Source organism: Oncorhynchus mykiss, chromosome 22 (genome assembly GCF_057628025.1).
Source record: "Oncorhynchus mykiss isolate SJ-2025 chromosome 22, ASM5762802v1, whole genome shotgun sequence".
NCBI lineage: Eukaryota > Metazoa > Chordata > Actinopteri > Salmoniformes > Salmonidae > Oncorhynchus > Oncorhynchus mykiss.
In genome coordinates this window covers 55298716-55370804 of record NC_143043.1, presented here as the reverse complement: position 1 = coordinate 55370804, position 72089 = coordinate 55298716, and the positions used below count along the sequence as shown (strand labels likewise).

At 46.7% G+C, this 72089-nt stretch overlaps 1 protein-coding gene across 4 annotated transcripts; it reads left to right on the top strand.

Annotated features, from left to right (window-relative positions):
• The first annotated feature begins 21496 nt into the window (after positions 1-21496).
• On the top strand, positions 21497-58364 carry prkag3b (protein kinase, AMP-activated, gamma 3b non-catalytic subunit). Of its 4 annotated transcripts, none has more exons than XM_090216456.1 (13): positions 21497-21840; positions 23449-23485; positions 24140-24280; positions 24568-24649; positions 25575-25633; positions 27638-27683; positions 28271-28325; positions 28426-28552; positions 28743-28908; positions 29657-29694; positions 29811-29957; positions 32543-32733; positions 54508-58364. In XM_090216456.1, the coding sequence occupies exons 3-12, from the start codon at positions 24209-24211 to the stop codon at positions 32657-32659; spliced, it is 909 nt and encodes a 302-aa protein (XP_090072582.1). In that variant the 5' UTR covers positions 21497-21840; positions 23449-23485; positions 24140-24208; the 3' UTR covers positions 32660-32733; positions 54508-58364. The 4 variants fall into 4 exon arrangements, with proteins under 4 accessions (XP_090072582.1, XP_036815374.2, XP_090072581.1 ...); XM_036959479.2 differs by having other exon boundaries at positions 21560-21840; positions 24168-24280; positions 32543-32636; positions 54508-54758; XM_090216455.1 differs by having other exon boundaries at positions 21620-21840; positions 24168-24280.
• Positions 58365-72089: the final 13725 nt, after the last annotated feature.

Below are 72089 nucleotides of genomic sequence, written 5' to 3'. Positions count from 1 at the left end.
GAAAATACCAGTGAAGCCACTCGCCAGTTGGTCAGCGCATGCTCGGAGTACACGTCCTGGTAATCTGTCTGGCCCTGCGGCCTTGCGAATGTTGACCTGTTTAAAGGTTTTACTCACATCGGCTGCGGAGAGCGTGATCACACAGTCGTCTGGAACAGCTGGTGCTCTCATGCATGTTTCAGTGTTACTTGCCTCGAAGCGAGCATAGAAGTTATTTAGCTTGTCTGGTAGGCTCGTGTCACTGGGCAGCTCTCGACTGTGCTTCCCTTTGTAGTCTGTAATAGTTTGCAAGCCCTGCCACATCCGACGAGCGTCGGAGCCGGTGTAGTACGATTCGATCTTAGTCCTGTATTGACGCTCTTTGCCTGCTTGATGGTTCGTCATACAGAGTTGCAGATGCTCGCTAAAGAGGCAGTCTATTGTTGCCACATCCATTTTTTTGTTGTTGACTAAATTGAATGAATGATATGCACCCGTTGATTCTGGAAGAATATACCATACAAGCTTCAACTGTCACAGCCCCATCAAAATCCCCAAAATATAAGCTTGTTTAACTCCGATGTTTGTAAACAAAATAAATGTAAACAAACACGGTATAGCCTCATAATAGGGTTAATGCTATTATTTGGATATACTGGGTGGTCAGTCCTTACACGCATAGCTCTGTCTATGAATTTGAGAGTGATTACAATGATTAAGTTCCATCCCTTTTTACCGAAACAGGAGTGAGTATGCTTTGCTATTGTTCCAACTCCAGACTGCCCCTTCGACTTCGATACATACTTATAACTTAGTTATACCACCGTTCACATAGCTCTGAACTCGGCCCATACCCATGCCTAAAAGCCACAAATTGGATGATGGAAGAACATGGCTGTCTCTGTCCAGCTCTGTGTACTACCAGGTGTATCCTGTACATATGACAAATACATCTTGAAACCACAGCAATATATTTAGAGTTTTAGGGTTTATATTGTTCTAATTGTAGACATTTCAGTTACACATCATGGTTTAAATATTCTCCATGTTATGTCAATGGGAGGGTTAACATGGCCACCATGGACTGTTGAAGTGTGACGTAAGCGCATCACAACACAGAAACTGCATAGGTCTTTACTCTCTAAATACATGGCTCTGTTTGAAGCTAGTGCCATCTAGTGGCTATGGGTAACCCACAACACACTCCAACCACATCAAACGTTCAGTTCATTCAGTGTCCACTAAGGGTCCCCGTTGTCAAAGTTAAAAGAGAACAGCTGCCTGGACGCTGACCTGGAACAGAGACCACAGCTTGAGTTATAGACTACATATATATATATATATGGTGTCAAAATTCCATTCAGTTTCCCAAAGAAATCCTGGCAGATTGTCTTTACAACTCATTTCTTATCCTGGTTAGAGTATTCTGGATTTCCTGCTTATTCCCTCCTGATCCCGGGAATCTTCCAATCAGGTTGTTTTGGGGGAGGGAAAACATGTGTATTTTGCACCACGACAGCCCTGATTGGACTAATTCACCAGTCACTTATTATTCATACGCGTCAACTAGCAGAAGGGAAGTATAACAGTATTTGTTGTGTGATGTTTCTTCTATGCCTCCCGTAAAAATAAAGTTCTAGTTGTGTCCGTTTGGGTGACCTTGCGAAGTTTGTTTAAACAGGGGAGGTCAGCCATAATGTGTTTTTCAGCCCTCTATGCCTGTACTTTGTGAGGGCACTTCACCTGCCATTTTGAGTATCCTTACCTGCTGGGCGCAGACTTTTTTCTCCACTTGCTGTCTGAATGACGTGCCCAAAGTAAACTGCCTGTTGCTCAGGTCCTGAAACCAGGATATGCATATAATTGATACCATTGGAAAGAAAACACTTTGAAGTTTGTAGAAATGTTAAAGTAATGTAGGACAGTCTTTGACTGATTATACTGTATCAGTCTATGATGACTGATTATAATGTAGCAGTCTATGAAGGTCTATGATGACTGATTATACTGTAGCAGTCTATGGAAGTCTATGATGACTGATTATACTGTAGCAGTCTATGTAAGTCTATGATGACTGATTATACTGTAACAGTCTATGGAAGTCTATGATGACTGATTATACTGTAGCAGTATATGGAAGTCTATGATGACTGATTATACTGTAGCAGTCTATGTAAGTCTATGATGACTGATTATACTGTAACAGTATATGGAAGTCTATGATGACTGATTATACTGTAACAGTCTATGGAGGTCTATGATGACTGATTATACTGTAGCAGTCTATGGAGGTCTATGATGACTGATTATACTGTAGCAGTCTATGGAGGTCTATGATGACTGATTATACTGTAGCAGTCTATGGAGGTCTATGATGACTGATTATACTGTAGCAGTCTATGATGACTGATTATACTGTAGCAGTCTATGGAGGTCTATGATGACTGATTATACTGTAGCAGTCTATGGAAGTCTATGATGACTGATTATACTGTAGCAGTCTATGATGACTGATTATACTGTAGCAGTCTATGATGACTGATTATACTGCAGCAGTCTATGATGACTGATTATACTGTAGCAGTCTATGATGACTGATTATACTGCAGCAGTCTATGATGACTGATTATACTGTAGCAGTCTATGATGACTGATTATACTGTAGCAGTCTATGATGACTGATTATACTGTAGCAGTCTATGATGACTGATTATACTGTAGCAGTCTATGATGACTGATTATACTGTAGCAGTCTATGATGACTGATTATACTGTAGCAGTCTATGATGACTGATTATACTGCAGCAGTCTATGATGACTGATTATACTGTAGCAGTCTATGATGACTGATTATACTGTAGCAGTCTATGGAAGTCTATGATGACTGATTATACTGTAGCAGTCTATGATGACTGATTATACTGTAGCAGTCTATGGAAGTCTATGATGACTGATTATACTGTAGCAGTCTATGATGACTGATTATACTGCAGCAGTCTATGATGACTGATTATACTGCAGCAGTCTATGATGACTGATTATACTGTAGCAGTCTATGTAAGTCTATGATGACTGGTTATACTGTAGCAGTCTATGGAAGTCTATGATGACTGGTTATACTGTAACAGTCTATGGAAGTCTATGATGACTGGTTATACTGTAACAGTCTATGGAAGTCTATGATGACTGGTTATACTGTAGCAGTCTATGGAGGTCTATGATGACTGGTTATACTGTAACAGTCTATGGAAGTCTATGATGACTGGTTATACTGTAACAGTCTATGGAAGTCTATGATGACTGGTTATACTGTAACAGTCTATGGAAGTCTATGATGACTGGTTATACTGTAGCAGTCTATGGAGGTCTATGATGACTGGTTATACTGTAACAGTCTATGGAAGTCTATGATGACTGGTTATACTGTAACAGTCTATGGAAGTCTATGATGACTGGTTATACTGTAACAGTCTATGGAAGTCTATGATGACTGGTTATACTGTAACAGTCTATGGAAGTCTATGATGACAGGTCACCAGGCAACCAGAGACAGAGCAGAGTGTGCATCAATTGTTACAGTAGTGGCATTACAAGCAACATCCCAAATAGCACCCTATAGTGCACTCCTTTTGACCAGAGCCTTATGGGCCGAGGCACCCTATTCCCTATATAGTGCACTCCTTTTGACCAGAGCCCTACGGGCCGTGGCACCCTATTCCCTACATAGTGCACTCCTTTTGACCAGAGCCCTATGGGCCGTGGCACCCTATTCCCTATATAGTGCACGCCTTTTGACCAGAGCCCTATGGGCCGTGGCACCCTATTCCCTATATAGTGCACGCCTTTTGACCAGAGCCCTATGGGCCGTGGCACCCTATTCCCTATATAGTGCACTCCATTTGACCAGAGCCCTACGGGTAGTGTACTGTATAAGGAACCATTTGGGACAAAGCTTCAGAGTGGCCTACTATCAGTGTGAATTGCAGGTGGTTTGTCACTATGCTGACTGAATGTGAGACGATAGAGGTGAGGTTCCTTACGTGGTTCTGTTGTAAAGGTCCATTGACTAGGGGGGGATATAGGAGTTGTTTTGATGAAGAGCCGAGAGCTCCAAACATGACACTAAGCCTCGACTATGTTCCAGTGAACTGGAGAAGAAAGTCTACTTTGTTTTGCTATTGTTTGTGTGCAGAAGTGCTTGTAGGTCAGGCGTGTACAACTTACAACCCCATTCGGGCCTACTACACAATTCTGCATCAGGCGGCAGGTAAGTAGGTAGGGTGGCAGCGTGTCGGGCCAGTAACCGAAAGGTTGCAGGTTTGAATACCCGAGCTAACAAGGTGAAAAATCTGTTGATTTAAAAAAAAATTACGAGGTAAGTTGACTGAGAACACATTCTCATTTACAGCAACAACCTGGGGAATAGTTACAGGGGAGAGGAGGGGGATGAATGAGCCAATTGTAAGCTGGGGATGATTAGGTGACCATGATGGTTTGAGGGCCAGATTGGGAATTTAGCCAGGACACCAAAGGTTAACATCCCATCCGAAAGACAACACCCAACACAGGGCAATGTCCCCAATCACTGCCCTGAGGCATTGGGATATTTTTTTAGACCAGAGGAAAGAGTGCTTCCTACTGGCCCTCCAACATAACTTCCAGCAGCATCTGGTCTCCCATCCAGGGACTGACCAGGACCAACCCTGTTTAGCTTCAGAAGCAAGTCAACAGTGGGATGCAGGGTGGTATGCTGCTGGTGATGCAGGGTGGTATGCTGCTGGTGATGCAGGGTGGTATGCTGCTGGTGATGCAGGGTGGTATGCTGCTGGTGATGCAGGGTGGTATGCTGCTGGTGATGCAGGGTGGTATGCTGCTGGCAGTATACCATTGCCCTTTAGCAATGCACTAAACCCTGATTTGCTACCTAACCACTATGGCTTTGTGCCTATTGATTCATATGATGCTCATGCAATGAGTATGTACCATTGCCTACATGGAAATTAAGAGCTATTTGCATGTGAAACTGTATAGGACCACCAAGGTAAAATTAGTTTTATACTGGATATTCGGTGGATACTCTGTTTTCTCTAGTCTGACTCGAGCATGCCATGACTGTGAAGATGGTTCATTCTGAATCAGGGATGAATAGAATCCACACTTTTTTTTTTAGTTGTTGAAACTGTGGATTTAGCTCTATCCTCCCCTGATTTAGAATATACCATCTTCATAACTCATGACTTTGATTCAATAGCTATTGAAGATTGCAAGCTAAAACAACTTTATATATCTAAATGTCAACAAACTTATACAGATCTAATGTTACGGTAGATAATATGTCTAAACTCCAATATACTGAAAGAGAAAAAAACATATACATAACAAAAATAAATGTACAAGAAAGGTATAATATTCATGAAGTGCATTGTAAACAAGAATGGTAAAATGATGTCACATAAATCAAATCAAAGTTTATTTTGATCACATGCGCCGAATACAACAAGTGTAGAACCTTACCGTGAAATGCTAAATACAACAAGTGTAGAAGCTTACCGTGAAGTGCGGAATACAACAAGTGTAGACCTTACCGTGAAATGCTAAATACAACAAGTGTAGAAGCTTACCGTGAAATGCTGAATACAACAAGTGTAGAACCTTACCGTGAAATGCTGAATACAACAAGTGTAGACCTTACCGTGAAATGCTGAATACAACAAGTATAGAACCTTACCGTGAAATGCTGAATACAACAACTGTAGAACCTCACCTTGAAATGCTGAATACAACAAGTGTAGACCTTACCGTGAAATGCCGAATACAACAACTGTAGAACCTTACCTTGAAATGCTGAATACAACAAGTGTAGACCTTACCGTGAAATGCTGAATACAACAAGTGTAGACCTTACCGTGAAATGCTGAATACAACAAGTGTAGACTTTCTCTCCTGTTGCCCTAGCCTGCATCTGTTCTGGGTATTGGGATCCAGGTTATTCACAAGTGGAGTCAGATACCGCTCCTAGTGCAGAAGTACGTCCACTGCCTGGGAATGACAAACACTTCTTCTAGTGGTGTGAATGCGATTGTAGCCTGGTCTCAGATCTGTTTGTGCTATCTTGCCAGCTTCTGACCAGCCTGGTCCCAGATCTATTTGTTATGATAACAACGTACTATTGTCTCAAGATCTTTTCCTGACGTTGTTTTGTTGTATCTCTCTCAGGTATCTCCACAAGCCTCATCGGTGGGAATACGTTTTGACCTGCGTATCTGTGTGTACGTGTCATGTCTATGTGTACGTGTCATGTCTGTGTGTACGTGTCATGTCTATGTGTACGTGTCATGTCTATGTGTACGTGTCATGTCTATGTGTACGTGTCATGTCTATGTGTACGTGTCATGTCTATGTGTACGTGTCATGTCTATGTGTACGTGTCATGTCTATGTGTACGTGTCATGTCTATGTGTACGTGTCATGTCTATGTGTACGTGTCATGTCTATGTGTACGTGTCATGTCTATGTGTACGTGTCATGTCTATGTGTACGTGTCATGTCTGTGTGTACGTGTCATGTCTATGTGTACGTGTCATGTCTATGTGTACGTGTCATGTCTATGTGTACGTGTCATGTCTATGTGTACGTGTCATGTCTATGTGTACGTGTCATGTCTATGTGTACGTGTCATGTCTATGTGTACGTGTCATGTCTATGTGTACGTGTCATGTCTATGTGTACGTGTCATGTCTATGTGTACGTGTCATGTCTGTGTACGTGTCATGTCTGTGTGTACGTGTCATGTCTGTGTGTACGTGTCATGTCTGTGTGTACGTGTCATGTCTGTGTGTACGTGTCATGTCTATGTGTACGTGTCATGTCTATGTGTACGTGTCATGTCTATGTGTACGTGTCATGTCTATGTGTACGTGTCATGTCTATGTGTACGTGTCATGTCTATGTGTACGTGTCATGTCTATGTGTACGTGTCATGTCTATGTGTACGTGTCATGTCTATGTGTACGTGTCATGTCTATGTGTACGTGTCATGTCTATGTGTACGTGTCATGTCTATGTGTACGTGTCATGTTACGACCCGCTCCGCGTTTACATCTTCCAAGACGGACTTGTCCGCTTTGCCAGCGTCAAGTACGTCACCTGACCTGTTTCGACTAATCATCTCCATCTTTTGACAATATGTTTGGTTGTACTTCAGTTGAAGCCGGAAGGTTATTATGCTTTATAACTGATTTTGGGTTGTTTGTGCGTTGGTATTCCCCTTCTATGAAAAGCCTTAGCAACAAGTTCATGCACCTGACAAACTACAACGTGAACAAGAAGAACTCTGAATATCAGAACAATGACAGTGACGAGACCTGCCAGGGACACAAGTGGTGAGAACAAGGATGGGATGTGTTTATGTTAGCATGTCACAAGGCTTTTTCATTGGACAGATGTAGTAATGAGTGTCTGTGTGTGTGTGTGTGTGTGTGTGTGTCCGTGTGTGTCAGGGCTCTGAAGACACTGTGGCACTACCTAGGCTTCTAAGGGAGTTGACACTACGCTGATCTGGGAGAAGATCAAGGACATTGTCATCAAGACCATCATTGCGTAGGTAACAGAATATTTAAATACAACCCTGACACTGCCTTCTGAAAGTCCCCTTTGACTTATTCCACATTGTAGTGTTATAGCCTGAATGCAAAATGGATTACATTGATTTTTTCCCCCTCACCTATAGTGACATCACAATACCCCATAATGACATCACAATACCCCGTAGTGACATCACAATACCCCGTAATGACATCACAATACCCCACAATGACAAAGTGAAAACATGTTTTTAGACCTATTTTCTAATTTATTGAAAATGAAATACAGAAAATATCTAATTTCCAAAAGTTTTCGCACCTTTAAGTCAATACATGTTATATTCACCTTTAGCAGCGATTATACCTGTGATTCTTTCTGGGTAATTCTCTAAGTGCTTTGCACCCTTGGATTGTACAATATTTTAACATCTTTTAAAAATTATTCAAGCTTTTGTCAAGTTGGTTGTTGATCATTGCTAGACAGGCATTTTCAAGTCTTACCATAGATTTTCATGCCGATTTTAAGTCAAAACTGTAACTAGACCACTCAGGAACATTCAATATCTTCTTGGTAAGCAACTCCAGTGTAGATTTGGCCTTGTGGTTTAGGTTATTGTCCTGCTGAGATGTGAATTAATCTCCCAGTGTCTGTTGGTAAGCAGACTGAACCAGGATTTTACCTGTGCTTAGTTCTATTCCGTTTCTTTTTATCCCCCAAAATGCCCTAGTCCTTGTCAATGACAAGCATACCCATAACATGATGCAGCCACCACCATGCTTGAAAATATGAAGACTGATACTCAGTGATGTGTTGTATTTGCCCCAAAACAAAACACTTTCTATTCAGGACATAAAGTTAATTGATTTACTTTAGTATGATCCCTGAGCGGTTTTCTTCCCCTCTGGCAACTGAGAGGACCTCCACACTGACTCAGTACCGGTACCCCCTGTATATAGCCTCCACACTGACTCAGTACTAGTGCCCCCTGTATATAGCCTCCTCACTGACTCGGTACCGGTACCCCCTGTATATAGCCTCCACATTGACTCTGTACCGGTACCCCCTGTATATAGCCTCCACATTGACTCTGTACCGGTACCCCCTGTATATAGCCTCCACATTGACTCTGTACCGGTACCCCCTGTATATAGCCTCCACATTGACTCTGTACCGGTACCCCCTGTATATAGCCTCCACATTGACTCTGTACCGGTACCCCCTGTATATAGTCTCCACATTGAATCTGTACCGGTACCCCCTGTATATAGCCTCCACATTGACTCTGTACCGGTACCCCCTGTATATAGCCTCCACATTGACTCTGTACCGGTACCCCCTGTATATAGCCTCCACATTGACTCTGTACCGGTACCCCCTGTATATAGCCTCCACATTGACTCTGTACCGGTACCCCCTGTATATAGCCTCCACATTGACTCTGTACCGGTACCCCCTGTATATAGCCTCCACATTGACTCTGTACCGGTACCCCCTGTATATAGCCTCCACATTGACTCTGTACCGGTACCCCCTGTATATAGTCTCCACATTGAATCTGTACCGGTACCCCCTGTATATAGCCTCCACATTGACTCTGTACCGGTACCCCCTGTATATAGCCTCCACATTGACTCTGTACCGGTACCCCCTGTATATAGCCTCCACATTGACTCTGTACCGGTACCCCCTGTATATAGTCTCCACATTGACTCTGTACCGGTCTTCCCTGTATATAGTCTCCACATTGAATCTGTACCGGTACCCCCTGTATATAGCCTCCACATTGACTCTGTACCGGTACCCCCTGTATATAGCCTCCACATTGACTCTGTACCGGTACCCCCTGTATATAGCCTCCACATTGACTCTGTACCGGTACCCCCTGTATATAGCCTCCACATTGACTCTGTACCGGTACCCCCTGTATATAGTCTCCACATTGAATCTGTACCGGTACCCCCTGTATATAGCCTCCACATTGACTCTGTACCGGTACCCCCTGTATATAGCCTCCACATTGACTCTGTACCGGTACCCACTGTATATAGCCTCCACATTGACTCTGTACCGGTACCCCCTGTATATAGCCTCCACATTGACTCTGTACCGGTACCCCCTGTATATAGCCTCCACATTGACTCTGTACCGGTACCCCCTGTATATAGTCTCCACATTGACTCTGTACCGGTACCCCCTGTATATAGCCTCCACATTGACTCTGTACCGGTACCCCCTGTATATAGCCTCCACATTGACTCTGTACCAGTACCCCCTGTATATAGTCTCCACATTGACTCTGTACCGGTACCCCCTGTATATAGCCTCCACATTGACTCTGTACCGGTACCCCCTGTATATAGCCTCCACATTGACTCTGTACTATATATTCAATATACAGGTGTCTGTTTTTTTTTAAATACCTGTCTTCCAACAGGTGCCCTTCTTTGCAAGGCATTTAAAAACCTCCCTGGTCTTTGTGATTGAATCCCTTGTCTGAAATGCTCAACTGAGGGACCTTACAGATAATTGTATGTGTGGGGTACAGAGAAAAAAATCATATTAAACACTATTATTGCACACATAGTGACACCATTCAACAGTATAATGAGATTGTTAATCAACATTTTTCTCCTGAACATACTTAGGATTGCCTGAACGGGGTTCAATACTTATCGACTCAAGACAAGTTCCGATTTTCATATTTAATTAATTTGTTTAAATAAATAAAAAAAAGCTAAAAACACAATTCCACTTTGACATTATGGGGTATTGTGTGTGTGTGTGTGTGTGTGTGTGTGTGTGTGTGTGTGTGTGTGTGTGTGTGTGTGTGTGTGTGTGTGTGTGTGTGTGTGTGTGTGTGTGTGTGTGTGTGTGTGTAGGCAACAAAATCTTAATTTGAATCGATTTTTTTATTCAATCTGTAACACAACAAAATGTAGAAAAAGTAAAGGTATGAATACTTTCTTAAGGTCCAGACATATGGAAGTCAGAGCAGAAACCAGGAAGTCCAAGGAGCCGTAGATCTCATCTATTTATTTAAGGGTATAAAACTATTTGTATTGTTTTGAAAAACATTTCAAAGTGGTTTCCATCGTCGGGCAAGAAAGATAAGAAAAGATATGGAACTACCCAGACTCTGCCTAGAGCTGGCCGTCCGCTCAAACTGAGCAACCGGGCAAGAAGGATCTTGGTCAGGGGAGGTGACCAAGAACCCAAAACTAAAGAGTTCCTTAGCCAAGATGGACGAACCTGCTAGAAGGACAACAGTCTCTACAGCACGTCACCAATCTGGTCTTTATGAGAGAGTGGCCAGACAGAAGCCACTCCTGAGAAAAAGGCACATGACAGTACGCCTGGAGTTTGCAAAAAGGAATGTGGAAGACAGAGCACAAGACAAAAAATACAATTCTGTGGTCTGATGAGACTAAAATATAACTCTTGGCTTGAATGCAGAGCGCAATGTCAAGAGGAAACCAGGCACAGCTCATCACCCGTCTAACACCATCCCTACGGTGAAGCATGGTGGTGGCAGCATCATGTTATGGGGATGCTTTTCAGCAGTAGGGACTGGGAGACTGGTAAGGATAAAGGGAACAATGAATGGAGCCAAATACAGGCAAATCCTTGATGAGAACCTGTTCAGAGTGCAAACGACCTGAGACAGGGGGCGAAGATTTACGTTCCAACAGGACAATGACCCCAAGCATACAGCCAACGCAATGCTGGAATGGCTTCAGTACAAGAATGTGAAAGTCATTGAGTGGCCGAGCCAAAGCCCAGACTTGAATCCCATTGAAAATCTGTGGAAAGACTTGAAGATTGCTGTTCACCGCCGCTCCCCATCTGACTTAACAGAGCTTGAGAAAATCTGTATGGAAGAATGGGAGAAAATCCCCAAATCCAAATGTGCAATGCTGATACAGACATACCCAAGACGACTCAAAGCTGAATCAGACATACCCAAGACGACTCAAAGCTGAAACAGACATACCCAAGACGACTCAAAGCTGAATCAGACATACCCAAGACGACTCAAAGCTGAATCAGACATACCCAAGACGACTCAAAGCTGAATCAGACATACCCAAGACGACTCAAAGCTGAATCAGACATACCCAAGACGACTCAAAGCTGAATCAGACATACCCAAGATGAGAAAACGTAAATTGTAACCGTGCAGATAGTTTTAACATATCCATGAGAAATGCATTGTATTTGATATTATAACGAAAGGTCTGGTTGGGTATATTAGATTTTCCACAATGAAACCAAAAACCAGGTAGTTCAATGTCCATTTTTAAGACGGTTTGGGCGGCAGGTAACCTAGCGGTTAAGAATGTCTGGCCGGTAACTGAAAGGTTGCTGGTTTGAATCCCAGAACCGACCTAGGTGGGTACAAATATAATCTGTCGGTGCCCTTGTGCCCTTGTGCCCTTGTGCAAGGCACTTAAACCTAAATGTTCCTGTTAGTCACTTTGGATAGACGCTAAATGACTAAAACACAATGACCAAGCAATAGTTAAATGCCTATTTTAAGACTAAACAACATGGGGCTGGACAGGAAGTGGGTCAATGCTTTTGAGGAAACACTGTGCCAATGTTGACCCCACCCCCCCCCCCACCCCCGGATGCTTGAGAAAGGGCTGTGTGGAATGCCCCTGGGCACGCTGGGCACGCAGGCTGAGTTGGGAAACATGTCAGCCTGCATGTGTGGGGGTGGAGAGGAGTGGTGTGAGTGGGGGGGGGGGGGGGGGGGGGGGGGGGGGGGGGAGAAGACAAATGTAACAGCAGCACGACAGAGTAGAAATGTCATTTGGAAGGTGCCTGTTCATTATAGGATAGACACTTCAAATTAAAATCACATTTTGTTTGTCACATGCCGATGAATACAACAGGTGTTGTAGACCTCACAGTGAAATGCTGAATACAACAGGTGTAGTAGACCTCACAGTGAAATGCTGAATACAACAGGTGTAGTAGACCTCACAGTGAAATGCTGAATACAACAGGTGTAGTAGACCTCACAGTGAAATGCTGAATACAACAGGTGTAGTAGACCTCACAGTGAAATGCTGAATACAACAGGTGTAGTAGACCTACAGTGAAATGCTGAATACAACAGGTGTAGTAGACCTCACAGTGAAATGCTGAATACAACAGGTGTAGTAGACCTTACAGTGAAATGCTGAATACAACAGGTGTAGTAGACCTTACAGTGAAATGCTGAATACAACAGGTGTAGTAGACCTCACAGTGAAATGCTGAATACAACAGGTGTAGTAGACCTACAGTGAAATGCTGAATACAACAGGTGTAGTAGACCTCACAGTGAAATGCTGAATACAACAGGTGTAGTAGACCTGACAGTGAAATGCTGAATACAACAGGTGTAGTAGACCTCACAGTGAAATGCTGAATACAACAGGTGTAGTAGACCTGACAGTGAAATGCTGAATACAACAGGTGTAGTAGACCTCACAGTGAAATGCTGAATACAACAGGTGTAGTAGACCTACAGTGAAATGCTGAATACAACAGGTGTAGTAGACCTTACAGTGAAATGCTGAATACAACAGGTGTAGTAGACCTCACAGTGAAATGCTGAATACAACAGGTGTAGTAGACCTGACAGTGAAATGCTGAATACAACAGGTGTAGTAGACCTCACAGTGAAATGCTGAATACAACAGGTGTAGTAGACCTCACAGTGAAATGCTGAATACAACAGGTGTAGTAGACCTACAGTGAAATGCTGAATACAACAGGTGTAGTAGACCTACAGTGAAATGCTGAATACAACAGGTGTAGTAGACCTACAGTGAAATGCTGAATACAATAGGTGTAGTAGACCTTACAGTGAAATGCTGAATACAACAGGTGTAGTAGACCTCACAGTGAAATGCTGAATACAACAGGTGTAGTAGGACGTCACAGTGAAATGCTGAATACAACAGGTGTAGTAGACCTCACAGTGAAATGCTGAATACAACAGGTGTAGTAGACCTCACAGTGAAATGCTGAATACAACAGGTGTAGTAGACCTCACAGTGAAATGCTGAATACAACAGGTGTAGTGGACCTCACAGTGAAATGCTGAATACAACAGGTGTAGTAGACCTCACAGTGAAATGCTGAATACAACAGGTGTAGTAGACCTCACAGTGAAATGCTGAATACAACAGGTGTAGTAGACCTCACAGTGAAATGCTGAATACAACAGGTGTAGTAGACCTCACAGTGAAATGCTGAATACAACAGGTGTAGTGGACCTCACAGTGAAATGCTGAATACAACAGGTGTAGTAGACCTCACAGTGAAATGCTGAATACAACAGGTGTAGTAGACCTCACAGTGAAATGCTGAATACAACAGGTGTAGTAGACCTTACAGTGAAATGCTGAATACAACAGGTGTAGTAGACCTCACAGTGAAATGCTGAATACAACAGGTGTAGTAGACCTTACAGTGAAATGCTGAATACAACAGGTGTAGTAGACCTCACAGTGAAATGCTGAATACAACAGGTGTAGTAGACCTGACAGTGAAATGCTGAATACAACAGGTGTAGGTAGACCTTACAGTGAAATGTTGAATACAACAGGTGTAGTAGACCTCACAGTGAAATGCTGAATACAACAGGTGTAGTAGACCTCACAGTGAAATGCTGAATACAACAGGTGTAGTAGACCTCACAGTGAAATGCTGAATACAACAGGTGTAGTAGACCTCACAGTGAAATGCTGAATACAACAGGTGTAGTAGACCTTACAGTGAAATGCTGAATACAACAGGTGTAGTAGACCTCACAGTGAAATGCTGAATACAACAGGTGTAGTAGACCTCACAGTGAAATGCTGAATACAACAGGTGTAGTAGACCTTACAGTGAAATGCTGAATACAACAGGTGTAGTAGACCTCACAGTGAAATGCTGAATTACAACAGGTGTAGTAGACCTGACAGTGAAATGCTGAATACAACAGGTGTAGTAGACCTCACAGTGAAATGCTGAATACAACAGGTGTAGTAGACCTGACAGTGAAATGCTGAATACAACAGATGTAGTAGACCTGACAGTGAAATGCTGAATACAACAGGTGTAGTAGACCTGACAGTGAAATGCTGAATACAACAGGTGTAGTAGACCTCACAGTGAAATGCTGAATACAACAGGTGTAGTAGACCTTACAGTGAAATGCTGAATACAACAGGTGTAGTAGACCTCACAGTGAAATGCTGAATACAACAGGTGTAGTAGACCTTACTTACTTACAAGCCCTTAATTAACCAACATTGCAGTTTTATTAAAAAATAACTAATAATTAAAGAGCAGCAGTAAATAACAAAAAAATACAGTGTGGAGGCTATATACAGGGTATTACGGTACAGAGTCAATGTGGAGGCTATATACAGGGTATTACGGTACAGAGTCAATGTGGAGACTGTATACAGGGGGTACTGATACAGAATCAATGTGGAGGCTATATACAGGGTATTACGGTACAGAGTCAATGTGGAGGCTATATACAGGGTATTACGGTACAGAGTCAATGTGGAGGCTATATACAGGGTATTACGGTACAGAGTCAATGTGGAGACTGTATACAGGGGGTACTGATACAGAATCAATGTGGAGGCTATATACAGGGTATTACGGTATATAGTTAATGTGGAGGCTATATACAGGGTATTACGGTACAGAGTCAATGTGGAGGCTATATACAGGGTATTACGGTACAGAGTCAATGTGGAGGCTATATACAGGGTATTACGGTACAGAGTCAATGTGGAGACTATATACAGGGGGTACTGATACAGAATCAATGTGGAGGCTATATACAGGGGGTACTGATACAGAGTCAATGTGGAGGCTATATACAGGGGGTACCGGTACAGAGTCAATGTGGAGGCTATATACAGGGGGTACTGATACAGAATCAATGTGGAGGCTATATACAGGGGGTACTGATACAGAGTCAATGTGGAGGCTATATACAGGGGGTACCGGTACAGAGTCAATGTGGAGGCTATATACAGGGGGTACCGGTACAGAGTCAATGTGGAGACTATATACAGGGGGTACCGGTACAGAGTCAATGTGGAGGCTATATACAGGGGGTACCGGTACAGAGTCAATGTGGAGACTATATACAGGGGGTACCGGTACAGAGTCAATGTGGAGGCTATATACAGGGGGTACCGGTACAGAGTCAATGTGGAGACTATATACAGGGGGTACCGGTACAGAGTCAATGTGGAGGCTATATACAGGGGGTACCGGTACAGAGTCAATGTGGAGACTATATACAGGGGGTACCGGTACAGAGTCAATGTGGAGACTATATACAGGGGGTACCGGTACAGAGTCAATGTGGAGGCTATATACAGGGGGTACCGGTACAGAGTCAATGTGGAGACTATATACAGGGGGTACCGGTACAGAGTCAATGTGGAGGCTATATACAGGGGGTACCGGTACAGAATCAATGTGGAGGCTATATACAGGGGTGTACTGGTACAGAGTCAATGTGGAGGCTATGTACAGGGGGTACTGATACAGAGTCATTGTGGAGGCTATATACAGGGGGTACCGGTACAGAGTCAATGTGGAGGCTATATACAGGGGGTACCGGTACAGATTCAATGTGGAGGCTATGTACAGGGGGTACTGATACAGAGTCATTGTGGAGGCTATATACAGGGGGTACCGGTACAGAGTCAATGTGGAGGCTATATACAGGGGGTACCGGTACAGAGTCAATGTGGAGGCTATATACAGGGTATTACGGTACAGAGTCAATGTGGAGGCTATATACAGGGGGTACCGGTACAGAGTCAATGTGGAGGCTATATACAGGGGGTACCGGTACAGAGTCAATGTGGAGGCTATATACAGGGGGTACCGGCACAGAGTCAATGTGGAGGCTATATACAGGGGGTACCGGTACAGAGTCAATGTGGAGGCTATATACAGGGGGTACTGGTACAGAGTCAATGTGGAGGCTATATACAGGGGGTACTGATACAGAGTCAATGTGGAGGCTATATACAGGGGGTACCGGTACAGAGTCAATGTGGAGGCTATATACAGGGGGTACTGATACAGAGTCAATGTGGAGGCTATATACAGGGGGTACCGGTACAGAGTCAATGTGGAGGCTATATACAGGGGGTACCGGTACAGAGTCAATGTGGAGGCTATATACAGGGTATTACGGTACAGAGTCAATGTGGAGGCTATATACAGGGTGTTACGGTACAGAGTCAATGTGGAGGCTATATACAGGGTGTTACGGTACAGAGTCAATGTGGAGGCTATATACAGGGGGTACCGGTACAGAGTCAATGTGGAGGCTATATACAGGGGGTACCGGTACAGAGTCAATGTGGAGGCTATATACAGGGGGTACCGGTACAGAGTTAATGTGGAGGCTATATACAGGGGGTACCGGTACAGAGTCAATGTGGAGGCTATATACAGGGGGTACTGGTACAGAGTCGATGTGGAGGCTATATACAGGGGGTACCGGTACAGAGTCAATGTGGAGGCTATATACAGGGGGGTACCGGTACAGAGTCAATGTGGAGGCTATATACAGGGTATTACGGTACAGAGTCAATTTGGAGGCTATATACAGGGAGTACCAGTACAGAGTCAATGTGGAGGCTATAGACAGGGAGTACCAGTACAGAGTCAATGTGGAGGCTATATACAGGGTATTACGGTACAGAGTCAATGTGGAGGCTATATACAGGGTGTTACGGTACTGAGTCAATTTGGAGGCTATATACAGGGTATTACGGTACAGAGTCAATGTGGAGGCTATATACAGGGTGTTACGTTACAGAGTCAATGTGGAGGCTATATACAGGGGGTACCGGTACAGAGTCAATGTGGAGACTGTATACAGGGTATTACGGTACAGAGTCAATGTGGGGACTCTATACAGGGGTACCATTACAGAGTCTATGTGGAGACTATATACAGGGTATTACGGTCCAGAGTCAATGTGGAGACTATATACAGGGGGTACCGGTACAGAGTCAATGTGGAGACTATATACAGGGTACCAGTACAGAGTCAGTGTGCGGGGGGTACCAGTGTCGAGGTAATTACGTACTTGTAGGAAGAGTTATTAAAGTGACTATGCATAGATAATAACAGAGTAGCAGCAGCTCAGAAGAGAGGGGGGGTGTGGGGGTGGGGGGGGCAATGCAATTAGTCTGGGTGGCCATTTGATTAGATGTTCAGGATTCTTATGGCTTGGGGGGTAGAAGCTGTGGTTTATTAGCTGCACCAATCAAAGCAGTGAAGTGTGTAGTCATGAACCAACCCTTTAGTGGTCTAAACCAATCATCTTGGAGCGACGGGGGAGCAGGGTTGCAAAGTGCAATCATACCTCGCATTTATTCCATTTATAAAGTGATCAGATAAATATATATATATATTTTTTTATTCAGATGGATTATGTTTTATTATTTATTATGTTTTTTTTTCTTTTTCTGGTAGAAAAAGGGTTTTAAAAACATCCGTGTCTCAAGTGTTTGGCTTCGGCGAAAATCTGTTTGGCTCAGCTCAGTCGCAACTTGCAAAAGGGGAAGAATTTTAGCAGGTGTTTCTGATGAATTAACAGCCTTGCTGGTGGGTGGCAGTATTCCAGTAAAATCCAGGGAAAATAAGTAGACTGAAACGCCATCTCATAGTGGAGGAGCACGCCATCTCATAGTGGAGGAGCACGCCATCTCATAGTGGAGGAGCACGCCATCTCATAGTGGAGGAGCACGCCATCTCATAGTGGAGGAGCACGCCATCTCATAGTGGAGGAGCACGCCATCTCATAGTGGAGGAACACGCCGTCTCATAGTGGAGGAGCACGCCATCTCATAGTGGAGGAACACACCATCTCATAGTGGAGGAGCACGCCATCTCATAGTGGAGGAACACGCCATCTCATAGTGGAGGAACACGGCATCTCATAGTGGAGGAGCACGCCATCTCATAGTGGAGGAGCACGCCATCTCATAGTGGAGGAGCACGCCATCTCATAGTGGAGGAGCACGCCATCTCATAGTGGAGGAGCACGCCGTCTCATAGTGGAGGAACACGCCATCTCATAGTGGAGGAGCACGCCATCTCATAGTGGAGGAGCACGCCATCTCATAGTGGAGGAACACGCCATCTCATAGTGGAGGAGCACGCCATCTCATAGTGGAGGAGCACGCCATCTCATAGTGGAGGAGCACGCCATCTCATAGTGGAGGAGCACGCCATCTCATAGTGGAGGAACACACCATCTCATAGTGGAGGAGCACGCCATCTCATAGTGGAGGAGCACGCCATCTCATAGTGGAGGAACACACCATCTCATAGTGGAGGAGCACGCCATCTCATAGTGGAGGAGCACGCCATCTCATAGTGGAGGAGCACGCCATCTCATAGTGGAGGAACACGGCATCTCATAGTGGAGGAGCACGCCATCTCATAGTGGAGGAGCACGCCATCTCATAGTGGAGGAGCACGCCATCTCATAGTGGAGGAGCACGCCATCTCATAGTGGAGGAACACACCATCTCATAGTGGAGGAGCACGCCATCTCATAGTGGAGGAGCACGCCATCTCATAGTGGAGGAACACACCATCTCATAGTGGAGGAGCACGCCATCTCATAGTGGAGGAGCACGCCATCTCATAGTGGAGGAACACACCATCTCATAGTGGAGGAACACGGCATCTCATAGTGGAGGAGCACGCCATCTCATAGTGGAGGAACACGCCATCTCATAGTGGAGGAGCACGCCATCTCATAGTGGAGGAGCACGCCATCTCATAGTGGAGGAGCACGCCATCTCATAGTGGAGGAACACGCCATCTCATAGTGGAGGAGCACGCCATCTCATAGTGGAGGAGCACGCCATCTCATAGTGGAGGAACACGCCATCTCATAGTGGAGGAACACGCCATCTCATAGTGGAGGAACACGCTGTTGTTTTTCTCCGCTATGTCCCCACTTCATGCCCCCACCCCCACCCCAAAATATAATACTTTTGACTAAAACTATTGACTTATGACTTCAATCGTTGCGCAACGTCATGGGTATGCTGTGGGCATCATCTTTTCAAAAGTTAATTTTCCCTCCTTTTTGTTAAGTTGGGTCTGTGCAAATGTAGCCTCTGAGTGCTATTAAATTATATCCTTCAAATATGTCAAAGGTTTAAAAAAAATAAATAAATTATTGTATTTCAATAATTATATTTAAGTATTATTTTTGTATTCTGTATTTTTCAGTGCCACATAAACCTGCCCAGTTGCTTCTGCTGTGCCATTCCATGTCCTGGTGAGTGAGACAGGGATATTACAGCGTTTGCGAGTCTCAACTTGCACCCTAATCTCTATATAGTGCTCTACTTTGGACCAGAGCACTTATCCCACTACATAGCTAATAGGGTGCCATTTGGCACTGGGCACACAAGCGTCAGGTCACGGTAGGTATAAATAGCTTCATCTGTCATGGCAGGGAACTTCTAACACCCGGAGAGGCTGCCATACAAGTTACAAAGGTAAGACATGTTGAAGAGAACACCGGTTGTTGCACAGTCATGGCTTTTTTTTGTCAGCTTTCAGTTTCATTTTACTGTGCGTTATTTTTCTGTAGTGTTGAACTTCACATGTTTAGTTTTCCAGGTTCTATTGTTTGATTGATCTACTCATTTCTAAATGGCCTGATCGGATATTAGTTATGGCCTTTAACGTTTAGTTTAAGCAGCTTCAATCGGCTTTTATCAAACGGGCCGATACCAAACACTTGCTTTTAAAACCGATAGTGAATGTAATCGCTAAGTTGTTTATTTTAATACACTTTTAATAAATGCAGGTAGACAAAACGAACACCAATACCATCTGGATCAATACCTGTCTCTGCCTGTCTCTGCCTGTCTCTGCCTGTCTCTGCCTGTCTCTATCTGTCTCTGTCTGTCTCTGCCTGTCTCTGCAGCACCTGTCTAAAGCTGAGTCACTGCTGCTGCTTGTCTGTCTCTGCCTGTCTCTGCCTGTCTCTGTCTGTCTCTGCCTGTCTCTGTCTGTCTCTGCTTGTCTCTGCCTGTCTCTGTCTGTCTCTGCTTGTCTCTGCAGCACCTGTCTAAAGCTGAGTCACTGCTGCTTCTTGCCTGTCTCTGTCTGTCTCCGTCTGTCTCTGCCTGTCTCTGCCTGTCTCTGCAGTACCTATCTAAAGCTGAGTTGCTGCTGCTTCCTGTCTGTCTCTGCCTGTCTCTGTCTGTCTCTGCCTGTCTCTGCCTGTCTCTGCCTGTCTCTGTCTGTCTCTGCCTGCCTCTGCCTGTCTCTGTCTGTCTCTGCCTGTCTCTGTCTGTCTCTGCCTGTCTCTGTCTGTCTCTGTCTGTCTCTGTCTGTCTCTGCCTGTCTCTGTCTGTCTCTGCCTGTCTCTGCCTGTCTCTGTCTGTCTCTGCCTGTCTCTGTCTGTCTCTGCCTGTCTCTGCAGCACCTGTCTAAAGCTGAGTCACTGCTGCTTCTTGCCTGTCTCTGCCTGTCTCTGTCTCTGCCTGTCTCTGCCTGTCTCTGTCTGTCTCTGCCTTTCTCTGCCTGTCTCTGTCTGTCTCTGCAGCACCTGTCTAAAGCTGAGTCACTGCTGCCTTTTTCCTGTCTCAGCAGCACTGATCTCCTTGCCTGTCTCAGCAGCACTGATCTCCTTGCCTGTCTCAGCAGCACTGATCTCCTTGCCTGTCTCAGCAGCACTGATCTCCTTGCCTGTCTCAGCAGCACTGATCTCCTTGCCTGTCTCAGCAGCACTGATCTCCTTGCCTGTCTCAGCAGCACTGATCTCCTTGCCTGCTGCTAACCCTGTTGCTTCTCTTGCCCTTTTTATTGCAGGGCTGGTCTACGGACTTGTATACACACACACACACACACACACACACACACACACACACACACACACACACACACACACACACACACACACACACACACACACACACACACACACACACACACACACACACACACACACACACACACACTCTCCCTCTATCTCCCCCCGTTCCCTCTGACAGACTAGTCCCCCTCATGCAACAGTCCGCTCCCTCGCTCCCAATTTAGTCCCCGCTGCTCTCAGGGACTGGAGCACAGTTGGATCATGCTCAGGAGGTGACACGAGCAGCCCCAGTAAAACCGTCTCTCTCTCAGCCTGCTCCGTCCACTCCTCTCCCTCTGTCCAGCCCAGCCTCTCCTCTCTTCAGCCTCAGAGCCATGGAGCCTTCCCATGAGGTAATGAAGCAGAACATTCTCACCTGTCCTCCTGAAGCATGTTGTTGTGTTGTGTGTTAAACAGGTTTTACGACAGCTGCACGCCTACATGGATGGTTAGGAACTGAAGACTGCTTCACTGTGAGAATCTACAGTTGTAGACGACACCAGTACAGTAGACTGTTGTAAATAGATATACTTGTTGTTGTTGTTGTTGAACTGTTAGCACGTTGTGAAATCTTATCAACGTTGATACCGTAGCCTACATCTTGTAACCTCAAGTGTAGAAGTGCCAAGCGTCACAATCCCGGTCTCCAGAGAATTGCAAGCTGCGAAGCCAAATACTTCACACATTTTTCTCTCACCCTTTTCATGGAGACATTGGCTTGCCTCAGAGCAGAAGAAGACAAGGTTTATATGAAAATCTAGTTCGATGAGGTTGAAGCGAGAACAACATTCATTTTTTTGGGGGGGGGACATAGTTCAGAGAACTGGTACGGGCTCTAAATGTCTTAGTTAGCTGTTGCTAAGACCCTGTGTCGTTCTACCTCAATACATTCCTTTTGTTTGTAGCTCTCAGTCCCTGCTTGATATGTGTCAAGGCATTCTGTTGATAGTGTTGACAAGCTCTTGTTTTGTATTTAGCTTCCTGGCCCTGTGTGGCAACCCTCACACCTGACTGCTTTACGGTTAAACTAAGCACGATGTATGTCCTTACAACACACCGTATGAGTTGGCATACAGTACATGCAGTACATATCGCAGTATTGAACATCTATATAAATAAGTCACTGTTATGTTGCTTCTTAATTAAAACCCATGTATCTATGTTTTTAATGACTGGGTAATGTCTGTGAGATCTACTCTGTGAGATCTACTCTGTGAGTTCTACTCTGTGAGTTCTACTCTGTGAGTTATACTCTGTGAGTTCTACACTGTGAGATCTACTCTGTGAGTTATACTCTGTGAGATCTACTCTGTGAGATCTACTCTGTGAGTTATACTCTGTGAGATCTACTCTGTGAGTTATACTCTGTGAGATCTACTCTGTGAGTTATACTCTGTGAGATCTACTCTGTGAGTTATACTCTGTGAGATCTACTCTGTGAGTTATACTCTGTGAGATCTACTCTGTGAGTTATACTCTGTGAGATCTACTCTGTGAGTTCTACTCTGTGAGATCTACTCTGTGAGTTCTACTCTGTGAGATCTACTCTGTGAGATCTACTCTGTGAGTTATACTCTGTGAGATCTACTCTGTGAGTTATACTCTGTGAGTTATACTCTGTGAGTTCTACTCCGTGAGTTCTACTCTGTGAGATCTACACTGTGAGTTCTACTCTGTGAGTTCTACTCTGTGAGTTCTACTCTGTGAGATAATCTGTGAGCTCTACTGTGAGATATTCTGTGAGCTCTACTGTGAGATATTCTGTGAGCTCTACTGTGAGATATTCTGTGAGCTCTACTGTGAGATATTCTGTGAGCTCTACTGTGAGATATTCTGTTCCCATCAGATATGCAGATATGCATCTTCAACCCGGAAATGTAACTCAAATGACGTGAAACTCACACAGACACGCATAGGGAGTTGAAGAACCAGTAATTATAGAATCTTCTGTCTTTGTGCAGGTCCCTTTCATGGATGGTCTCACTATGAAGGAGATAGGTAACTCTCATGTGTTTAGTGTGTGTGTGTGTGTGTGTGTGTGTGTGTGTGTGTGTGTGTTGTATCCATACTGTTGTATTGCTGCTATACCAGACAGACCTTTTCACACTACCATGCTGACAGAACCAACCTGTCCTGGTTCTACCGTGCCGACAGAACCGACCTGTCCTAGCTCTACCATGCCGACAGAACCGACCTGTCCTGGCTCTACCGTGCCGACAGAACCGACCTGTCCTGGCTCTACCGTGCCGACAGAACCGACCTGTCCTGGTTCTACTCAAATTTCACATTGTCCTTCTTCAGCACGGTCCCAGCTGCTACGGTGGATGTGTAGCCAACCAGGCCAGTTCAGTGCACCTTGGTTTGGCTTGGCCTGGTTCGATTTGGCTTGGCCTGGTTCGGTTTGGCTCGGTAGTGTGACAAAGCCTCTCTGAGAGTGTGTTAAGACAGTGGTTCTGAATCCTCTTCTCTGGGACCCACCAAGGTTGCACAGTTTTTTGTTCTAACCCTGAACTACCCGATTAACATAACCCAGGGCTTGACGATTTGTTGACATACTGGCTCTGGAATGGATCAAATCCATGGGGGGGTTAAGGTTTTTTCGGGGTGAGGTTAGAGAAGCCCTGTGTCAGGACACTGACGGACCTGTGGCAGGGTGCTCCACCCCTGTTCCTCCCTGCAGCCCCATCCTCGGCCCCAGATGCCAACGTCTACACCAAGTTCATGAGGAACCACTGCTGCTACGACGCCATTCCTACCAGCTCCAAACTGGTCATCTTCGACACCACCTTGCAGGTACATTCAATCTCCCCCAAAAAGCTCAACTTCAACACTGCGATGTTTTTTCGTGGGTTTAATTCCCAGAGGCACCACCCGTACGCACGTATGTCTGTGAGTTACATTGGATAGAATCGTCTGCTAAATGGCAGATATTTCTATAAATTGTTAATTTAATAGGTCATAAAACCTTTTTTTTTGTGTCTTAAATGGGAAGCGGTGAAATGTCTTTGCAACAATGAGCGACCAGACACCCAACACGACCAGAGTATCAGAGTTTCTGTGTTTTTTTGTGTGTGTTTCAGGTAAAAAAAGCTTTCTTTGCTCTGGTGGCGAACGGTGTTCGGGCGGCGCCGCTGTGGGATAACAAGCTGCAGTGTTTTGTAGGTAAGGTAACCTGGAACCCGAGCATTTCCCAATCTGGCATCTAACCTTTAAAGTCCAATGGGTCAGCTATGAGTTTAGACTCAGATTACAGACAGACACCCTGTAATATCAATGCAGCATTCCTCTCAAACCCCAACAACCCAGCTCCGCTTCCCCTGCTTGGGGATCAGCTAGGCGACTGTCTGGGTTCAGAGGTTAGGGTCCCTGAAATTAGACCGTAGGTAGTGGAACCATAAAGTAAGTGCCGGATGGTTTGAAAAGGTGTAAGTTACTGCTGTGTGGCGTATTCTGCGGTTTTGGTTACACGTCTAACTGTGTTTCCTGTGAATAAGTATTTTATAAATATATAAATCCCTTATGAGGCTACTAAACATCCCTCCTGGCCGGGTCCGTTCCACCCTTCCCACCCGGCTGGTCTGGTTTCTGGATTAGGCAGCATCCCAAAATGAAACCGTATTCCCTACGTTAGTGCACTACTTTTGACCAGGGGCCCTGCACACTATATAGGGAATGGGATTCCATTTGGACCTTAGCCCTGGGCTGTTTTCTGGGTTAGAGCCAGATCCATCTCCTCTGCAGAATTTGGTGCCAGAGATCTAACTATAGTACAGCACCTGAGCTCCTCTATTCTGCATCCCAAACGGCACCCTGTTCCCTCGTCAAAGAAGTGTACTATATAGGGAATAGGGTGTCGTCTGGGAAAGAATCCTATAATCCCCTGCACCCTTTCTGTGGTTATTTATACACAGCTACACCACTGAGAATGTCACCGGGCCCTCATACAGGAGCTCACCAGATGATTGAACCTGTCTGTCTGTCTGTCTGTCTGTCTGTCTGTCTATCTGCCTGCCTCTGTCTCTGTCTGTCTACCTACAACATAGTTTAGTCCCATTTAAAGCTTCGTTCTTTCCCTGTATCCTTCCAGGTATGCTGACCATCACAGACTTTATCAACATTCTCCACCGGTATTGGCAGTCTCCTCTGGTGAGTGATCTGTTGTTGTTGGACCTGGCATCCAGATGACTGGAGCTGGAGTACAAAGCAGGAAGCTCATCATAATGCAGGACCACAGAAGTAGAAGTTATATAGGACCCTGCTACTGTCTCACTAGACACTAGTCTTACACAGTATACCGTTGTGTTGTATGGTATATACAGTGCTAGTCCAGGAGGCTACAGTGCCTTGCGAAAGTATTCGGCCCCCTTGAACTTTGCGACCTTTTGCCACATTTCAGGCTTCAAACATAAAGATATAAAACTGTATTTTTTTGTGAAGAATCAACAACAAGTGGGACACAATCATGAAGTGGAACAACATTTATTGGATATTTCAAACTTTTTTAACAAATCAAAAACTGAAAAATTGGGCGTGCAAAATTATTCAGCCCCCTTAAGTTAATACTTTGTAGCGCCACCTTTTGCTGCGATTACAGCTGTAAGTCGCTTGGGGTATGTCTCTATCAGTTTTGCACATCGAGAGACTGAAATATTTTCCCATTCCTCCTTGCAAAACAGCTGTTTTGCAAGGAGCTCAGTGAGGTTGGATGGAGAGCATTTGTGAACAGCAGTTTTCAGTTCTTTCCACAGATTCTTGATTGGATTCATGTCTGGACTTTGACTTGGCCATTCTAACACCTGGATATGTTTATTTTTGAACCATTCCATTGTGGATTTTGCTTTATGTTTTGGATCATTGTCTTGTTGGAAGACAAATCTCAGTCCCAGTCTTAGGTCTTTTGCAGACTCCATCAGGTTTTCTTCCAGAATGGTCCTGTATTTGGCTCCATCCATCTTCCCATCAATTTTAACCATCTTCCCTGTCCCTGCTGAAGAAAAGCAGGCCCAAACCATGACGCTGCCACCACCATGTTTGACAGTGGGGATGGTGTGTTCAGCATTGTTTTGCATTGTTGCCAAAAAGTTCAATTTTGGTTTCATCTGACCAGAGCACCTTCTTCCACATGTTTGGTGTGTCTCCCAGGTGGCTTGTGGCAAACTTTAAACAACACTTTTTATGGATATCTTTAAGAAATGGCTTTCTTCTTGCCACTCTTCCATAAAGGCCAGATTTGTGCAATATACGACTGATTGTTGTCCTATGGACAGAGTCTCCCACCTCAGCTGTAGATCTCTGCAGTTCATCCAGAGTGATCATGGGCCTCTTGGCTGCATCTCTGATCAGTCTTCTCCTTGTATGAGCTGAAAGTTTAGAGGGACGGCCAGGTCTTGGTAGATTTGCAGTGGTCTGATACTCCTTCCATTTCAATATTATCGCTTGCACAGTGCTCCTTGGGATGTTTAAAGCTTGGCAAATCTTTTTGTATCCAAATCCGGCTTTAAACTTCTTCACAACAGTATCTCGGACCTGCCTGGTGTGTTCTTCATGATGCTCTCTGCGCTTTTAACGGACCTCTGAGACTATCACAGTGCAGGTGCATTTATACGGAGACTTGATTACACACAGGTGGATTGTATTTATCATCATTAGTCATTTAGGTCAACATTGGACCATTCAGAGATCCTCACTGAACTTCTGGAGAGAGTTTGCTGCACTGAAAGTAAAGGGGCTGAATAATTTTGCACGCCCAATTTTTCAGTTTTTGATTTGTTAAAAAGTTTGAAATATCCAATAAATGTCGTTCCACTTCATGATTGTGTCCCACTTGTTGTTGATTCTTCACAAAAAAATACAGTTTTATATCTTTATGTTTGAAGCCTGAAATGTGGCAAAAGGTCGCAAAGTTCAAGGGGGCCGAATACTTTCGCAAGGCACTGTATGTGTGTCTCACACGATATACCAGGGCTCTCTAACCCTGTTCCTGGAGAGATACCCTCCTGGAGATTTTAACTCCAACCCTGTCCCTGGAGACATACCCTCCTGGAGATTTTAACTCCAACCCTGTTCCTGGAGAGAGACCCTCCTGTAGGTTTTAACTCCAACCCTGTTCCTGGAGAGATAAATCTCCTGCTGTACACTTGTGTCTTCCAGGTAGAGATCTACGAACTGGAGGAGCACAAGATAGAAGACTGTAGAGGTGACTATAAACCTGTAGATGTGACTGTAGAGGTGACTAGAAACCTGTAGATGTGACTAGAGACCTGTAGAGGTGACTGTAGACCTGTAGAGGTGACTGTAGACCTGTGGAGGTGACTGTATACCTGTAGAGGTGACTGTATACCTGTAGAAGTGACTGTAGACCTGTAGAGGTGACTGTAGACTTGTAGAGGTGACTAGAGACCTGTAGAGGTGACTAGAGACCTGTAGAGGTGACTGTAGACCTGTAGAGGTGACCAGAGACCTGTAGAGGTGACTGTAGACCTGTAGAGGTGACTGTTAACCTGTAGAGGTGACTGGAGACCTGTAGAGGTGACTGTAAACCTGTAGAGGTGACTAGCCACCTGCAGAGGTGACTGTAGACCTGTAGAGGTGACTGTTAACCTGTAGGTTCCTAGAAATAGATAGCACCATGGAATCCCCTTGTGGTTTTATTCTAGGTATCCATAAAACCACTTTGAAACAATTGCTGTAATATAAAGAAGGCTTTATGAAATACATTTGATTGATTAAAAGTCTTGTTTACATTCTCTCTCTCTGTGTGTTTCTTCCTGCTTCATGATCCAGAGGAATTGCTGAAGTACTCCAACCATACTCTGATCAGTATCACACCTGACTCCAGGTAACTAGCGGTGCCGTACCTTCTCGAGCCCCTAGTCCCCACAATTCTTTGTGCCGTCTCGCTAACTCCTAAGCCTCTTGCCGTCTCTTGTTCTCTACAGCCTTTTTGATGCCATCTATTCTCTGCTGAAGTATAAGATCCATCGGCTGCCTGTGATCGACCCAGAGTCTGGCAACGTCCTGCACATCCTCACCCACAAACGCATCCTCAAGTTCCTGCATATCTTTGTGAGAACCTCTGATAAACAACATGTAATGATTCTGGACACTTGATAGCCTGGTCCCAGATCTGTTTTTTGACATATCTTTCCAATTTCTATGGCCATTGTGACAAGGACCATGTAGGAGTTGACAGGACATCTCAAACTGATCTGGGACCAGGCTAGAAACTTTTTCAGCCGCCATTCTTTCCTCCCAGGGCACCATGATCCCGAAGCCTCGGTACCTCCAGAAGAGAATTGAGGAGGTGGACATTGGAACATTTAAACAGATTGCTACTGTCCGGGAGACAGACACGGTGTACGACGCCCTGGCCATCTTCGTACAGCGGAGGGTTTCCGCTCTGCCAGTGGTCAATGAAGAGGGTATGTGTCTGGTTTCACCTCAGTGATGAAAACACCTTTAACATTTACTTCCACTAACATTTAGGAAAATTAGAGCTATTTTGTTTTACGATGCCACATGCTAGGGTAAGCTCTTTAGCTTTAGTTTGAAAGACAAATGCTAGGGTTAGCGCTTTAGCTTTAGTTTGAAAGACAAATGCTAGGGTTAGCTCTTTAGCTTTAGTTTGAAAGACAAATGCTAGGGTTAGCTCTTTAGCTTTAATTTGAACGACAAATGCTAGGGTTAGCCCTTTAGCTTTAGTTTGAATGACAAATGCTAGGGTTAGCCCTTTAGCCCTAGTTTAAATGCCTTATGCTAGGGTTAACCATTTAGCCTTAGTTTAAATGCCTTATGCTAGTGTTAGCCCTTTAGCCCTAGTTTAAATGCCTAATGCTAGGGTTAGCCCTTTAGCCCTAGTTTAAATGCCTAATGCTAGGGTTAGCCCTTTAGCCCTAGTTTAAATGCCTAATGCTAGCGTTAGCCCTTTAGCCCTAGTTTAAATGCCTAATGCTAGCGTTAGCCCTTTAGCCCTAGTTTAAATGCCTAATGCTAGGGTTAGCCCTTTAGTCCTGGTTTAAATGCCTAATGCTAGCGTTAGCCCTTTAGCCCTAGTTTACATGCCTAATGCTAGGGTTAGCCCTTTAGCCCTAGTTTACATGCCTAATGCTAGCGTTAGCCCTTTAGCCCTAGTTTGAACGCCAGCCTTATCTGTATGTCTTCTGTTTTCAGGGAAAATCAAGGCCCTGTACTCCAGGTTTGATGTGATTGTAAGTGGCACCATGTCAATAACTCTGCATTGTGAAGGAAAACAGCACGCAAATGATTCACATGGGAAATGTTCCATGGATTTGTCCCCCCCCCCCACCTCCCTGTGTTGCTGTAGAATCTGGCCGCTCAGAAGAACTACAATAACCTGAACATGACCATGCAGGAGGCGATCAGTAGCAGGGCCTGCTGTGTGGACGGGGTGCTGAAGTGTTACCCTCACGAGACTCTGGAGACTATCATCGATCGTATTGCTAAGGCAGAGGTAAAGACTACTTTAAGTTATATTTAGTGTGGTACTTTACTGAAGTTGTTTCCCTGCTGGTCGTGGTGTACTGTCCCTGCTGTGTTCCTCCTGTCACCGTCCTGTATATAGTAGTATAGTACAGTAGTATAGCATAGTATAGTAGTACAGTATAGTACAGTAGTATAGCATAGTATAGTAGCATAGTATAGTAGTATAGTATAGTACAGTAGTATAGTACAGTATAGTACAGTAGCATAGTACAGTAGTATAGTATGGTGCAGTAGTATAGCATAGTATAGTAGCATAGTATAGTAGTATAGTATAGTACAGTAGTATAGTACAGTATAGTACAGTAGCATAGTACAGTAGTATAGTACAGTAGTATAGTATGGTACAGTAGTATAGTATAGCAGTACAGTATAGTACAGTAGTATAGCATAGTATAATACAGTAGTATAGTATAGTAGTACAGTATAGTACAGTAGTATAGTATAGTATAGTACAGTAGTATAGTATAGTACAGTAGTATAGTAGTATAGTACAGTAGTATAGCATTGTAAGTACAGTTGTATAGTAAAATACTGTAGTATAGTACAGTAGTATATTATAGTACAGCAGTATAGTACAGTAGTATATTATAGTACAGTAGTATAGTATAGTAAAGCAGTATAGTGTAGTACAGTAGTATAGTGTAGTACAGTAGTATAGTATAGTACAGCAGTATATTATAGTACAGTAGTATAGTATAGTACAGTAGTATATTATAGTACAGCAGTATAGTGTAGTACAGTAGTATAGTACAGTACGGTAGTATATTATAGTACAGTAGTATAGTATGATACAGTAGTATAGTACTGTAGTATAGTCTAGTACAGTAGTATAGTCTAGTACAGTAGTATAGTACAGTGCAGTAGTATATTATAGTACGGTAGTATATTATAGTACAGTAGTATAGTATAGTACAGTAGTATAGTGTAGTACAGTAGTATAGTCTAGTACAGTAGTATAATATAGTACAGCAGTATATTATAGTACAGTAGTATAGTCTAGTACAGTAGTATAATATAGTACAGTAGTATATTATAGTACAGTAGTATAGTCTAGTACAGTAGTATAGTCTAGTACGTTAGTATAGTATAGTACAGTAGTATAGTGTAGTACAGTAGTATAGTCTAGTACAGAAGTATAATATAGTACAGTAATATACCTATTGACTCTGGTCCAAAGTAATGAACTACATAGGGTGCAATTTGCCGTGTCTCTTCCCTTCCTCCTCTTCTTCCACCCTCGCTCCTCTTCTTCCACCCTCTCTCCTCTTCTTCCACACTATCTCCTCTTCATCCACCCTCTCTCTTCTTCCTCCAGGTTCACCCTCTCTCCTCTTCCTCCCAGGTTCACCCTCTCTCCTCTTCCTCCCAGGTTCACCCTCGTTCCTCTTCCTCCCAGGTCCACCCTTTCTCCTCTTCCTCCAGGTTCACCCTCTCTTCTCTTCCTCCCAGGTTCACCCTCACTCCTCTTCCTCCCAGGTTCACCCTCGCTCCTCTTCCTCCCAGGTTCACCCTCACTCCTCTTCCTCCCAGGTTCACCCTCTCTCCTCTTCCTCCCAGGTTCACCCTCTCTCCTCTTCCTCCCAGGTTCACCATCTCTCCTCTTCCTCCAGGTTCACCATCTCTCCTCTTCCTCCAGGTTCACCCTCTCTCCTCTTCCTCCCAGGTTCACCCTCTCTCCTCTTCCTCCAGGTTCACCTCTCTCCTCTTCCTCCAGGTTCACCCTCTCTCCTCTTCCTCCCAGGTTCACCCTCGCTCCTCTTTCTCCCAGGTTCACCCTCTCTCCTCTTCCTCCAGGTTCACCCTCTCTCCTCTTCCTCCCAGGTTCACCCTCTCTCCTCTTCCTCCAGGTTCACCCTCGCTCCTCTTCCTCTCAGGTTCACCCTCTCTCCTCTTCCTCTACTCTCTCTCCTCTTCCTCCCAGATTCACCCTCTCTCGTCTTCCTCCCAGGTTCACCATCTCTCCTCTTCCTCCAGGTTCACCATCTCTCCTCTTCTTCCAGGTTCACCCTCTCTCCTCTTCCTCCCAGGTTCACCCTCTCTCCTCTTCCTCCAGGTTCACCCTCTCTCCTCTTCCTCCAGGTTCACCCTCTCTCCTCTTCCTCCCAGGTTCACCCTCGCTCCTTTTTCTCCCAGGTTCACCCTCTCTCCTCTTCCTCCAGGTTCACCCTCTCTCCTCTTCCTCCCAGGTTCACCCTCTCTCCTCTTCCTCCAGGTTCACCCTCGCTCCTCTTCCTCCAGGTTCACCCTCACTCCTCTTCCTCCAGGTTCACCCTCGCTTCTCTTCCTCTCAGGTTCACCCTCTCTCCTCTTCCTCTACCCTCTCTCCTCTTCCTCCAAGTTCACCCTCTCTTCTCTTCCTCCCAGGTTCACCCTCTCTCCTCTTCCTCCCAGGTTCACCCTCTCTCCTCTTCCTCCCAGGTTCACCCTCTCTCCTCTTCCTCCCAGATTCACCCTCTCTCCTCTTCCTCCAAGGCTCACCCTCTCTCCTCTTCCTCCAAGGCTCACCCTCGCTCCTCTTCCTCCCAGGTTCACCCTCTCTCCTCTTCCTCCCAGGTCCACCGTCTCGTGCTGGTGGATAAAGATGACGTGGTGGGGGGGATCGTCTCGCTCTCTGACCTCCTCCAGGCCCTGGTCTTGACCCCGGCAGGTATTGATGCCCTTTTCTCTTAGCACCTGACTGTGGGTTGGGGGGTCCATCTATCACTACCCACCACCTCCCAGCCCCTCCCCAGCCCCAACCCCAGGTAAGCCCACTGGCTGTCGGTCGCCCTCTAGTCCTGTTCTGCCTTGCTAGTCCTGCCCTGTCCAGTCCTGCCTTGCCCTGTCCTTTCCTGCCTTGCCCTGTCTTGTCTCGCCTCCCCTCGCTTCCTCCTCTCCTCTACTCTCCCCTTCTCCCCTCTCCTCTCCCCTCTTCACCTCTCCTCTAGCCTCTCCTCTCCCCTCCCCTCCTTTCCCCTTTCCCCTCCCCTCCTTTCCCCTCCCCTCCTTTCCCCTCTCCCCTTCCCTCTCCCCTCCTCCCCTCTCCTCTAGCCTCTCCCCTCCCCTCCCCTCCTTTCCCCTCCTCCCCTTTCCTCTCGCCTCCCCCTCGCTTCCTCCCCTCCTTTCCTTCCCCCCCCCGCTTCCTCCCCTCTCCCCTCCTCCCCTCTCCTCTCCCCTCTTCATCTCTCCTCTAGCCTCTCCTCTCCCCTCCTCTCCCCTCCTTTCCACTCCCCTCTTCCCTCCTTTTCCCTTCTCCTCTCGCCTCATCCCCTCTTCTCCCCTACTCTCCTCCCTGCCACATCCTCTCCTCTCCCCTCCTTTCCACTCCCCTCTTCCCTCCTTTTCCCTTCTCCTCTCGCCTCATCCCCTCTTCTCCCCTCCTCTCCTCCCTGCCACCTCCTTTCCACTCCCCTCTTCCCTCCTTTTCCCTTCTCCTCTCGCCTCATCCCCTCTTCTCCCCTCCTCTCCTCCCTGCCACCTCCTCTCCTCTCCCCTCCTTTCCACTCCCCTCTTCCCTTCTCCTCTCGCCTCATCCCCTCTTCTCCCCTCCTCTCCTCCCTGCCACCTCCTCTCCTCTCCCCTCCTTTCCACTCCTCTCTTCCCTCCTTTTCCCTTCTCCTCTCGCCTCATCCCCTCTTCTACCCTCCTCTCCTCCCTGCCACCTCCTCTCCTCTCCCCTCCTTTCCACTCCCCTCCTCCCTTCTTTCTTCCCTGCTTGGCTTGTTGTCCTGTTGTCCGCCTGCTGCCCTGTCCACCTGCTGCCCTGTCCGCCTGCTGTCCTGTCCGCCTGCTGCCCTGTCCGACTGCTGCCCTGTCCGCCTGCTGCCCTGTCCGCCTGCTGCCCTGTCCGCCTGCTGCCCTGTCCACCTGCTGCCCTGTCCGCCTGCTGTCCTGTCCGCCTGCTGCCCTGTCCGCCTGCTGCCCTGTCCGCCTGCTGCCCTGTCCACCTGCTGCCCTGTCCGCCTGCTGCCCTGTCCAACTGCTGCCCTGTCCGCCTGCTGCCCTGTCCGCCTGCTGCCCTGTTCGCCTGCTGCCCTGTCCGCATGCTGTCCTGTTGGCCTGTGGGACAATTCTTTCAAACCCAAGAATCTACAGAACTTGATGATACTTGGTCAATCATTTTTCCAGCATCTGTCATCGACTCACTCTGCCTTGGCTCATCATGCTCCTCACTGTGGCCTGACCAGAGTAGAGGTCGAATGGGCGGTCTCTGACCAGAGTAGATGTCGAATGGGCGGTCTCTGACCAGACTAGAGGTCGAATGGGCGGCCTCTGACCAGACTAGAGGTCGAATGGGCGGTCTCTGACCAGACTAGAGGTCGAATGGGCGGCCTCTGACCAGACTCGAGGTCGAATGGGTGGTCTCTGACCAGAGTAGAGGTCGAATGGGCAGTCTCTGACCAGACTAGAGGTCGAATGGGCGGTCTCTGACCAGACTAGAGGTCGAATGGGCAGCCTCTGACCAGACTAGAGGTCGAATGGGCTGTCTCTGACCAGAGTAGAGGTCGAATGGGCGGCCTCTGACCAGAGTAGAGGTAGAATGGGCGGTGCAGCGGTCTCTGACCAAAGTAGAGGTAGAATGGGCGGTCTCTGACCAGAGTAGAGGTCGAATGGGCGGTCTCTGACCAGAGTAGAGGTCGTATGGGCGGTCTCTGACCAGAGTAGAGGTCGAATGGGCGGTCTCTGACCAGAGTAGAGGTCGAATGGGCGGTCTCTGACCAGAGTAGAGGTCGAAAAGGCGGTCTCTGACCAGAGTAGAGGTCGAATGGGCGGTCTCTGACCAGAGTAGAGGTAGAATGGGCGGTCTCTGACCAGAGTAGAGGTAGAATGGGCGGTGCAGCGGTCTCTGACCAAAGTAGAGGTAGAATGTGCGGTGCAGCGGTCTCTGACCAGAGTAGAGGTAGAATGGGCGGTCTCTGACCAGAGTAGAGGTAGAATGGGCGGTGCAGCGGTCTCTGTCTGTAGTAGAGGTAGAATTGGTGGTTCAGCGGTCTCTGTCTGTAGTAGAGGTAGAACGGGCGGTGCAGCGGTCTCTGTCTGTAGCAGAGGTAGAATTGGCGTTTCAGCGGTCTCTGTCTGTAGTAGAGGTAGAATGGGCGGTCTCTGACCAGAGTAGAGGTAGAATGGACAGTGCAGCGGTCTCTGACCAGAGTAGAGGTAGAATGGACGGTGCAGCGGTCTCTGTCTGTAGTAGAGGTAGAATGGGCGGTCTCTGACCAGAGTAGAGGTAGAATTGGCGGTTCAGCGGTCTCTGTCTGTAGTAGAGGTAGAATGGACGGTGCAGCGGTCTCTGTCTGTAGTAGAGGTAGTATGGGCAGTGCAGCGGTCTCTGACCAGAGTAGAGGTAGAATGGACGTTGCAGCGGTCTCTGACCAGAGTAGAGGTAGAATGGGCGGTGCAGCGGTCTCTGACCAGAGTAGAGGTAGAATGGGCTGTCTCTGTCTGGAGTAGAGGTAGAATGGGCGGTGCAGTGGTCTCTGACCAGACTAGAGGTAGAATGGACGGTGCAACGGTCTCTGTCTGTAGTAGAGGTAGAATGGGCGGTGCAGCGGTCTCTGACCAGAGTAGAGGTAGAATGGGCGGTGCAGCGGTCTCTGTCTGTAGTAGAGGTAGAATGGGCGGTGCAGCGGTCTCTGACCAGAGTAGAGGTAGAATGGGCGGTGCAGCGGTCTCTGACCAGAGTAGAGGTAGAATGGACGGTGCAGTGGTCTCTGTCTGGAGTAGAGGTAGAATGGGCGGTGCAGCGGTCTCTGTCTGTAGTAGAGGTAGAATGGGCGGTGCAGCGGTCTCTGTCTGGAGTAGAGGTAGAATGGGCGGTGCAGCGGTCTCTGTCTGGAGTAGAGGTAGAATGGGCGGTGCAGCGGTCTCTGTCTGTAGTAGAGGTAGAATGGGCGGTGCAGCGGTCTCTGTCTGTAGTAGAGGTAGAATGGGCGGTGCAGCGGTCTCTGTCTGTAGTAGAGGTAGAATGGACGGTGCAGCGATCTCTGTCTGTAGTAGAGGTAGAATGGGCGGTGCAGCGGTCTCTGTCTGTAGTAGAGGTAGAATGGGCAGTGCAGCGGTCTCTGACCAGAGTAGAGGTAGAATGGACGTTGCAGCGGTCTCTGACCAGAGTAGAGGTAGAATGGGCGGTGCAGCGGTCTCTGTCTGTAGTAGAGGTAGAATGGGCAGTGCAGCGGTCTCTGACCAGAGTAGAGGTAGAATGGGCGGTGCAGCGGTCTCTGTCTGTAGTAGAGGTAGAATGGGCAGTGCAGCGGTCTCTGACCAGAGTAGAGGTAGAATGGGCGGTGCAGCGGTCTCTGTCTGTAGTAGAGGTAGAATGGGCGGTGCAGCGGTCTCTGACCAGAGTAGAGGTAGAATGGGCGGTGCAGCGGTCTCTGTCTGTAGTAGAGGTAGAATGGGCAGTGCAGCGGTCTCTGACCAGAGTAGAGGTAGAATGGGCGGTGCAGCGGTCTCTGTCTGTAGTAGAGGTAGAATGGGCGGTGCAGCGGTCTCTGTCTGTAGTAGAGGTAGAATGGGCGGTGCAGCGGTCTCTGACCAGAGTAGAGGTAGAATGGGCGGTGCAGCGGTCTCTGACCAGAGTAGAGGTAGAATGGGCAGTGCAGCGGTCTCTGACCAGAGTAGAGGTAGAATGGGCGGTGCAGCGGTCTCTGACCAGAGTAGAGGTCGAATGGACGGTGCAACGGTCTCTGTCTGTAGTAGAGGTAGAATGGGCGGTGCAGCGGTCTCTGACCAGAGTAGAGGTAGAATGGGCTGTCTCTGTCTGGAGTAGAGGTAGAATGGGCGGTGCAGTGGTCTCTGACCAGACTAGAGGTAGAATGGACGGTGCAACGGTCTCTGTCTGTAGTAGAGGTAGAATGGGCGGTGCAGCGGTCTCTGACCAGAGTAGAGGTAGAATGGGTGGTGCAGCGGTCTCTGTCTGTAGTAGAGGTAGAATGGGCGGTGCAGCGGTCTCTGACCAGAGTAGAGGTAGAATGGACGGTGCAGCGGTCTCTGTCTGTAGTAGAGGTAGAATGGACGGTCTCTGACCAGAGTAGAGGTAGAATGGGCGGTGCAGCGGTCTCTGACCAGAGTAGAGGTAGAATGGGCGGTCTCTGACCAGAGTAGAGGTAGAATGGACGGTGCAGCGGTCTCTGACCAGAGTAGAGGTAGTATGGGCGGTGCAGCGGTCTCTGTCTGTAGTAGAGGTAGAATGGGCGGTGCAGCGGTCTCTGACCAGAGTAGAGGTAGAATGGGCGGTCTCTGACCAGAGTAGAGGTAGTATGGGCGGTGCAGCGGTCTCTGTCTGTAGTAGAGGTAGTATGGGCGGTGCAGCGGTCTCTGACCAGAGTAGAGGTAGAATGGGCGGTCTCTGACCAGAGTAGAGGTAGAATGGACGGTGCAGCGGTCTCTGACCAGAGTAGAGGTAGTATGGGCGGTGCAGCGGTCTCTGACCAGAGTAGAGGTAGAATGGGCGGTCTCTGACCAGAGTAGAGGTAGAATGGACGGTGCAGCGGTCTCTGACCAGAGTAGAGGTAGTATGGGCGGTGCAGCGGTCTCTGACCAGACTAGAGGTAGAATGGGCGGTGCAGCGGTCTCTGACCAGAGTAGAGGTAGTATGGGCGGTGCAGCGGTCTCTGTCTGTAGTAGAGGTAGAATGGACGGTGCAGCGGTCTCTGTCTGTAGTAGAGGTAGAATGGGCGGTGCAGCGGTCTCTGTCTGTAGTAGAGGTAGAATGGACGGTGCAGCGGTCTCTGACCAGAGTAGAGGTAGAATGGGCGGTCTCTGACCAGACTAGAGGTAGAATGGGCGGCGCAGCGGTCTCTGACCAGACTAGAGGTAGAATGGACAGTGCAGCGGTCTCTGACCAGAGTAGAGGTAGAATGGACGGTGCAGCGGTCTCTGTCTGTAGTAGAGGTAGAATGGGCGGTGCAGCGGTCTCTGTCTGTAGTAGAGGTAGAATGGACGGTCTCTGACCAGAGTAGAGGTAGAATGGGCGGTCTCTGACCAGAGTAGAGGTAGAATGGACGGTGCAGCGGTCTCTGACCAGAGTAGAGGTAGAATGGGCGGTGCAGCGGTCTCTGTCTGTAGTAGAGGTAGAATGGGCGGTCTCTGACCAGAGTAGAGGTAGAATGGACGGTGCAGCGGTCTCTGACCAGAGTAGAGGTAGAATGGGCGGTGCAGCGGTCTCTGACTGTAGTAGAGGTAGAATGGGCGGTCTCTGACCAGAGTAGAGGTAGAATGGGCGGTGCAGCGGTCTCTGACCAGAGTAGAGGTAGAATGGGCGGTGCAGCGGTCTCTGACTGTAGTAGAGGTAGAATGGGCGGCGCAGCGGTCTCTGACCAGAGTAGAGGTAGAATGGGCGGTCTCTGACCAGAGTAGAGGTAGAATGGGCGGTGCAGCGGTCTCTGACCAGAGTAGAGGTAGTATGGGCGGTGCAGCGGTCTCTGACCAGAGTAGAGGTAGTATGGGCGGTCTCTGACCAGAGTAGAGGTAGTATGGGCAGTGCAGCGGTCTCTGACCAGAGTAGAGGTAGTATGGGCGGTGCAGCGGTCTCTGTCTGTAGTAGAGGTAGAATGGGCGGTGCAGCGGTCTCTGTCTGTAGTAGAGGTAGAATGGGCGGTGCAGCGGTCTCTGACCAGAGTAGAGGTAGTATGGGCAGTGCAGCGGTCTCTGACCAGAGTAGAGGTAGAATGGGCGGTGCAGCGGTCTCTGACCAGAGTAGAGGTAGAATGGGCGGTCTCTGACCAGAGTAGAGGTAGAATGGGCGGTGCAGCGGTCTCTGACCAGAGTAGAGGTAGAATGGGCGGTGCAGCGGTCTCTGACCAGAGTAGAGGTAGAATGGGCGGTGCAGCGGTCTCTGTCTGTAGTAGAGGTAGAATGGGCGGTCTCTGACCAGAGTAGAGGTCGAATGGGCGGTGCAGCGGTCTCTGTCTGTAGTAGAGGTAGGATGGGCGGTGCAGCGGTCTCTGACCAGAGTAGAGGTAGAATGGGCGGTCTCTGACTGTAGTAGAGGTAGAATGGACGTTGCAGCGGTCTCTGACCAGAGTAGAGGTAGAATGGACGGTGCAGCGGTCTCTGACTGTAGTAGAGGTAGAATGGGCGGTGCAGCGGTCTCTGACCAGAGTAGAGGTAGAATGGGCGGTGCAGCGGTCTCTGTCTGTAGTAGAGGTAGAATGGGCGGTGCAGCGGTCTCTGACCAGAGTAGAGGTAGAATGGGCGGTGCAGCGGTCTCTGACCAGACTAGAGGTAGAATGGGCGGTGCAGCGGTCTCTGTCTGTAGTAGAGGTAGAATGGGCGGTGCAGCGGTCTCTGTCTTTAGTAGAGGTAGAATGGACGGTGCAGCGGTCTCTGACCAGAGTAGAGGTAGAATGGGCGGTCTCTGACCAGAGTAGAGGTAGAATGGGCGGTGCAGCGGTCTCTGTCTTTAGTAGAGGTAGAATGGGCGGTGCAGCGGTCTCTGTATGTAATAGAGGTAGAATGGGCGGTCTCTGTCTGTAGTAGAAGTAGAATGGGCGGTGCAGCGGTCTCTGACCAGAATAGAGGTAGAATGGACGGTGCAACGGTCTCTGTCTGTAGTAGAGGTAGAATGGGCGGTGCAGCGGTCTCTGACCAGAGTAGAGGTAGAATGGGCGGTGCAGCGGTCTCTGTCTTTAGTAGAGGTAGAATGGGCGGTCTCTGACCAGAGTAGAGATAGAATGGACGGTGCAGCGGTCTCTGTCTGTAGTAGAGGTAGAATGGGCGGTGCAGCGGTCTCTGACCAGAGTAGAGGTAGAATGGGCGGTGCAGCGGTCTCTGTCTTTAGTAGAGGTAGAATGGGCGGTCTCTGACCAGAGTAGAGATAGAATGGACGGTGCAGCGGTCTCTGTCTGTAGTAGAGGTAGAATGGGCGGTGCAGCGGTCTCTGTCTGTAGTAGAGGTAGAATGGGCGGTGCAGCGGTCTCTGTCTTTAGTAGAGGTAGAATGGGCGGTCTCTGACCAGAGTAGAGGTAGAATGGGCGGTGCAGCGGTCTCTGACCAGACTAGAGGTAGAATGGACGGTGCAGCGGTCTCTGTCTGTAGTAGAGGTAGAATGGGCGGTGCAGCGGTCTCTGACTGTAGTAGAGGTAGAATGGACGGTGCAGCGGTCTCTGTCTGTAATAGAGGTAGAATGGGCGGTGCAGCGGTCTCTGTCTGTAGTAGAGGTAGAATGGGCGGTGCAGCGGTCTCTGACTGTAGTAGAGGTAGAATGGACGGTCTCTGACCAGAGTAGAGGTAGAATGGGCGGTGCAGCGGTCTCTGACCAGAGTAGAGGTAAAATGGGCGGTGCAGCGGTCTCTGTCTGTAGTAGAGGTAGAATGGGCGGTGCAGCGGTCTCTGTCTGTACTAGAGGTAGAATGGGCGGTGCAGCGGTCTCTGTCTGTAGTAGAGGTAGAATGGGCGGTGCAGCGGTCTCTGACCAGAGTAGAGGTAGAATGGGCGGTCTCTGACCAGAGTAGAGGTAGAATGGGCGGTCTCTGACCAGAGTAGATGTAGAATGGACGGTGCAGAGGTCTCTGACCAGACTAGAGGTCGAATGGGCGGTGCAGCGGTCTCTGTCTGTAGTAGAGGTAGAATGGGCGGTGCAGCGGTCTCTGTCTGTAGTAGAGGTAGAATGGGCGGCGCAGCGGTCTCTGTCTGTAGTAGAGGTAGAATGGGCGGTGCAGCGGTCTCTGTCTGTAGTAGAGGTAGAATGGGCGGTCTCTGACCAGAGTAGAGGTAGAATGGACGGTGCAGCGGTCTCTGACCAGAGTAGAGGTAGAATGGGCGGTGCAGCGGTCTCTGACTGTAGTAGAGGTAGAATGGGCGGTCTCTGACCAGAGTAGAGGTAGAATGGGCGGTCTCTGACCAGAGTAGAGGTAGAATGGGCGGTGCAGCGGTCTCTGACCAGAGTAGAGGTAGAATGGGCGGTGCAGCGGTCTCTGACCAGAGTAGAGGTAGAATGGGCGGTGCAGCGGTCTCTGTCTGTAGTAGAGGTAGAATGGGCGGTCTCTGACCAGAGTAGAGGTCGAATGGGCGGTGCAGCGGTCTCTGTCTGTAGTAGAGGTAGGATGGGCGGTGCAGCGGTCTCTGACCAGAGTAGAGGTAGAATGGGCGGTCTCTGACTGTAGTAGAGGTAGAATGGACGGTGCAGCGGTCTCTGACCAGAGTAGAGGTAGAATGGACGGTGCAGCGGTCTCTGTCTGTAGTAGAGGTAGAATGGGCGGTGCAGCGGTCTCTGACCAGAGTAGAGGTAGAATGGGCGGTGCAGCGGTCTCTGACCAGACTAGAGGTAGAATGGGCGGTGCAGCGGTCTCTGACCAGAGTAGAGGTAAAATGGGCGGTGCAGCGGTCTCTGTCTGTAGTAGAGGTAGAATGGGCGGTGCAGCGGTCTCTGTCTGTAGTAGAGGTAGAATGGGCGGTGCAGCGGTCTCTGTCTGTAGTAGAGGTAGAATGGGCGGTGCAGCGGTCTCTGACCAGAGTAGAGGTAGAATGGGCGGTGCAGCGGTCTCTGACCAGACTAGAGGTAGAATGGGCGGTCTCTGACCAGAGTAGAGGTAGAATGGGCGGTCTCTGACCAGAGTAGATGTAGAATGGACGGTGCAGAGGTCTCTGACCAGACTAGAGGTCGAATGGGCGGTGCAGCGGTCTCTGTCTGTAGTAGAGGTAGAATGGGCGGTGCAGCGGTCTCTGTCTGTAGTAGAGGTAGAATGGGCGGCGCAGCGGTCTCTGTCTGTAGTAGAGGTAGAATGGGCGGTGCAGCGGTCTCTGTCTGTAGTAGAGGTAGAATGGGCGGTCTCTGACCAGAGTAGAGGTAGAATGGACGGTGCAGCGGTCTCTGACCAGAGTAGAGGTAGAATGGGCGGTGCAGCGGTCTCTGACTGTAGTAGAGGTAGAATGGGCGGTCTCTGACCAGAGTAGAGGTAGAATGGGCGGTGCAGCGGTCTCTGACTGTAGTAGAGGTAGAATGTGCGGCGCAGCGGTCTCTGACAAGAGTAGAGGTAGAATGGGCGGTCTCTGACCAGAGTAGAGGTAGAATGGGCGGTGCAGCGGTCTCTGACCAGAGTAGAGGTAGAATGGGCGGTCTCTGACCAGAGTAGAGGTAGTATGGGCAGTGCAGCGGTCTCTGACCAGAGTAGAGGTAGTATGGGCGGTGCAGCGGTCTCTGTCTGTAGTAGAGGTAGAATGGGTGGTGCAGCGGTCTCTGTCTGTAGTAGAGGTAGAATGGGCGGTGCAGCGGTCTCTGACCAGAGTAGAGGTAGTATGGGCAGTGCAGCGGTCTCTGACCAGAGTAGAGGTAGAATGGGCGGTGCAGCGGTCTCTGACCAGAGTAGAGGTAGAATGGGCGGTCTCTGACCAGAGTAGAGGTAGAATGGGCGGTGCAGCGGTCTCTGACCAGAGTAGAGGTAGAATGGGCGGTGCAGCGGTCTCTGACCAGAGTAGAGGTAGAATGGGCGGTGCAGCGGTCTCTGTCTGTAGTAGAGGTAGAATGGGCGGTCTCTGACCAGAGTAGAGGTCGAATGGGCGGTGCAGCGGTCTCTGACCAGAGTAGAGGTAGAATGGGCGGTCTCTGACTGTAGTAGAGGTAGAATGGACGGTGCAGCGGTCTCTGACCAGAGTAGAGGTAAAATGGGCGGTGCAGCGGTCTCTGTCTGTAGTAGAGGTAGAATGGGCGGTGCAGCGGTCTCTGTCTGTAGTAGAGGTAGAATGGGCGGTGCAGCGGTCTCTGTCTGTAGTAGAGGTAGAATGGGCGGTGCAGCGGTCTCTGACCAGAGTAGAGGTAGAATGGGCGGTGCAGCGGTCTCTGACCAGACTAGAGGTAGAATGGGCGGTCTCTGACCAGAGTAGAGGTAGAATGGGCGGTCTCTGACCAGAGTAGATGTAGAATGGACGGTGCAGAGGTCTCTGACCAGACTAGAGGTCGAATGGGCGGTGCAGCGGTCTCTGTCTGTAGTAGAGGTAGAATGGGCGGTGCAGCGGTCTCTGTCTGTAGTAGAGGTAGAATGGGCGGCGCAGCGGTCTCTGTCTGTAGTAGAGGTAGAATGGGCGGTGCAGCGGTCTCTGTCTGTAGTAGAGGTAGAATGGGCGGTCTCTGACCAGAGTAGAGGTAGAATGGACGGTGCAGCGGTCTCTGACCAGAGTAGAGGTAGAATGGGCGGTGCAGCGGTCTCTGACTGTAGTAGAGGTAGAATGGGCGGTCTCTGACCAGAGTAGAGGTAGAATGGGCGGTGCAGCGGTCTCTGACTGTAGTAGAGGTAGAATGTGCGGCGCAGCGGTCTCTGACAAGAGTAGAGGTAGAATGGGCGGTCTCTGACCAGAGTAGAGGTAGAATGGGCGGTGCAGCGGTCTCTGACCAGAGTAGAGGTAGAATGGGCGGTCTCTGACCAGAGTAGAGGTAGTATGGGCAGTGCAGCGGTCTCTGACCAGAGTAGAGGTAGTATGGGCGGTGCAGCGGTCTCTGTCTGTAGTAGAGGTAGAATGGGCGGTGCAGCGGTCTCTGTCTGTAGTAGAGGTAGAATGGGCGGTGCAGCGGTCTCTGACCAGAGTAGAGGTAGTATGGGCAGTGCAGCGGTCTCTGACCAGAGTAGAGGTAGAATGGGCGGTGCAGCGGTCTCTGACCAGAGTAGAGGTAGAATGGGCGGTCTCTGACCAGAGTAGAGGTAGAATGGGCGGTGCAGCGGTCTCTGACCAGAGTAGAGGTAGAATGGGCGGTGCAGCGGTCTCTGACCAGAGTAGAGGTAGAATGGGCGGTGCAGCGGTCTCTGTCTGTAGTAGAGGTAGAATGGGCGGTCTCTGACCAGAGTAGAGGTCGAATGGGCGGTGCAGCGGTCTCTGACCAGAGTAGAGGTAGAATGGGCGGTCTCTGACTGTAGTAGAGGTAGAATGGACGGTGCAGTGGTCTCTGACCAGAGTAGAGGTAGAATGGACGGTGCAGCGGTCTCTGACTGTAGTAGAGGTAGAATGGGCGGTGCAGCGTTCTCTGACCAGAGTAGAGGTAGAATGGGCGGTGCAGCGGTCTCTGTCTGTAGTAGAGGTAGAATGGGCGGTGCAGCGGTCTCTGACCAGAGTAGAGGTAGAATGGGCGGTGCAGCGGTCTCTGACCAGAGTAGAGGTAGAATGGGCGGTCTCTGACCAGAGTAGAGGTAGAATGGGCGGTGCAGCGGTCTCTGACCAGAGTAGAGGTAGAATGGGCGGTGCAGCGGTCTCTGACCAGAGTAGAGGTAGAATGGGCGGTGCAGCGGTCTCTGTCTGTAGTAGAGGTAGAATGGGCGGTCTCTGACCAGAGTAGAGGTCGAATGGGCGGTGCAGCGGTCTCTGTCTGTAGTAGAGGTAGGATGGGCGGTGCAGCGGTCTCTGACCAGAGTAGAGGTAGAATGGGCGGTCTCTGACTGTAGTAGAGGTAGAATGGACGGTGCAGTGGTCTCTGACCAGAGTAGAGGTAGAATGGACGGTGCAGCGGTCTCTGACTGTAGTAGAGGTAGAATGGGCGGTGCAGCGGTCTCTGACCAGAGTAGAGGTAGAATGGGCGGTGCAGCGGTCTCTGTCTGTAGTAGAGGTAGAATGGGCGGTGCAGCGGTCTCTGACCAGAGTAGAGGTAGAATGGGCGGTGCAGCGGTCTCTGACCAGACTAGAGGTAGAATGGACGGTGCAGCGGTCTCTGTCTGTAGTAGAGGTAGAATGGGCGGTGCAGCGGTCTCTGTCTTTAGTAGAGGTAGAATGGACGGTGCAGCGGTCTCTGACCAGAGTAGAGGTAGAATGGGCGGTCTCTGACCAGAGTAGAGGTAGAATGGGCGGTGCAGCGGTCTCTGACCAGAGTAGAGGTAGAATGGGCGGTGCAGTGGTCTCTGACCAGAGTAGAGGTAGAATGGGCGGTGCAGCGGTCTCTGACCAGAGTAGAGGTAGAATGGGCGGTGCAGCGGTCTCTGTCTTTAGTAGAGGTAGAATGGTCGGTCTCTGACCAGAGTAGAGGTAGAATGGGCGGTGCAGCGGTCTCTGACCAGACTAGAGGTAGAATGGACGGTGCAGCGGTCTCTGTCTGTAGTAGAGGTAGAATGGGCGGTGCAGCGGTCTCTGACTGTAGTAGAGGTAGAATGGACGGTGCAGCGGTCTCTGTCTGTAGTAGAGGTAGAATGGGCGGTGCAGCGGTCTCTGTCTGTAGTAGAGGTAGAATGGGCGGTGCAGCGGTCTCTGACTGTAGTAGAGGTAGAATGGACGGTCTCTGACCAGAGTAGAGGTAGAATGGGCGGTGCAGCGGTCTCTGACCAGAGTAGAGGTAGAATGGGCGGTCTCTGACCAGAGTAGAGGTAGAATGGGCGGTGCAGCGGTCTCTGACCAGAGTAGAGGTAAAATGGGCGGTGCAGCGGTCTCTGTCTGTAGTAGAGGTAGAATGGGCGGTGCAGCGGTCTCTGTCTGTAGTAGAGGTAGAATGGGCGGTGCAGCGGTCTCTGTCTGTAGTAGAGGTAGAATGGGCGGTGCAGCGGTCTCTGACCAGAGTAGAGGTGGAATGGGCGGTCTCTGACCAGAGTAGAGGTAGAATGGGCGGTCTCTGACCAGAGTAGATGTAGAATGGACGGTGCAGAGGTCTCTGACCAGACTAGAGGTCGAATGGGCGGTGCAGCGGTCTCTGTCTGTAGTAGAGGTAGAATGGGCGGTGCAGCGGTCTCTGTCTGTAGTAGAGGTAGAATGGGCGGCGCAGCGGTCTCTGTCTGTAGTAGAGGTAGAATGGGCGGTGCAGCGGTCTCTGTCTGTAGTAGAGATAGAATGGGCGGTGCAGCGGTCTCTGACCAGAGTAGAGGTAGAATGGGCGGTGCAGAGGTCTCTGACCAGACTAGAGGTCGAATGGGCGGTGCAGCGGTCTCTGTCTGTAGTAGAGGTAGAATGGGCGGTGCAGCGGTCTCTGTCTGTAGTAGAGATAGAATGGGCGGTGCAGCGGTCTCTGACCAGAGTAGAGGTAGAATGGGCGGTGCAGCGGTCTCTGACCAGAGTAGAGGTAGAATGGGCGGTGCAGCGGTCTCTGTCTGTAGTAGAGGTAGAATGGGCGGTGCAGCGGTCTCTGACCAGAGTAGAGGTAGAATGGGCGGTGCAGCGGTCTCTGACCAGACTAGAGGTAGAATGGACGGTGCAGCGGTCTCTGTCTGTAGTAGAGGTAGAATGGGCGGTGCAGCGGTCTCTGTCTTTAGTAGAGGTAGAATGGACGGTGCAGCGGTCTCTGACCAGAGTAGAGGTAGAATGGGCGGTCTCTGACCAGAGTAGATGTAGAATGGACGGTGCAGAGGTCTCTGACCAGACTAGAGGTCGAATGGGCGGTGCAGCGGTCTCTGTCTGTAGTAGAGGTAGAATGGGCGGTGCAGCGGTCTCTGTCTGTAGTAGAGGTAGAATGGGCGGCGCAGCGGTCTCTGTCTGTAGTAGAGGTAGAATGGGCGGTGCAGCGGTCTCTGTCTGTAGTAGAGGTAGAATGGGCGGTCTCTGACCAGAGTAGAGGTAGAATGGACGGTGCAGCGGTCTCTGACCAGAGTAGAGGTAGAATGGGCGGTGCAGCGGTCTCTGACTGTAGTAGAGGTAGAATGGACGGTCTCTGACCAGAGTAGAGGTAGAATGGGCGGTGCAGCGGTCTCTGACCAGAGTAGAGGTAGAATGGGCGGTCTCTGACCAGAGTAGAGGTAGAATGGGCGGTGCAGCGGTCTCTGACCAGAGTAGAGGTAAAATGGGCGGTGCAGCGGTCTCTGTCTGTAGTAGAGGTAGAACGGGCGGTGCAGCGGTCTCTGTCTGTAGTAGAGGTAGAATGGGCGGTGCAGCGGTCTCTGTCTGTAGTAGAGGTAGAATGGGCGGTGCAGCGGTCTCTGACCAGAGTAGAGGTGGAATGGGCGGTCTCTGACCAGAGTAGAGGTAGAATGGGCGGTCTCTGACCAGAGTAGATGTAGAATGGACGGTGCAGAGGTCTCTGACCAGACTAGAGGTCGAATGGGCGGTGCAGCGGTCTCTGTCTGTAGTAGAGGTAGAATGGGCGGTGCAGCGGTCTCTGTCTGTAGTAGAGGTAGAATGGGCGGCGCAGCGGTCTCTGTCTGTAGTAGAGGTAGAATGGGCGGTGCAGCGGTCTCTGTCTGTAGTAGAGATAGAATGGGCGGTGCAGCGGTCTCTGACCAGAGTAGAGGTAGAATGGGCGGTGCAGAGGTCTCTGACCAGACTAGAGGTCGAATGGGCGGTGCAGCGGTCTCTGTCTGTAGTAGAGGTAGAATGGGCGGTGCAGCGGTCTCTGTCTGTAGTAGAGATAGAATGGGCGGTGCAGCGGTCTCTGACCAGAGTAGAGGTAGAATGGGCGGTGCAGCGGTCTCTGACCAGAGTAGAGGTAGAATGGGCGGTGCAGCGGTCTCTGTCTGTAGTAGAGGTAGAATGGGCGGTGCAGCGGTCTCTGACCAGAGTAGAGGTAGAATGGGCGGTGCAGCGGTCTCTGACCAGACTAGAGGTAGAATGGACGGTGCAGCGGTCTCTGTCTGTAGTAGAGGTAGAATGGGCGGTGCAGCGGTCTCTGTCTTTAGTAGAGGTAGAATGGACGGTGCAGCGGTCTCTGACCAGAGTAGAGGTAGAATGGGAGGTCTCTGACCAGAGTAGATGTAGAATGGACGGTGCAGAGGTCTCTGACCAGACTAGAGGTCGAATGGGCGGTGCAGCGGTCTCTGTCTGTAGTAGAGGTAGAATGGGCGGTGCAGCGGTCTCTGTCTGTAGTAGAGGTAGAATGGGCGGCGCAGCGGTCTCTGTCTGTAGTAGAGGTAGAATGGGCGGTGCAGCGGTCTCTGTCTGTAGTAGAGGTAGAATGGGCGGTCTCTGACCAGAGTAGAGGTAGAATGGACGGTGCAGCGGTCTCTGACCAGAGTAGAGGTAGAATGGGCGGTGCAGCGGTCTCTGACTGTAGTAGAGGTAGAATGGGCGGTCTCTGACCAGAGTAGAGGTAGAATGGGCGGTGCAGCGGTCTCTGACTGTAGTAGAGGTAGAATGTGCGGCGCAGCGGTCTCTGACCAGAGTAGAGGTAGAATGGGCGGTCTCTGACCAGAGTAGAGGTAGAATGGGCGGTGCAGCGGTCTCTGACCAGAGTAGAGGTAGAATGGGCGGTCTCTGACCAGAGTAGAGGTAGTATGGGCAGTGCAGCGGTCTCTGACCAGAGTAGAGGTAGTATGGGCGGTGCAGCGGTCTCTGTCTGTAGTAGAGGTAGAATGGGCGGTGCAGCGGTCTCTGTCTGTAGTAGAGGTAGAATGGGCGGTGCAGCGGTCTCTGACCAGAGTAGAGGTAGTATGGGCAGTGCAGCGGTCTCTGACCAGAGTAGAGGTAGAATGGGCGGTGCAGCGGTCTCTGACCAGAGTAGAGGTAGAATGGGCGGTCTCTGACCAGAGTAGAGGTAGAATGGGCGGTGCAGCGGTCTCTGACCAGAGTAGAGGTAGAATGGGCGGTGCAGCGGTCTCTGACCAGAGTAGAGGTAGAATGGGCGGTGCAGCGGTCTCTGTCTGTAGTAGAGGTAGAATGGGCGGTCTCTGACCAGAGTAGAGGTCGAATGGGCGGTGCAGCGGTCTCTGACCAGAGTAGAGGTAGAATGGGCGGTCTCTGACTGTAGTAGAGGTAGAATGGACGGTGCAGTGGTCTCTGACCAGAGTAGAGGTAGAATGGGCGGTGCAGCGGTCTCTGACCAGAGTAGAGGTAGAATGGGCGGTGCAGCGGTCTCTGTCTGTAGTAGAGGTAGAATGGGCGGTGCAGCGGTCTCTGACCAGAGTAGAGGTAGAATGGGCGGTGCAGCGGTCTCTGACCAGAGTAGAGGTAGAATGGGCGGTCTCTGACCAGAGTAGAGGTAGAATGGGCGGTGCAGCGGTCTCTGACCAGAGTAGAGGTAGAATGGGCGGTGCAGCGGTCTCTGACCAGAGTAGAGGTAGAATGGGAATGGGCGGTCTCTGACCAGAGTAGAGGTAGAATGGGCGGTGCAGCGGTCTCTGACCAGAGTAGAGGTAGAATGGGCGGTGCAGCGGTCTCTGACCAGAGTAGAGGTAGAATGGGCGGTGCAGCGGTCTCTGACCAGAGTAGAGGTAGAATGGGCGGTGCAGCGGTCTCTGACCAGAGTAGAGGTAGAATGGGCGGTGCAGCGGTCTCTGTCTTTAGTAGAGGTAGAATGGGCGGTCTCTGACCAGAGTAGAGATAGAATGGGCGGTGCAGCGGTCTCTGACCAGACTAGAGGTAGAATGGACGGTGCAGCGGTCTCTGTCTGTAGTAGAGGTAGAATGGGCGGTGCAGCGGTCTCTGTCTGTAGTAGAGGTAGAATGGGCGGTGCAGCGGTCTCTGTCTTTAGTAGAGGTAGAATGGGCGGTCTCTGACCAGAGTAGAGGTAGAATGGGCGGTGCAGCGGTCTCTGACCAGACTAGAGGTAGAATGGACGGTGCAGCGGTCTCTGTCTGTAGTAGAGGTAGAATGGGCGGTGCAGCGGTCTCTGACTGTAGTAGAGGTAGAATGGACGGTGCAGCGGTCTCTGTCTGTAGTAGAGGTAGAATGGGCGGTGCAGCGGTCTCTGTCTGTAGTAGAGGTAGAATGGGCGGTGCAGCGGTCTCTGACTGTAGTAGAGGTAGAATGGACGGTCTCTGACCAGAGTAGAGGTAGAATGGGCGGTGCAGCGGTCTCTGACCAGAGTAGAGGTAGAATGGGCGGTCTCTGACCAGAGTAGAGGTAGAATGGGCGGTGCAGCGGTCTCTGACCAGAGTAGAGGTAAAATGGGCGGTGCAGCGGTCTCTGTCTGTAGTAGAGGTAGAATGGGCGGTGCAGCGGTCTCTGTCTGTAGTAGAGGTAGAATGGGCGGTGCAGCGGTCTCTGTCTGTAGTAGAGGTAGAATGGGCGGTGCAGCGGTCTCTGACCAGAGTAGAGGTAGAATGGGCGGTCTCTGACCAGAGTAGAGGTAGAATGGGCGGTCTCTGACCAGAGTAGATGTAGAATGGACGGTGCAGAGGTCTCTGACCAGACTAGAGGTCGAATGGGCGGTGCAGCGGTCTCTGTCTGTAGTAGAGGTAGAATGGGCGGTGCAGCGGTCTCTGTCTGTAGTAGAGGTAGAATGGGCGGCGCAGCGGTCTCTGTCTGTAGTAGAGGTAGAATGGGCGGTGCAGCGGTCTCTGTCTGTAGTAGAGATAGAATGGGCGGTGCAGCGGTCTCTGACCAGAGTAGAGGTAGAATGGGCGGTGCAGAGGTCTCTGACCAGACTAGAGGTCGAATGGGCGGTGCAGCGGTCTCTGTCTGTAGTAGAGGTAGAATGGGCGGTGCAGCGGTCTCTGTCTGTAGTAGAGATAGAATGGGCGGTGCAGCGGTCTCTGACCAGAGTAGAGGTAGAATGGGCGGTGCAGCGGTCTCTGACCAGAGTAGAGGTAGAATGGGCGGTGCAGCGGTCTCTGACCAGAGTAGAGGTCGAATGGGCGGTGCAGCGGTCTCTGACCAGAGTAGAGGTCGAATGGGCGGTGCAGCGGTCTCTGACCAGAGTAGAGGTAGAATGGGCGGTGCAGCGGTCTCTGACCAGAGTCGAGGTAGAATGGGCGGCGCTACACAAATAGCAGAAATAAAATATAAAACATTCATTACCTTTGACGAGCTTCTTTCTTGGCGCTTCTATATGCCCCATAAACATCACTATTGGGTCTTTTTTTCATTTAAATCGGTCCATATATACCCAAAATAGCCATCTATGGAAGCTGTGTCATTCAGAAAAAAACATTGTTTCAAAACGCTGCGTCATTTTTTAAAATTAAAAAAGTCGACGATAAACTTTCACAAAACACTTCGAAATACTTTTGTAATCCAACTTTAGGTATTAGTAAACGTTTATAATCTATCAAATTGATCACGGGGCGATGTGTATTCAATAGCTCCACGTCTTCAAATCATGGTCGGAAATCTCTCCTCCAAAACATCCTGTCGGAGACCGGAAGAAATGGAATCCCTTTCCTTTTTTTTTTACCAAGAAATAACTCTCAGGAAAATCGTGTGGAAGCTGTAGGAATTGCATCTGAGGCCCTATTTAATTTGGTGTCCTTTAAACAATACGTGCAAGTGGCTCATGAATATTATTTTCAGCTTTCAGTGACCAGTTTTTCTTGTGCTTTTCGATGAAACACACGCTCTGTCATAGTCACAGCCGTGATTTAACCAGTTTTAGAAACTTCAGAGTGTTTTCTATCCACACATACTAATCATATGCATATACTATATTCCTGGCATGAGTAGCAGGATGCTGAAAAGGAAGGGGTAGACTTAAGAGGTTATTAAGAAATGGCTTTCTTCTTGCCTCTCTTCCATAAAGGCCAGATTTGTGCAATATACGACTGATTGTTGTCCTATGGACAGAGTCTCCCACCTCAGCTGTAGATCTCTGCAGTTCATCCAGAGTGATCATGGGCCTCTTGGCTGCATCTCTGATCAGTCTTCTCCTTGTATGAGCTGAAAGTTTAGAGGGACGGCCAGGTCTTGGTAGACTTGCAGTGGTCTGATACTCCTTCCATTTTAATATTATCGCTTGCACAGTGCTCCTTGGGATGTTTAAAGCTTGGGAAATCTTTTTGTATCCAAATCCGGCTTTAAACTTCTTCACAACAGTATCTCGGACCTGCCTGGTGTGTTCCTTGTTCTTCATGATGCTCTCTGCGCTTTTAACGGACCACTGAGACTATCACAGTGCAGGTGCATTTATACGGAGACTTGATTACACACAGGTGGATTGTATTTATCATCATTAGTCATTTAGGTCAACATTGGATCATTCAGAGATCCCCACTGAACTTCTGGAGAGAGTTTGCATCACTGAAAGTAAAGGGGCTGAATAATTTTGCACGCCCAATTTTTCAGTTTTTGATTTGTTAAAAAAGTTTGAAATATCCAATAAATGTCGTTCCACTTCATGATTGTGTCCCACTTGTTGTTGATTCTTCACAAAAAAATACAGTTTTATATCTTTATGTTTGAAGCCTGAAATGTGGCAAAAGGTCGCAAAGTTCAAGGGGGCCGAATACTTTCGCAAGGCACTGTATATATATATAGCTAGATTTCAAGAAGATCAGTGGTCATTGGGCAGAAATACAGTCAATCAACGAAACTTCGCTAATATTATTGGTGCGCAATGAGTTCATTGCTCATTGTCTTCAAATCAGTTCACTTCGGTCAATACGCCCCACAAAAAAAAACAATAAATTTTGGCTGTGTTTTTTGTAATAATGACAATTACAACAATACTGAATGAACAATGAACACTTTAATTTTAACTTAATGTAATACATAAAATCTATTTAGTCTCAAATAAATAATGAAACATGTTCAATTTGGTTTAAATAATGCAAAAACAAAGTGTTGGAGAAGAAAGTAGAAGTGTAATATGTTTAAGTTCCTTGCTCAGAACATGAGAACATATGAAAGCTGGTGGTTCAAAATTCCCAGTTCTTCAATATTCCCAATTTTAAGAAGTTTTAGGTTGTAGTTATTATAGAAATTATAGGACTATTTCTCTCTTTACCATTTGTATTTCATATACCTTACACTATTGGATGTTCTAATAGGTACTTTAGTATTGCCAGCCTAATCTCAGGAGTTGATAGGCTTGAAGTCATAAACAGAGCGGTGCTTAAAGCACAGCGAAGAGCTGCTGGCAAACACAGGAAAGTTTGAATGAATGCTTACGAGCCTGCTGCTGCCTACCACCGCTCAGTCAGACTGCTCTATCAAATATCAAATCATAGACTTAATTATAATTTAATAAACACAGACATTTGAGCCTTAGGTCATTAATATGGTCAAATCTGGAAACTATCATTTCGAAAACAAAATGTTTATTCTTTCAGTGAAATACGGAACCGTTCGGTATTTTATCTAAACGGGTGGCATCCCTAAGTCTAAATATTGCTGTTACATTGCACAACCTTCAATGTTATGTCATAATTACGTAAAAGTCTGGCAAATTAGTTGGCAACGAGCCAGGCAGCCCAAACTGTTGCATATACTCATAGACTCTGCGTGCAATGAACGCAAGAGAAGTGACACAATTTCACCTGGTTAATATTGCCTGCTAAACTGGATTTCTTTTAACTAAATATGCAGGTTGAAAAATATATACTTCTGTGTATTGATTTAAAGAAAGCCATTGGTGTTTATGGTTCGGTACAGTCGTCCAACGATTGTGCTTTTTTTCGTGAATGCGTTTTTGTTAAATCATCCCCCGTTTGGCGAAGTTGTCTGTGATTCGTTGATAAATTAGCAGGCACCGCATCAATTATATGCAACACAGGACAAGCTAGTTAACCTAGTAATATCATCAACCATGTGTAGTTAACTAGTGATTATGTTAAGATTGATTGTTTTTTATTAGATATGTTTAATGCTATCTAGGATCTTACCTTGGCTCCTTGCTGCACTCGCGTAACAGGTGGTCAGCCTGCCACGCAGTCTCCTCGTGGAGTGAAATGTAATCTGCCATCATGCCGATTACCGATTTGTTATGGAAACTTCAAATCGGCCCTAATTAATCGGCCAGGCCGATTTAATCGGTTGACCTCGAGACCAGAGCCCAGAATATCTGTCTCTGTGTCTGGGAATAACCTCTGTAGAGTCAACATGGTATTTCATCTCTGAACATCCCAAATGGCACCCTATTCCCTATGTAGTGCACTACATTGGACCATATTCCCTATATATTTCACTACTTTTGACCAGATATGGGCCCTGTTCAAAATTAGTGCACTATGTATTAAATAGGGTGCGAATTGGCAGCCTCTGTGTGAGAGGAGGCTGTTGTCAGTCAGCTCTGTGTGAGAGGGAGGCTGTTGTCAGTCAGCTCTGTGTGAGAGGGAGGCTGTTGTCAGTCAGCTCTGTGTGAGAGGGAGGCTGTTGTCAATCAGTTCTGTGTGAGAGGGAGGCTGTTGTCAGTCAGCTCTGTGTGAGAGGGAGGCTGTAGTTAGTCAGCTCTGTGTGAGAGGGAGGCTGTAGTCAGTCAGCTCTGTGTGAGAGGAGGCTGTTGTCAATCAGTTCTGTGTGAAACGAAGGCTGTTGTCAGTCAGCTCTGTGTGAGAGGGAGGCTGTAGTCAGTCAGCTCTGTGTGAGAGGAGGCTGTTGTCAATCAGTTCTGTGTGAGAGGGAGGCTGTTGTCAGTCAGCTCTGTGTGAGAGGGAGGCTGTAGTCAGTCAGCTCTGTGTGAGAGGGAGGCTGTTGTCAGTCAGCTCTGTGTGAGAGGGAGGCTGTTGTCAGTCAGCTCTGTGTGAGAGGGAGGCTGTTGTCAGTCAGCTCTGTGTGAGAGGCAGACTGTTGTCAATCAGTTCTGTGTGAAAGGTGACTGCAGTAAACCAATCTGCTTGACCCATTTCTTCTTGTTTGCACAGCGTTTGTTTTGATCATGAAAACAGCATCTTTGTCTTTGATGTTTCTGAGCTGCCGAACTGCATAAAATGAAACAAGGACAAAAATGAAACCATTTAAGACAACACATCTTCATATTGGAGGTGAAAACAGACATGCTTGATTTTTGTAAAGTCTCTGTCAAAAATAATGATTTGTTGATCTGCTTCTTTTTACAGAGATTTCACGAAGAGCTCAACCACTGAAGACAAATTGGGACACTAATAATGAATGAAGACAGAAACTCTGTAAATATTTTTTTGATTTTGCTGGGTAACTTTAAAATGCTTTTTAAAAGGTTTATTCTGCAGGATAACACCAATACTTTCATATTTTTATATTCATACTTGTGTTTGTTTAGTACTTGTTTGTATACATTATTTTTTTTAATAATGTACATTTTATAAAATCTCTCCTATCCCGTTCAAAACTATTATTTATTTTTATATATATATATATACAGTACCAGTCAATAGTTTGGACACACCTACTCATTAAAGGGTTTTTCTTTATATTTACTATTTGCTACATTGTAGAATAATAGTGAAGACATCAAAAACTATTAAATAACACATATGGAATCATGTAGTAACCAAAAAAAGTGTTAAACAAATCAAAATATATTTTATGTTTTTGAGATTCTTCAAAGTAGCCTCCCTTTGCCTTGATGGCAGCTTTGCACACTCTTGGCATTCTCTCAACCAGTTTTGCCTGGAATGCTTTTTCAACAGTCTTGAAGGAGTTCCCACTTATGCTGAGCGCTTGTTGGCTGCTTTTCCTTAACTCTGCGTTCGAACTCATCCCAAACTATCTCAATTGGGTTGAGGTCGGGTGATTGTGGAGGCCAGGTCATCTGATGCAGCACTCCATCACTCTCCTTTTGGGTCAAATAGCCCTTACACAGCCTGGAGGTGTGTTTTGGGTCATTGTCCTGTTGAAAAACCAATGATAATCCCACTAAGCACAAACCAGATGGGAGGTGTATCGCTGCAGAATGCTGTGGTAGCCATGCTGGTTAAGTGTGCCTTGAATTCTAAATAAATCACTGACAGTGTCACCAGCAAAGCACCCCATCACCATCACACCTCCTCCTCCATGCTTCACGGTGGGAAATTCACATGCGGAGATCATCCGTTCACCTACTCTGTCTCAAAAAGACATGGCGGTTGGAACCAAAAATCTCAAATTTGAACTCATCAGACCAAAGGACAAATTTACACCGTTCCAATATCCATTGCTCATGTTTCTTGGCCCAAAAAAGTCTATTTTTCTTATTGGTGTCCTTTAGTAGCGGTCTCTTTGCAGCAATTTGACCATGGCCTGATTCAAGCAGACTCCTCTGAACAGTTGATGTTGAGATGTGTCTGTTACTTGAACTCTGTGAAGTATTTATTTGGGCTGCAATCTGAGGTGCAGTTAACTCTACTGAACTTATCCTCTGCAGCAGAGGTAACTCTGGGTTTTCCTTTCCTCATGAGAGCCAGTTTCATCATAGCACTTGATTGTTTTTGCGACTTCACTTGAAGAAACTTTCAAAGTTCTTGAAATGTTCTGTATTGACTGACTTTCATGTCTTAAAGTAATGATGGACTGTCATTTCTCTTTGCTTATTTTAGCTGTTCTTGCCATAATACGAACTTGGTCTTTTACTAAATAGGGCTATCTTCTGTATACCATAACTTGAATGAGTAGGTGTGTCCAAACATTTGACCACTACTGTAAATATTATGTATCTTTAAATAATGTTCTTCTTGTCCATAAATTATTAATTATGTCATCTTTAATTAATAGGTCCAGTACCATATTAACAATGCACAGGGATACTGGAGTGATGGAGGTAGATATGTATAGGGGTCAGGTGACTATGTACAGGGTCAGTACCATATTAACATTGTACAGGGATACTGGAGTGATGGAGATAGATATATATAGGGGTAAGGAGACAGGGGCACTGGAGTGATGGAGGTAGATATATATAGGAGTAAGGAGACTAGATATCAGGATATCTGATAAACAGAGTAGCAGCAGCGCATATGATGATTCTATGGGAGTGTGTATGCGTGCATATGTGTAGAGTCAGTATGAATGTGTTTGTGAGCAAATGTGTGTTGGGGTCTCAGTGTGAGTGTAGAGTCCTTTTGAGTAGAGTCACTGCAACAATTCAATAAAAGGGTCAATGCCTTGTAGGTAATTTTTGTTAGATGTTCAGCAGTCTGATGGCTTGGGGGTAGAAGATGTTCAGCAGTCTGATGGCTTGGGGGTAGAAGGTGTTCAGCAGTCTGATGGCTTGGGGGTAGAAGGTGTTCAGCAGTCTGATGGCTTGGGGGTAGAAGGTGTTCAGCAGTCTGATGGCTTGGGGATAGAAGGTGTTCAGCAGTCCGATGGCTTGGGGATGGATAGAAGCTGTTCAGCAGTCTGATGGCTTGGGGGTAGAAGATGTTCAGGAGCCTGTTGGTATCAGACTTGGCGCTCCGGTACCTCTTGCCATTCGGTAGCAGAGAGAACAGTTGCTTGAGTCTTAGACATATTTCCAGGTCTTCCTTTCCCACCGTTTTGATATGGAGGTACTGAATGGAAAGGAACTCGACCCCAGCGCTGTACTGGGCTGTCCGCACCACCATCTGTAGCGCCATGCGGTCCACGGGGATGCACTTACCATACCAAGCAGTGATGCAGTCAGTCAAGATGCTCTCAATGATGCAGCTGGATACATTTTTTTGAGGATCTGATACCAAATCTTTTCAACCTTAGTGGGAAGAACATTTTCTTTGGGAACAGTAGAAACAGAAAGTTGTTTGGGGGGTGAGTGGGAGGGTGTCTGCCAGGAAGGACAGCAGTCTGCCAGGAAGGACAGCAATCTGCCAGGAAGGACAGCAGTCTGCCAGGAAGGACAGCAGTCTGCCAGGAAGGACAGCAGTCTGTCAGGACTTGAGGCTGCCAGGACAGGAGTCTCCTGATGAAGAAGGAGCCTCAACTATGATCTTACCTACACCCTGACCCTGGCCTCGCCTGCTGCACAGATATATACCCCTCTTTATCCTGTCTACCCCCTGACCCTGTCTACCCCCTGACCCTGCCTACCCACTTACCCTACCTAACCCCTGACCCTGCCTACCCCCTGACCCTACCTAACCCCTGACCCTACCTAACCCCTGACCCTGCCTACCCCTGACCCTGCCTACCCCCTGACCCTACCTAACCCCTGACCCTGCCTAACCCCTGACCCTGCCTACCCCTGACCCTGCCTATCCCCTGACCCTACCTACCCCCTGACCCTACCTAACCCCTGACCCTGCCTATCCCCTGACCCTACCTACCCCCTGAACCTACTTAACCCCTGACCCTACCTAACCCCTGACCCTACCTGACCCCTGACCCTACCTACCCCCTGACCCTACCTAACCCCTGACCCTACCTAACCCCTGACCCTACCTAACCCCTGACCCTACCTACCCCCTGACCTGGATGCTACTGTCTGTGCCTCATAAGTCTTGAAATGTAAACGTTTTAAAAAAGTGTAATACTTGGATCAATGTAAAGTATTTCAAGACAAACATTAAACATGTAACTAAACTGAAATTAAAATGGCCAATTGGATTGTCATAGCAATATTCATAACAATTGGATTGTCATAGCAATATTCATAACAATTGGATTGTCATAGCAATATTCATAACAATTGGATTGTCATAGCAATATTCATAACAATTGGATTGTCATAGCAATATTCATAACAATTGGACCGGTTAATTTTGTAGTGGTGTTGAGTCTCTCTCTACCTCAGGAACGTAAAGCGTACAAATCGTTTGCAGTAGTCATTAGTATTTATTCATTAGTATTATATTTGTTTCTGCCTTACATCTTATTTGTTCTTCATGCAATATTCAATTACACAGTTGCAGTCATCCATTGTAAACCAGTCAGCCGAAAAGGTATGTAAAAGATACAACTGAGAATGAATTCTAGGTTGACATTACGGAAACCTGTGTAAAAAAACATTCTACTGAATTAAATGTAATAAATTGTTACCTCTGAATATCTAGTGTTTATTACAAGCATTAGGCTGAGACCGTGTGTTTTGGTAAACACACCAAGCATTAGGCTGAGACCGGGTGTTTTGGTAAACACACCCAGCATTATGCTGAGACCGTGTGTTTTGGTAAACACACCAAGCATTAGGCTGAGACCGTGTGTTTTGGTAAACACACCAAGCATTAGGCTGAGACCGTGTGTTTTGGTAAACACACCAAGCATTAGGCTGAGACCGTGTGTTTTGGTAAACACACCAAGCATTAGGCTGAGACCGTGTGTTTTGGTAGATAAACCAAGCATTAGGCTGAGACCGTGTGTTTTGGTAAACACACCAAGCATTAGGCTGAGACCGTGTGTTTTGGTAAACACACCAAGCATTAGGCTGAGACCGTGTGTTTTGGTAGTTAAACCAAGCATTAGGCTGAGACTGTGTGTTTTGGTAGTTAAACCAAGCATTAGGCTGAGGCCGTGTGTTTTGGTAAACACACCAAGCATTAGGCTGAGACCGTGTGTTTTGGTAAACACACCAAGCATTAGGCTGAGACCGGGTGTTTTGGTAAACACACCAAGCATTAGGCTGAGACCGTGTGTTTTGGTAGATAAACCAAGCATTAGGCTGAGACCGTGTGTTTTGGTAGATAAACCAAGCATTAGGCTGAGACCGTGTGTTTTGGTAAACACACCAAGCATTAGGCTGAGACCGTGTGTTTTGGTAGATAAACCAAGCATTAGGCTGAGACTGTGTGTTTTGGTAGTTAAACCAAGCATTAGGCTGAGAACGTGTGTTTTGGTAGATAAACCAACCATTAGGCTGAGACCGTGTGTTTTGGTAAACACACCAAGCATTAGGCTGAGACCGTGTGTTTTGGTAGATAAACCAAGCATTAGGCTGAGACCGTGTGTTTTGGTAAACACACCAAATGCAACATTCATATGAACAGAATATCACAGAAAAACTGATGGTGTTAAACAGAACCAATAATTAGAACTGGACAACAGAACCCTATAGATAGAACTGGACAACACAACCCTATTGATAGAACTGGACAACAGAACCCTATAGATAGAACTGGACAACACAACCCTATAGATAGAACTGGACAACAGAACCCTATAGATAGAACTGGACGACAACAGAACCCTATAGATAGAACTGGACAACAGAACCCTATAGATAGAACTGGACAACAGAACCCTATAGATAGAACTGGACAACAGAAGCCTATAGATAGAACTGGACGACAACAGAACCCTATAGATAGAACTGGACAACAGAACCCTATGGATAGAACTGGACGACAACAAAACCCTGTTGATAGAACTGGACAACAGAACCCTATAGATAGAACTGGACAACAGAACCCTATAGATAGAACTGGACAACAGAACCCTATAGATAGAACTGGATGACAACAGAACCCTATAGATAGAACTGGACGACAACAGAACCCTATAGATAGAACTGGACAACAGAACCCTTTGGATAAAACTGGACAACAGAACCCTATGGATAGAACTGGACAACAGAACCCTATAGATAGAACTGGACAACATAACCCTATAGATAGAACTGGACGACAACAGAACCCTATAGATAGAACTGGACAACAGAACATTATGGATAAAACTGGACAACAGAACCCTATGGATAGAACTGGACAACAGAACCCTATGGATAGAACTGGACAACAGAACCCTATGGATAGAACTGGACAACAGAACCCTATAGATAGAACTGGACAACAGAACCCTATAGATAGAACTGGACAACGGAACCCTATAGATAGAACTGGACAACAGAACCCTATGGATAGAACTGGACAACAGAACCCTATGGATAGAACTGGACAACAGAACCCTATAGATAGAACTGGACAACATAACCCTGTTGATAGAACTGGACAACAGAACCCTGTTGATGGAACTGGACAACAGAACATGATAGAACTGGACAACAGAACCTGCTATAACTGGACAACATAACCCTGTTGATAGAACTAGACAACAGAACCTGATAGAACTGGACAACAGAACCCAGTTGATGGAACTGGACAACAGAACCCTGTTGATAGAACTAGACAACAGAACCCTGTTGATAGAACAAGACAACAGAACCTGATAGAACTGGACAACAGAACCCTATTGATAGAACTGGACAACAAAACCCTGTTGATAGAACTGGACAACAAAACCCTATAGATAGAACTGGACAACAGAACCCTGTTGATAGAACTGGACAACAGAACCCTGTTGATGGAACTGGACAACAGAACCTGATAGAACTGGACAACAGAACCCTATTGATAGAACTGGACAACAAAACCCTATAGATAGAACTGGACAACAGAACCCTGTTGATAGAACTGGACAACAGAACCCTATAGATAGAACTGGACAACAGAACCCTGTTGATAGAACTGGACAACAGAACCATATAGATAGAACTGGACAACAGAACCCTGTTGATGGAACTGGACAACAGAACCTGATAGAACTGGACAACAGAACCCTATTGATAGAACTGGACAACAAAACCCTGTTGATAGAACTGGACAACAAAACCCTATAGCCAGAACTGGACAACAGAACCCTGTTGATAGAACGTGACAACAGAACCCTATAGATAGAACTGGACAACAGAACCCTGTTGATAGAACTGGACAACAGAACCCTATAGATAGAACTGGACAACAGAACCCTGTTGATAGAACTGGACAACAGAACCCTGTTGATAGAACTGGACAACAGAACCTGATAGAACTGGACAACAGAACCAAGGAAAATGAAGACGTTAGGTGTTAGTCTTTTCATCCTATACAGTGCCTTGCGAAAGTATTCGGCCCCCTTGAACTTTGCGACCTTTTGCCACATTTCAGGCTTCAAACATAAAGATATAAAACTTACCTACACCCTGCATTCCGTATAAATGCACCTGCACTGTGATAGTCTCAGAGGTCCGTTAAAAGCGCAGAGAGCATCATGAAGAACAAGGAACACACCAGGCAGGTCCGAGATACTGTTGTGAAGAAGTTTAAAGCCGGATTTGGTTACAAAAAGATTTCCCAAGCTTTAAACATCCCAAGGAGCACTGTGCAAGCGATAATATTGAAATGGAAGGAGTTTCAGACCACTGCAAATCTACCAAGACCTGGCCGTCCCTCTAAACTTTTAGCTCATACAAGGAGAAGACTGATCAGAGATGCAGCCAAGAGGCCCATGATCACTCTGGATGAACTGCAGAGATCTACAGATGAGGTGGAAGACTCTGGCCATAGGACAACAATCAATCGTATATTGCACAAATCTGGCCTTTATGGAAGAGTGGCAAGAAGAAAGCCATTTCTTAAAGATATCCATAAAAAGTGTTGTTTAAAGTTTGCCACAAGCCACCTGGGAGACACACCAAACATGTGGAAGAAGGTGCTCTGGTCAGATGAAACCAAAATTGAACTTTTTGGCAACAATGCAAAACGTTATGTTTGGCGTAAAAGCAACACAGCTGAACACACCATCCCCACTGTCAAACATGGTGGTGGCAGCATCATGGTTTGGGCCTGCTTTTCTTCAGCAGGGACAGGGAAGATGGTTAAAATTGATGGGAAGATGGATGGAGCCAAATACAGGACCATTCTGGAAGAAAACCTGATCGAGTCTGCAAAAGACCAGAGACTGGGACGGAGATTTGTCTTCCAACAAGACAATGATCCAAAACATAAAGCAAAATCTACAATGGAATGGTTCAAAAATAAACATATCCAGGTGTTAGAATTGCCAAGTCAAAGTCCAGACCTGAATCCAATCGAGAATCTGTGGAAAGAACTGAAAACTGCTGTTCACAAATGCTCTCCATCCAACCTCACTGAGCTCGAGCTGTTTTGCAAGGAGGAATGGGAAAAAAAATTCAGTCTCTCGATGTGCAAAACTGATAGAGACATACCCCAAGCGACTTACAGCTGTAATCGCAGCAAAAGGTGGCGCTACAAAGTATTAACTTAAGGGGGCTGAATAATTTTGCACGCCCAATTTTTCAGTTTTTGATTTGTTAAAAAAGTTTGAAATATCCAATAAATGTCGTTCCACTTCATGATTGTGTCCCACTTGTTGTCGATTCTTCACAAAAAAATACAGTTTTATGTCCTTTTTGTTTGAAGCCTGGAATGTGTCAAAAGGTCGCAAAGTTCAAGGGGGCCGAATACTTTCGCAAGGCACTGTATCATCTTCAAACTCTCCTTCCTCCTCAGCGGTGGCGTCCTGGTAATGCTGGTACTCTTGACACCAGGCCATTCGTGTTGCTCTCTGCCTCAGTGAACTCCGTCTTGTCCAGCTTCACGGTACATGAAGGAGATATTGTAGGCTTCATTGTCTACGCAATAAGTCTGTTCATCTGTTCCCTAAAAGCTGGTGAACGGAGAGGGTAACATTGTAAGACTCAACAACAGTGTCTGATACTTTGGTTGAGGGCACAACTGTAAAAGTGTTCATGATTTCGGTCGGGGTATTCTTCATGGATTTTGCTGATCAGTAGAGTTCCCATGCCGGATCCTGTGCCTCCACCCAGAGAGGGAGTGAGTTGGAATCCCTGTAGACAGTCACAGCTCCCGGGCCTCTTTCCTCACCACATCCAGAACAGAGTCCACCAGCTCCCGGGCCTCTTTCCTCACCACATCCAGAACAGAGTCCACCAGTTCCCTCTGTGTAGTGGCCTTTAGCCCAGTTGTTACCAGCACCACTCTGCCCTGTGAGCAGAAAAATACATTTTAGGCAATTTCAATACATTCATTTGACAGTTTTCCACAATTTTAGTTCATGTTATCTGTGTTGTGTGTAACCTGAGTGAATTGGCTAATACACATTTAAAATATTTGACTCATGACATCGTTGTGACATCAACTTATTTGTATTTACAAACTTCACATACCAAAGACAAAATGATCTAGTCTAAAGGTTTGTCCAAATGGTCCAGAGTGAACTGAATCCATGTCTGACTCCAGATTCTAATGGTCCAGAGTGAACTGAATCCATGTCTGACTCCAGATTCTAATGGTCCAGAGTGAACTGAATCCATGTCTGACTCCAGATTCTAATGGTCCAGAGTGAACTGAATCCATGTCTGACTACAGATTCTAATGGTCCAGAGTGAACTGAATCCATGTCTGACTCCAGATTCTAATGGTCCAGAGTGAACTGAATTCATGTCTGACTCCATATTCTAATGGTCCAGAGTGAACTGAATCCATGTCTGACTCCAGATTCTAATGGTCCAGAGTGAACTGAATCCATGTCTGACTCCAGATTCTAATGGTCCAGAGTGAACTGAATCCATGTCTGACTCCAGATTCTAATGGTCCAGAGTGAACTGAATCCATGCCTGACTCCAGATTCTAATGGTCCAGAGTGAACTGAATCCATGTCTGACTCCAGATTCTAATGGTCCAGAGTGAACTGAATTCATGTCTGACTCCAGATTCTAATGGTCCAGAGTGAACTGAATCCATGTCTGACTCCAGATTCTAATGGTCCAGAGTGAACTGAATTCATGTCTGACTCCAGATTCTAATGGTCCAGAGTGAACTGAATCCATGTCTGACTCCAGATTCTAATGGTCCAGAGTGAACTGAATCCATGTCTGACTCCAGATTCTAATGGTCCAGAGTGAACTGAATTCATGTCTGACTCCAGATTCTAATGGTCCAGAGTGAACTGAATCCATGTCTGACTCCAGATTCTAATGGTCCAGAGTGAACTGAATCCATGTCTGACTCCAGATTCTAATGGTCCAGAGTGAACTGAATCCATGTCTGACTCCAGATTCTAATGGTCCAGAGTGAACTGAATCCATGTCTGACTCCAGATTCTAATGGTCCAGAGTGAACTGAATCCATGTCTGACTCCAGATTCTAATGGTCCAGAGTGAACTGAATCCATGTCTGACTCCAGATTCTAATGGTCCAGAGTGAACTGAATCCATGTCTGACTCCAGATTCTAATGGTCCAGAGTGAACTGAATCCATGTCTGACTCCAGATTCTAATAGTCCAGAGTGAACTGAATCCATGTCTGACTCCAGATTGTAATGGTCCAGAGTGAACTGAATCCATGTCTGACTCCAGATTGTAATGGTCCAGAGTGAACTGAATCCATGTCTGACTCCAGATTCTAATGGTCCAGAGTGAACTGAATCCATGTCTGACTCCAGATTCTAATGGTCCAGAGTGAACTGAATCCATGTCTGACTCCAGATTCTAATGGTCCAGAGTGAACTGAATTCATGTCTGACTCCAGATTCTAATGGTCCAGAGTGAACTGAATCCATGTCTGACTCCAGATTCTAATGGTCCAGAGTGAACTGAATCCATGTCTGACTACAGATTCTAATGGTCCAGAGTGAACTGAATCCATGTCTGACTCCAGATTCTAATGGTCCAGAGTGAACTGAATCCATGTCTGACTCCAGATTCTAATAGTCCAGAGTGAACTGAATCCATGTCTGACTCCAGATTGTAATGGTCCAGAGTGAACTGAATCCATGTCTGACTCCAGATTGTAATGGTCCAGAGTGAACTGAATCCATGTCTGACTCCAGATTCTAATGGTCCAGAGTGAACTGAATCCATGTCTGACTCCAGATTCTAATGGTCCAGAGTGAACTGAATCCATGTCTGACTCCAGATTCTAATGGTCCAGAGTGAACTGAATTCATGTCTGACTCCAGATTCTAATGGTCCAGAGTGAACTGAATCCATGTCTGACTCCAGATTCTAATGGTCCAGAGTGAACTGAATCCATGTCTGACTACAGATTCTAATGGTCCAGAGTGAACTGAATCCATGTCTGACTCCAGATTCTAATGGTCCAGAGTGAACTGAATTCATGTCTGACTCCAGATTCTAATGGTCCAGAGTGAACTGAATCCATGTCTGACTCCAGATTCTAATGGTCCAGAGTGAACTGAATTCATGTCTGACTCCAGATTCTAATGGTCCAGAGTGAACTGAATCCATGTCTGACTCCAGATTCTAATGGTCCAGAGTGAACTGAATCCATGTCTGACTCCAGATTCTAATGGTCCAGAGTGAACTGAATTCATGTCTGACTCCAGATTCTAATAGTCCAGAGTGAACTGAATCCATGTCTGACTCCAGATTCTAATGGTCCAGAGTGAACTGAATTCATGTCTGACTCCAGATTCTAATGGTCCAGAGTGAACTGAATCCATGCTGACTCCAGATTCTAATGGTCCAGAGTGAACTGAATCCATGTCTGACTCCAGATTCTAATGGTCCAGAGTGAACTGAATCCATGTCTGACTCCAGATTCTAATGGTCCAGAGTGAACTGAATCCATGTCTGACTCCAGATTCTAATGGTCCAGAGTGAACTGAATCCATGTCTGACTCCAGATTCTCTGGGAACATATTTTCCTCCTGTTGGGACACAAATGCCGTAGAATTAATGTGAAATAGTCCAACTAGACAGCTAGCTAATGTTACGAAGTTAAATGTTGTGCACGTTGGCCCACCGGTTGTCTCATTGTAGTAGAGATGAATGTTGTCTTTCCTCACCACATCCAGAGCAGAGTCCACCAGCTCCCGCTCCCTCTGTATAGTGGCCTTTAGCCCAGTTGTAGTAGAGATGAATGTTGTCTTTCCTCACCACATCCAGAACAGAGTCCACCAGCTCCCGCTCCCTCTGTATGGTGGCCTTTAGCCCAGTTGTAGTAGAGATGAATGTTGTCTTTCCTCACCACATCCAGAGCAGAGTCCACCAGCTCCCGCTCCCTCTGTATAGTGGCCTTTAGCCCAGTTGTAGTAGAGATGAATGTTGTCTTTCCTCACCACATCCAGAGCAGAGTCCACCAGCTCCCGCTCCCTCTGTATAGTGGCCTTTAGACCAGTTGTAGTAGAGATGAATGTTCTCTTTCCTCACCACATCCAGAGCAGAGTCCGTGGATAGTACAGTATAGTATACAGACAATATACATTATATACAATATACAGTATAGTATACAGACAATATACATTATATACAATATACAGTATAGTATACAGACAATATACATTATATACAATATACAGTATAGTATACAGACAATATACATTATATACAATATACAGTATAGTATACAGCCAATATACATTATATACAATATACAGTATAGTATACAGACAATATACATTATATACAATATACATATACATTAGCTCAGTATACAGACAATATACATTATATACAATATACATATACATTAGCTCAGTATACAGTACAATATACATTATATACAATATACATATACATTAGCTCAGTATACAGACAATATACATTATATACAATATACATATACATTAGCTCAGTATACAGTACAATATACATTATATACAATATACATATACATTAGCTCAGTATACAGTACAATATACATTATATACAATATACATATACATTAGCTCAGTATACAGACAATATACATTATATACAATATACATATACATTAGCTCAGTATACAGACAATATACACTGCTCAGTATACAGACAATATACATTAGCTCAGTATACAGACAATATACATTAGCTCAGTATACAGACAATATACACTGCTCAAAAAAATAAAGGGAACACTTAAACAACACAATGTAACTCCAAGTCAATCACACTTCTGTGAAATCAAACTGTCCACTTAGGAAGCAACACTGATTGACAAATTTCACATGCTGTTGTGCAAATGGAATAGACAACAGGTGGAAATTATAGGCAATTAGCAAGACACCTCCAATAAAGGAGTGGTTCTGCAGGTGGTGACCACAGACCACTTCTCAGTTCCTTTGCTTCCTGGCTGATGTTTTGGTCACTTTTGAATGCTGGCGGTGCTTTCACTCTAGTGGTAGCATGAGACGGAGTCTACAACCCACACAAGTGGCTCAGGTAGTGCAGCTCATCCAGGATGGAACATCAATGCGAGCTGTGGCAAGAAGGTTTGCTGTGTCTGTCAGCGTAGTGTCCAGAGCATGGAGGCGCTACCAGGAGACAGGCCAGTACATCAGGAGATGTGGAGGAGGCCGTAGGAGGGCAACAACCCAGCAGCAGGACCGCTACCTCCGCCTTTGTGCAAGGAGTAGCAGGAGGAGCACTGCCAGAGCACTGCAAAATGACCTCCAGCAGGCCACAAATGTGCATGTGTCTGCTCAAACGGTCAGAAACAGACTCCATGAGGGTGGTATGAGGGCCCGATGTCCACAGGTGGGGGTTGTGCTTACAGCCCAACACCGTGCAGGACGTTTTTCATTTGCCAGAGAACACCAAGATTGGCTAATTCGCCACTGGCGCCCTGTGCTCTTCACAGATGAAAGCAGGTTTACACTGAGCACATGTGACAGACATGACAGTCTGGAGACGCCGTGGAGAACTTTCTGCTGCCTGCAACATCCTCCAGCATGACCGGTTTGGCGGAGGGTCAGCACATGTGCTCACCAGAGGTAGCCTGACTGCCATTAGGTACCGAGATGAGATCCTCAGACCCCTTGTGAGACCATATGCTGGTGCGGTTGGCCCTGGGTTCCTCCTAATGCAAGACAATGACCTCATGTGGCTGGAGTGTGTCAGCAGTTCCTGCAAGAGGAAGGCATTGCTGCTATGGACTGGCCCGCCCGTTCCCCAGACCTGAATCCAATTGAGCACATCTGGGACATCATGTCTCGCTCCATCCACCAACACCACGTTGCACCACGGACTGTCCAGGAGTTGGCGGATGCTTTAGTCCAGGTCTGGGAGGAGATCCCTCAGGAGACCATCCGCCACCTCATCAGGAGCATGCCCATGTGTTGTAGGGAGGTCATACAGGCACGTGGAGGCCACACACACTACTGAGCCTCATTTTGACTTGTTTTAAGGACATTACATCAAAGTTGGATCAGCCTGTAGTGTGGTTTTCCACTTTAATTTTGAGTGTGACTCCAAATCCAGGCCTCCAGGGGTTGATAAATTTGATTTCCATTGATCCGTTTTGTGTGATTTTGTTGTCAGCACATTCAACTATGTAAAGAAAAAAGTATTTAATAAGAATATTTCATTCATTCAGATCTAGTTTTTTTTAGTGTTCCCTTTATTTTTGGGAGCAGTATACATTAGCTCAGTATACAGTACAATATACAGTAGCTCAGTATACAGTACAGTACAATATACAGTAGCTCAGTATACAGTACAGTACAATATACAGTAGCTCAGTATACAGTACAGTACAATATACAGGAGCTCAGTTACAGTACAGTACAATATACAGTAGCTCAGTATACAGTACAGTACAATATACAGGCGCTCAGTATACAGTACAGTACAATATACAGTAGCTCAGTATACAGTACAGTACAATATACAGGAGCTCAGTATACAGTACAGTACAATATACAGTAGCTCAGTATACAGTACAGTACAATATACAGTAGCTCATTATACAGTACAGTACAATATACAGTAGCTCAGTATACAGTACAGTACAATATACGGTAGCTCAGTATACAGTACAGTACAATATACAGGAGCTCAGTATACAGTACAGTACAATATACAGTAGCTCAGTATACAGTACAGTACAATATACAGTAGCTCAGTATACAGTACAGTACAATATACAGTAGCTCAGTATACAGTACAGTACAATATACAGGAGCTCAGTATACAGACAATATACAGTAGCTCAGTATACAGTACAGTACAATATACAGGAGCTCAGTATACAGACCATATACAGTAGCTCAGTATACAGTACAGTACAATATACATTTGCCTTGAGAAAGGCAAATGTGTTTAACTCATAGTTATTAAATATAGACTTTTAAAATCAAATGTTCTTGAAATGTATTCTATCTGAAAGGTATGACATGACAAAAATAAAGTTTAGTCTCTTTTTAATTGATTCTTTGTCTGTCCTGAGTGTGTTTAAACTGTGCGGGTCAGTCTGACCCATAGCACAATGGATGTCGTTTTCTTTCCCAGCAAAGCACAAGGGTTAAAGGTTTCACTGAATGTTTCAATAAGACTCTAACAGCTTGTTTTGTTTGATCTGTTTTGAACTCCAAGCACAGACAGGACACATGGAAGTTCATTTCCTGAGGCATGAATCATTGAAAAACATGTATTTATTTTATTGTGACAAGGCATCAGTGAGATTCAAATCATAATCTTCTGTTTCTATCCATGTATTTAGTCCACTAAATGGCGTTAGCGTACGATGCTGTTAGTTGTCGTTTATTCAAACGGACCCCATTTCAAACGAAACAAACACTCATTTAAGATCAGGTGGGCGCGGCCAAACACACCTGAACCCACTTAACAAGATGGAGGACAGACAGGAGTTTGATTGACGCTGAGAACGGAATGTAATATGTTTTTAAATAACATTCTTAGAACGTTCTCTGAACCTTACTAACGTTTCCTTGTGGGGTTTTTATGGAACGTTTTTCTAAACGTTCTCTGAACCTTACTAACGTTTCCTTGTGGGGTTTTTATGGAACGTTTTTCTAAACGTTCTCTGAACCTTACTAACGTTTCCTTGTGGGTTTTTTATGGAACTTTTTTTTTAAAACGTTCTCAGAACAATTTGAGACCGGGACTTTTTTTAAAAAATAGAACGATGAGGTAACCTCTTAGTAAACTTTATACTGAAGTCCTGAAATTTCCCACAGAAAAACATGTTGTTTCTTAAATGTTCTGTGGAACTATTTGAGAACATTCCCTTTGTCAAACCAGTTGGAGAAAAATAATGTGTTTTTTGACAAGTTCCTTGAATGTGCTGAGAATGTTCCTAAAATAAGCAACTACCCTGCACCAGTCCCAGAACATTGTGGGAAGATTGTATGTAAAATAACCACAGAACAACCACACTCTCACCAAGCCCTAGAAACATATGGTTCTCAGAACATTGTGTACTAGCTGGGACACACACACACACACACACACACACACACACACACACACACCATTTTATATTTTTAGGTTTTGCTGAGATTGCTAAAGTCCATAGTAATCCATGGAAATAATGAACAAACAGAAATCTATCACGGCTCCAAGCATCCTCAACAAAGATCAGTTTAAACTTGTTAAACTCTGGCGCCCTCTGGTGGCTCTAAGCCAAACCTATACTTATAATACCTTCAGGCAATACATTACATCAAACTATAAGTCTTACAAATACCTGGTTAGTACTGTTAGAAAGGTCAGACCTGTGGGATTCTGATACAGTTGTATTCAACTGTGACTATTACAGAACCAGGGCAACAACAGGCAAAGAAAAGCAAAAATGTTTTCTTATATTTTTTGTTCCTTCTTTTTGGGGAGTGTTTTGGTTCCCCAATTGTCCCCATGTTGGGGAATAAGAGATTTGAAAGTCTAGGTTTGAAATAAAAATTGTCACCAATTACTGTTTTCTAATGAAGTAAAGGGTTGGTGATGTGCCTTTTTTTTGGGGTCCTTGAATGATGTGCAGTTGCTTAAAAAACTATTCATCTCCTTTGACCTTTTCAAAATGTCGTAACAGCCTGAATATAAAATGGATGAAATGTTTAAAAAAAAAAATAATAATAATTGTAATTTGTGGCCTACACACAATACCCCATATAACATCAACATGGAATTCTTGTTTTTTGACATTTTTACAAATTACAAGAAAATTAACAGCTTAAATATCTTGAGTCTTTAGTATTTAACCCCTTTGTTATGGCAAGCAGAAATACATTCTGGGAAGATTTTTTTTTTAGCTCATAACAAAAATTGAAAACGCACGTTTTTCTGTTTGTTTTATCTTTTAACAGATCTTAATGTGTTATATTCTCCTACATTAATTTCACATTTCCACAAACTACAAAGTGTTTCCTTTCAAATGGTATCAAGAATATTCATATCCTTGCTTCAATTCCTGAGCAACAGGCAGTTAGATTTGGGTATGTGATTTTAGGTCCTGAGCTACAGGCAGTTAGATTTGGGTATGTAATTTTAGGTCCTGAGCTACAGGCAGTTAGATTTGGGTATGTGATTTTAGGTCCTGAGCTACAGGCAGTTAGATTTGGGTATGTAATTTTAGGTCCTGAGCAACAGGCAGTTAGATTTGGGTATGTGATTTTAGGTCCTGAGCTACAGGCAGTTAGATTTGGGTATGTAATTTTAGGTCCTGAGCTACAGGCAGTTAGATTTGGGTATGTAATTTTAGGTCCTGAGCTACAGGCAGTTCGATTTGGGTATGTAATTTTAGGTCCTGAGCTACAGGCAGTTAGATTTGGGTATGTAATTTTAGGTCCTGAGCTACAGGCAGTTAGATTTGGGTATGTCATTTTAGGTCCTGAGCTACAGGCAGTTCGATTTGGGTATGTAATTTTAGGTGGAAAAATGAAAGGAAAAATGTCTGATCCATAAGATGTTTTAAAGCCATTTATGCTACGGCCATTATCAGTAAAAAAAATAAAAATAAATAAAAGTAATAAAAGTTGGAAATTAAAGTTCTGCAAGTCTGCATTGACGACGTGAAGCTAACTGGACTTGAAAGGATGCCATGCACTTGGTTTTGTTTTCCACACTACAAAGCTACAAACACCAGATTGAACCCTGCTGCCTGACGTGTCACAAGGTGCATCAAATCATTATACTTGGCTAACGTTAGATAGTTACGGGATGTCATGTTTAACCGTTGTTTTGTGTGTGGTAAAGTTTTGGAGACTTCATCTCCCCGTTAAGATACTTTGATAATTC

What these genes read in the sequence shown, in the direction of transcription:
- prkag3b (XM_036959479.2), top strand. An exon ending in AGTATCACACCTGACTCCAG is followed by an intron (nt 28,326 to 28,425) that starts GTAACTAGCGGT and finishes TGTTCTCTACAG; the next exon opens with CCTTTTTGATGCCATCTATT. An exon ending in CCTGGTCTTGACCCCGGCAG is followed by an intron (nt 32,637 to 54,507) that starts GTATTGATGCCC and finishes TTCTTTTTACAG; the next exon opens with AGATTTCACGAAGAGCTCAA.